Source organism: Ammospiza caudacuta, chromosome Z (assembly GCF_027887145.1).
Source record: "Ammospiza caudacuta isolate bAmmCau1 chromosome Z, bAmmCau1.pri, whole genome shotgun sequence".
In the NCBI taxonomy this organism is placed as follows: Eukaryota; Metazoa; Chordata; class Aves; order Passeriformes; family Passerellidae; genus Ammospiza; species Ammospiza caudacuta.
In genome coordinates, this window is record NC_080632.1 from 55,214,497 (window position 1) to 55,285,843 (window position 71,347).

Consider the following 71,347-nt stretch of genomic DNA (forward strand, 5'->3'; position numbering starts at 1 on the left):
TTCCCCAGCGTGTAAGCTAAAGCTATCCATTTTGCAAGCAGTAGATAGATTTACAGTGGTTATGGGGAGTCCATTCTGGTAGATTTTTAAAGCCCAGATTGGAAATGAACTATGATATGAGCCTTTTAAGTTTGTAATATATATATATATATATATATATATACATACATACATATGTATATATATATATATATATATTTAAGTTGAGCTAATGTACAGAATGAAGTTTCATTGAATTTATTTCTTTGCTAATTCTACAAAGCTACATTATCTAATATAAAGTAGCAAAAAATTATTTCTGTTAATTACATTTTTTTGTGTGTGTGTAATGAAGTGTGTGTATTACCTGTCACTCACTAGAATTTGATAATTTGCTGTATTTGTACAGTCAAGCCTTGGTAAAATAGTTGTTTATTATAAATTGATGAATACTAATCTGTTTGTTCTGCTGAAAATGATGGAGCAATGCATGATGATGATGTTTGCAAGTATTTTGGTTTAGGTTGCCCTCATGGAACCTTGGCACCTGTAATACAAACTGTCATGGAACAAAGTCCATTGCTGGCAGTGGACAAGCCAAGAAGTGAGCTACTGGCACAGGCCTCACAGGTCTGTGAGGCTGATCCTTTATTAAAATAAAGTTTGAGATATTTGAAACCTCTTGGAGTAGTGTTGACTTATTGGTTTTTTAGGATGGATTTCTTTTTCTTTAACAGGAAAGAGGAACCTGGCTCTGGTAAAAACCCAGAGTTGTGGGGTCACAACGTGTGTGGACATTTTGTGTCTTTCTTCTTAGTAATTCCATTACAGAAGTGGAAAAAAGAATTGCTTAGGCTGGTGTAAAACAATCTTATCGGGACCATGTTTCAAGATAATTGAAAATGCTTTTATATGGAAACTGTTTATAGCGGAGGAATTAATACCCATTTTATGAAATTGAATTGATTACTGATTTATAAAAATTGATATTATTTACCCTCAAATTCTAAATTCTGTGAAGGAGGCTTGGTTCTTGCTTTGGGCCTCACCTGGGCCTCACTGAGTCGTTTTCCCATGCGTGGCCTTTCAGATTCATTCCACTGTTCATTTATATGAATTATTCCCTCTAAAGTGAAATTGTTGTCTCATCAGTGTCGTAACAGATAAGGCATCCTGCCTTTAAATGTGACAGCACCAGCTGTACCTGTGTACACCTTGTGTAGAGTACCTTTCCTTAGCTAAACTCAGAGGTTCTGTCTCTTAGCTTAGGCATGTCAGCTGTCCCTGTTCAGAGAACAGCTGCCACACTTGTCCTTTGCACTGGAGTTGATGCTGTTGAAGAACTAAGCATAGAATAAATTACTAAAGCTGAAAATCAGAGCATCTGCATTTTGGTGATGCGCAGAACAACTGGAGTTGTCAGACTGTCCAGCTTTTAACTTGCAGTGATCAAGTGTCACAATCAGCTTTGTGCAAGCTTTGGCTGCCAAAGCAGAATGGCAGGAGTGAGGACAAGCCTGTAATGCTCAGTGAATATAAGCAGACTTTGCTGCTGCTTGCATTCAGCTACTGGTAACTAGGGCTAAGGCAAGAACTTAAAACTACATGGGTTTTGGAGTATGCTTAAATCTTTCTTTATTGGAATGCAGGTGGAGTCCAAGCAGTTCCAGAGTGGCAGAATCATGCAAGCAGTGGAAGGTGTCAGAAGGGTAACTGATGGTAGCCCAACCAGTCAGGCACCCACACATACAGGGTTAAAGTACTGAATCCTGATTTGTATTCTGGAATTGTGACAAGTTGGGAACTGCAGCCAACAACAGCTTTGATGTTTCTTGAAAGGAAATAAAATGCTTTTTAAAAATTTACTTGTTAAATTTGATGAGGAAGTTCAAAAGAATTTGCAATTGATTAGATTAGTCTGGTCTCTGCTTAAATTTAGTTTCTGCAGCTGTCCCAGTTTGCAGTGGTGAAGTTGTGTTGAACTTAGGTACAGCTTTCAGAAGTTAGCAGTTAGATGCCTGTGCAGAGAATCTCCCAAGTGGGTTAGGTGCAGTAGCATGGTGTTTATTAAAAGATCCCCTCCACTCATGATCTTTTCAGTCACTGGGTTCTTGCACTGGCTATACCAAGTATATGGAGAAAGGGTCAAACAAATGCACAAGAGCTCTGTTTTTGAGTGCTTCACTGTTAATTGACAAATGCAAAGAAAATGAGGCATTTTTGGTTTATTCAAAAATTACAAAAGAACACTAAAGCTTAAGGATAAGTGAACAATCCCCTTTGTCAAATGTGCTGAGCATAAAGCCTGCAGTGCAATTTTATAAAATAGAACACAGCTTGGATGTGTGCTTAAAGCCACTGTAAGGAGTGATTCCGTTCCTTGAGTTGTCTTCTTTTGGATCTGGCTGGGACATGATAGGAACAGATTCAAGTGCCCTTTTCTTCTGTACTCTATGCAACACGATTCTGTAGACCCCCGTTATGGAGCTGCGCGCGTCTCTTCCCCGGTTGTTCTGAATGTGTTGCTCTGTGATTCCAAGGTCTTCCAGAATATTTTTCACTTCAATTTCTTCTTCTTTTAGTGTACTGATGTCTGATAAATATTTTGGATCCAGTTTAAATGTCTGTAAAGGTTTGGGGAACTGTATTCCTTGCATCCATTCACTGTTCATAATCAGTTTGACAGAGTATCTCTTGGTTGGTACTGGCTGAAGGACTCCTTTTATCAGTTTCTGGCAGTTTTCTGAGAGGCAGGGAGGCAAAGTGTATGTCCCTTCAAGAATGCACTTTTTCAGTTTGCCTACTGTATCTGCCCGGAATGGCATGCTGCCTGTCATCATGAAGTATAAGAGGATTCCCAGTGCCCAGATGTCTACATAGATGCCAATATAGTTTTCATCTCGGAAAAGTTCAGGAGCAGCATAAGGAGGAGAGCCACAGAAAGTTTTTAAAGTTTCATCTCTTTTACTTATTGTGCTGAATCCAAAGTCTCCCACCTTAACACAGGTGTTACTGGCATAGAAGACATTTTCTGCTTTCAGGTCTCGGTGAATGATATTGTTGTCATGCTGTGGAAGAAGAGGAAAAGTTGGTATTGGTTTGTTCCCAGGAAAGTTCTCAATGGCTACCTCTAATTCATTTATTAGCCTGAAGGAGAAAGGGAGTTATCTTGGGCAAATTCTGAAACTGGTATTGCAATTATTAAAATTATGACTCAAATTTAACTTAATTCTCCAAGGATAGAAAACCAATTGAGTAGGGAGAGGAGAAGGATGCTGGGATTTTTAAACACAGCACTCTCAACGTGTTAACTAATAGCAACTATTTTCATGAATGTGTGAGTGCAGTGTGACTAATCCTGCAAGACTAGACAGATTCATGTGCAAAATCTGTATTTTTTTAGGGTTCATGGCACTTGTTTTTGCAGTTACTACATGCAACTTACAGATTTAAACATTTAGTTCACTGATTGAACATTGTCACAGATAAAATAAGAAATCTGCCATCATTACATTCTGTGATCTAATGTCCTATGAGGAACTGGTGGTGGTAGGAGAAAAGGACCACAGAGTTGGGCTTCAGAGTACATCATGTTCCTGGACAGCCAAGTTTAGCAGTGTTTTAGTTTTAGAAATCTATAATACATACACTGTAATTTCTACTTTTTTCCCATTGGAAATGCCAGTACTCAAAATGAATTTGCTCTGCTTAGTGATGACATACCTGCTTTGGTTAAGTAAGAGTTTAGCTTCATCTTTGGAATAACTAGAAGGAATGAATGAGCACTCTCTGCCTTATCCTTTGAAGTAACATCATACAGTATCTGGAGGCAATAAAGAAACTCTTTGGCATCCTATTTCAACTTTCATCAGTAACTGCCAGGGATCCTTGTGGACTGGCAGCAAGGAGAAAGGATTTATGTAGCCTGAATGTGATGGCTTAGCAAAAGTGAAATGTGCAGAAGTTTCTGTGTACAAATGAAGAGGTTGGCCAGCTTGATAGTCTATGTTTAATTCTAATAAATAAATGTGGTGTAATTCTGAAATGCAAATTCAATTCCTATAGCTGTAGGGTGCCTGTCCTTTGGATAAAACGTTGAAGCTAATCCACCACTTAAAGCACATACAATAATTTCGTCAAAATAAATAAGAAATGCATGCTGTTTATGTAAGCCAGGAGTAGCGTGCGATGCAATCCCCAGACGTCTGACCTGGGATCACCCTTGTTTCTGATTTCGCCAGAAGCTGTTATGTGGCAAGGAGGACAGGAGCCACCGGAGGGCACCCTGAGCCAGTTTTAACGAATGCTGCTTCTCAGACTTTGTAGGACAGTTCTCCGTGTTTTTATTTTTTTGAAGTAGCTGTAATTACTCTGCAAGATTTAGAGATGTACCGGAGTACTTAATTGCTCCTTTTCTGCCTTGACAAGATGCTTTCGGTTCTACAAACAGCATCATCTTCAATGTATATATTGAAGACCCGGCAAGAAGTGACTCGTTGGGCGTTAACCTCACAGACTTGCATCGAAGTGAGGAGCAGGAATTGACTGTGTTTAAGTGACAGATTCACACATTCATTAATGAGCAAGTCGGATGTTTGCAACACCTAACCAGCCTCTCTGGAAGCGGAAGAGCGACTGATCCTTTGTTTTGAAATAGGGAGGGAAGAAACGAAGCTTTGTTCACTGATGCCCACAGCACATTAAAGCAAACAGAACACTCGTGCTAGAAGGGTGATTCCACCCACCAGGTGTTCCCAGTCTCCTCCCAAAAGCTGCCAACAGAGAGGCAGTAACTTGAGGTGGATATGAAAACTCTCAGATACCTTTAACAGCTCTTCTATAGCTGTTAGCTGTTTTGCTTTTTAATAATGTGGGCCTGAAATTTTGGGTAAATCTACTGTTGAAATTCAAAAGAAATATCCACAAAATGAGCTCAGAGTAGAGAGAGGCAGCATGCCTTTGTAAGAGCAACTTACCATGTGCTTCACAGCAGACACAATCTGGGAGAAGATTATTTTACACTCTGTTTCTAGCAGCTTTCCTTCTGTACTGATTTTAGTGAAGAGCTCCCCACCTCCTGCATACTCCATCACCAGGTGCAGTTTTGAGAGTGTCTCCACCACTTCATACAGCCTGATGATATTTGGGTGGTGCAGCTTTTCCATGCTGGATATCTCACGAGACAGCAAACGTTGAGTCTTCCGGTCTAGCTTTGTCTTGTCCAAAATCTTAATTGCAACTTTCTCTGAGAAGAAAAACATTTTTTCCATGTTGTTAATGCAACAGGTACAAAATGGTAATACCATTGACATACAATGATGCTTGGTTGTAGAAATGCAATAAAATTTCACCTCATCAGTATAAACAAAGCTGCAGAGGCCTACTAAGCCCTGCAGTCTCTCACACAAGCCCTGCCCCTTTCTGTCTACAACAACCTACTCAGTGCTGGGGTAACTGAAGGCTGGTAGAGTACTCCAAGGGCTGATCAAATAATCTGCTGCCTTGACGTGCGTTGCTGTGACAGGCTTATATGTGTCTGAAGGTACAGCATCTGCTTTTGGTGTTCACTGCTGGTAGAGAGTCTGTGCTTTTGTTGCTAGCACAGAGCTCCTCAGATGAGCCAGGTACTTGGAGACTAATGGAGGTGTGAAATCTGTGTGCTCCGTTTCTGACCAGGCAGAAAAATTTGTGGGGAATTTAGAGGCTTTGGCTATTTATTCTGAGCAGTGAAGTCAAGTAAGTCGCAGGGATCCTGTAAGACAGCAAATCTAGCTGGCACATACTGTTCTGGTAACGCAAAGCTGCTGTTAAGTACTACATGTCTCTGAAAGCCTACACAGAGAAGCCAAAGCAAAACACATATATATCTGCAGCTGCATCACATCAGGGTAGCTCAGAGCAATATGAATAGGTAAATCACAGTTGCCCTTATGTTCCTGTTTTAGTCTGTAGGTTACAGCTTTTATCTTTACTCTTCTGAACACAGCCGGTATTTGAAGGATTTGTCTGGTTAAAACAGGTTTATGGTGGCTTTGTATAACTTGTCAGGACAGCAAAATTAAAATGGATCATAGCAATAAAAACAACTATTTTTTCCCAGGAAAAAGGGATTCTTGGTTGTTCAGTTTTGGCTTTTTTTTCCCCTCAAGACTATCTCAGTCAAACAATCACACATTTCTTAATAATTTATCACTTTTAATAAATCTTTCAGAAAAAAACTTCACCTTGGCCTCTAGTAAATGGGAATAAATTAGGAAAAATGGTACTGTTCACTTGTTGCTGTAAGAAAAGAGAGAGAAGGCTATTGCATTTTTACACATATTCAGGTATAAAACCATTCAAGTTTTTACCAAATAGTGTATCAGGTTTTAACTCAAGTTTAGTATTTCAACATATATAAAGGAAGGTTAAGGATAGTTATGCATGTGTCTGTACAGATCAAGAAAACTCCATATTTGGTATATTTACATTTTTTAGTGTGATACATAAATCAATTGATCTCCCTGCTGAAGTGCAGTAGATGTTTGAAGCACATGTGATTCTTGTGGTGGAAGGTGCTGAATTATCCCTTGATGTGCCTGTTTTTAGGAGTCTGTGCTGAGTACAGGGCAGTTATCCTGGTCACACTGCTTCTCTCGGAGCTGAGGCAGAGCCCCTCAGGGAAGCAGCTACCTCCTGTGTGGAGCTGGGTGAACCAGGAGGAAATGCAGCTACTGACAGTGACTGCTGACCTAGTGAAAGACCCTCATAGCACATTGATCTCCCAAACCCAGAGGAAGGAGCATCAGCTTGCAGTAGGTTATGTTTGCACAACTAAGTGCTTACAACGTTTACATTTGGGCTTTTAAAATAAAATCTTCTAGGTTCATTTTTCCCCCTGTCCTTTTGCTCTACTTTTCCTCCTGGTAAGTTTTCCTGCTACATTTTAAAAGGAAAGAGGAGAGGAAAAAAAGATTTTGAACTGAAGAGCTTGATCCTACTGCAACACCACCATAAAACAGGACAAACTCCTTTAAATCTACATCGTTACAGCTGCAAATGCATTCCATGCAAAGAAACCTGACACCTTCCTTTTATTCTCTAAACTCTTCCTTTCTGCTTTCAAAGAATGCTTGTTTATAAATCCTCTATTATTTTTGCTTAGCAGCTGTGCTGAACAGGACATTTTTAGCAGGCAGCTTATTTACCAAAATAATTACAAAAAGAGTTGGAAGAGATTTTGATTGACTATATGCAGTGTATGAGGTTTGAAAAGTGCTAGACGAAATCTTAGTAATAAAAACTAGGAAAAAGTTGGGAAATACCAATTTCAGGAAGAAATAGTGCATGATGTGATGGCAGAAGGAAAAAATATACAAACAAAACCAAGTTAAAATTGCTTTAAAAAAAAGGCAAACTGGGTGTCTGGACATTCCTGCATTTGCAATTTGTGTCACATTAGACAGACTTCTTACTAGCTATAAATTTTGTATGCCCGTAATTGCTTCCATTCAGCTGTGATATCACACTTCCTTTGTCAGATGGAAGGCATGTAAAATAAAAGTTATACAGGGCTTAGGAATTTAACGGTCCTTAGCAAGAAAACGCCATGAATTTCTGGAGCAAATCTCTGCCAAAATTCAGGTTAATATAGTGGGCAAAGCCCCTGAATAACACAACATATACAGAAACATAAATCAGAAAAGAGTAAGATCATGAAGTCCAACCTGTCAGGCCCACCACTAAACATTGTCCCTAAATGGCACATCTACATGTCTTTTAAGTATCTACAGGGATCCATTCCAAGGCCTGACCACCCCTGTGGTACAGAAATTTTTCCTAATGTCCAACCTAAACATCAACCTTTCCTGGTTCAACAAGGTACAACTGGAATAGCTGAGAACAGGGAGTGGTGCTGAATGGAGTTATATCCATCCGGGGCTGTCACCATTAGAGTTCCACTGGGCTCTAATAAAGGGTGTGGGGAGTTCCACACCCTCCCTGTTTCCAGCTAGTCAGACAGCTTTTTATCCAGTGAAGAGTGCACCTGTCCAAGCCATGGGACATGGCATCCACATCATAGCACTAAAGATTTTTCTGTGTTTTCTAAACAACCAAGACAGCCCTTGTGAGGGAAACAAGGCTCACCATCCAGTATGATCCTGAAGTTTTTTCATCTTTCTCTAGAAATCATGTTGTTGCTACAACAGATCACAAAGGCAAGAGAAAAACATATGTAATTTTTACAAAGGCTCATCTTTGTAAAAAACCAAAACTGTTTCCTCTTTTGATATAGGATGATACAGGAGAGAGACCATATTAAAACTGGCAGTAACTGAAGAGCTGAACAGCCCTCGGACACATACACCACCTTCTTCTACAGAGACCAGACCAGCATTAATGATGAAGCCTTTTATTTATATAACCAGATTAAAAAAAAAAAAAAAAAAAAAAAAGGCTAGCACTCATTAACACTGCGCAGAAACATAATTTCACACAGATAAACTCATAGGCAAAACGAGTCAGAAAACATTTATCTTTCATTCTTCCTTCCTCATGAGAGTTGCAAACTTAACATCAATAATCAACTCCCTTTCTCCCTTTTAACCAAAAAGTTATAGACAAACAAAAGAAAAATAATTTGACAGATTTCTGTTGAAAAATAACCTCTTCCAGAAAAAGTACAGTTTTGGTTTTGGTATTTAGCTTACTGTATTCACTGAAGTTCAAAAATTTTCAATCAGCTCTGTTTAGATACTAAAGGAACCTGTTTCATAAGTAAGTTCGGCAAAGGGTTAATCCAGATCAAATTTCTAACTGCCTTTCATTAGCATTCCTTATGTTCCCAGTACAGGAGCAGCATTTTTTCCAACAGTAAGCACAAAACAGTTACCTCAGGAAGAAAAATAAATATCACAGAAGAGGAAACAATTTGTGAACCAAGTAGAAAAGAGATGCTTTTCTGAAACAAGAATAACCAAAAACTCAAAACCCAGTTAAAGCAACCCTTGGGTGTTGACAGGCTTAAATGTGAAAAATTAAGTACCATCGGTTCTCCACTTAGATTCCCAGTGTAACAACCACTGCCCCCAAGGGATAATTGTGACCTTTCACCCCTCTCAGATCTGGGCTGAAAAAAAATAACAATAGATAACACAGTTTTGGGGCATATCTCGTTCTCTCACCTGTAAGACGATGAAGGGAAGGAGAGTCAATCAAACTGAAAAGCAAAGACTCTTAGAAGAAAAGCAAGATAGTAGTGTACAAAGATACAGAGAAAACTAGCCACTCTGACAGAAAACAACAATTTCTATTATTGTCAGACAAAGGCAGAAGATGTAACAGGACAGCTGATGACAAGTTCTTAGTTATACCTATGACTGAAGTGTCCACTGCAGTTACCTAGCCCTTCCAGTCCTTCCTAGAAGCAGTAGATAGTAGATATTGTTTTAGACAGCAGCTAAAACAATAAAACTAACTGACAATCCAACACAAACACCAGTTTGGTGATACCAGAGCTTGTTCCCCTGCACCTGTTCCTCCCACACCTATAGCTAGTTTCTCTCACACCTATAGCTCCCATCCTAGCTTTTTACAGTAAAGAGCCACCAGCAAATGAGTCAGTTAAGTCGGCATTTCTCACCAAAATTACCATGGCCAAATAAAATATTTTGTCCATACTAGTAAAATTTGTGATGAAACAAAGGAAGCCTTGCTGCCTCTGGCTGCAGGCAGGAGCATACCTAACCTGCTATCCTGGGCATTCATCACCTGCATCCCTGCAGGCCAGGAGCTGGGGCAAGGAAGAGGGTGGATGGACATGGAAGGTTACAGCAGGGGAGGCCCAATACCACACTTCAAAGTGTGGAGTGTTTGAGCCACAGGATGTGTTAACTCCATGAAGTGCAGCAACGAACTCCACCTGTAACAGCTGCCATGTAGAAAAAACCTTTCTAGTTTCTTTAAAGCAGAATCCAGCCCTGAGGATTGTGACCCTGTCTATAGATTAACTCAAAAATGTTAAACACACACACATACACACACAGACACAGACACACACAAACTCTTTATGTGTATTTAAGGTTCATAGAGCCTCTTTCTTCCCATAGGAAGCCATTTATATAGGTCACTCAGCATGCAATGGCGCCTACCTTTGGTTAGGGAATGAATTCCAAGCTTCACTTGTGAGAAATTCCCACTTCCTATTTCTCCTCTGACTCGATAGAAGGCAATTCTCTTTCCCAGTGTTAATTCTTTCACCACCTTTTCATTATGAGACATATCCTGCATCAGTTTCTCAAATGGGGTCAGCCTGTGCTGTTTGCCCTCTTCATCTCCTTCGTGGCACTCTGGGTGCCCATCATCGTCTCTGCTGTCCTCGTGATGCCACCTGGAACAGCGGTATTTTCCAAGACTTCCTTCATTCACATATCCTGTTGTCATAGTCTACAGGGTGATCACTTCCCCATTTAACAAGATGTCCTGAGAAGTTTAAATGAAGTAATTCTATATGAGTATGCAAGCCCTGCACATTATGGACGCTGTGCACTGGGGCAAATGCAGAAAAAAAAAAAAAAAAAAAAAAAAAAAGCAGCTTACAGAAAGTCCAAAGATTAGTTTGGAAATTTGTTCAAAAACAAATCTGGCACATCTACATATTGCATGTCCTGTTCAAAATCAGAGCTAAAACATCCATTCCTCACTAACAGAGTTAGTGTCTGAGGATCTTCAGCTGCAAGGTAAAAGAGGCTTTGCAATTAAAACTGCAAACTTTGTGCAAGAAAGTGGCAAGGTGCTCACTGTCTATGCAGTACATTTGACACATGCAAAATATGTGACACAAATATTCAGATTTTAGCTTGATCCTTTGAGAACTAACTTGATAGATAAAGGTCAAACAGAAAGCTGATTAACTGCTCCGAATAAATCCAGAAACTTCTAGCTAATTTTGAATAGCTGACCTTAAGAACGTCGTTCTCCTTGATTCTGGTAAAAGTCCAAAAGCTGACTGTAGGGATTGCCTTTGATTCATTCTTCAGCCTGTGAGTTTGTCACTGTACCTTGGAAATATCACTGTGTGTGGAAGCCTTGCTGTAAAAAGTACGCTGCCCCTCTGTTTCTTTCCCATGGTGTGTTCAACAAAGCAACTGATTCTGGAAGATGACAGGAAAAGCATAATCTGTGCACCAGGCAAAAGAAATGCTGCGCCTCAGTATCCCTGCAGTCACATGGCAGGACAATACAGGATTAAGTAACTGCAATGTCACGTTAACCCTCCTTTATTTAGATGAGCTTTCTTTAACGCCTTGAGCCTTCTCAAAATTTTGCCAGACGCGTGGTGTTCCTGAGCAGACAGATGAAGAAAGTAATTAAAACCTTTACATAACAGCTTCACTGAATGACAGCATGACCTGTACCATTTCACCAGTTTAACTCTGGCAGCACAGACACAGAAGTACTTACCCTAAATACACAAGCAACCACTTACCTTTAAAACAGCATACCATTTTTTTCTTCTTTACCTTTCTCTTTTTATCTTGAAAGCCAGGAGTTGATCAGCAAGTGCTGATCCTGCAGCTGCATGCCTGAGGGTGGTGAGCTGGGCACGAGAGCTGAGACAGCTCAGGCAGTGGCAGCGCTCACCTCCCCTGCTCCCAGCCTGCAGCACACACGACTGCCAGGACAGATGCACCAGACTGAGGGGGAGTGAATCAGACCAGTAACTCACTGCCTGAAGCTTAGCTAGACAGTCACCTAAGGTGCCACACTAGCAGAGGGCATGTGGTATTTGCCAGGTGGAGCTGCCCTCTAAACCCCACAATCTCCTTCGTAAGCAAGAGGAAGAGAGGTCAGAGGCACGACCTAAATGCAAAGAAAAAGCAGCTGGTGATGGTTTCATTAAATGGGAACTTGAGTGGCCCAGAGGCACTCATCAGCTCCTACAGAGAGGCCAAGGTGACTGACTTATGCTCTGGGACACTGCTCCCTGCCTTGAGACACACTGAAGAAATTTTGAAAGTCACTTTACCTCTCTGTGCTGCAGCCATGTTGCAGGCAGACAAACCTGCTCCAGGGTGAGGCAGAAAGCCTGGCTTTCCCTTAGAGTCTGTGACTCTCTCTGTCACTTCTCGGAACCAGGGACACTTCTTACTGTGTGTGCTGCAAACTTAATGGCTGATGCAGTTTGTAACTGGAAGAGAGGGAGAATTTACTACTTCCATAATGCCTTTGTTAACTCTTTTTGGCTTACTCATTTTTGAAGGAAAGAGCCCTTTTCATTGTTGACAGAAACTAAAAATAATAAACACAGAATTATATTATTTTCTGGAGCTAAATAGAGTGAAACCCCTGACAAACACTATATGTGCGCATACAGCTAATGGCTAGATCCTGATACTGTTACTAGGGAAGAGACCAAGTGACAAATAAGAAAATCCTTCAGTATTCTCTCACCAAACCACTCTTTCTTAGCACCAAATATTCTCCCTAATTTTATTATTTTATACCTTGGAAGAAAAAAATCTGTGTGGAAGGACACCCCATCCCCACGCAAACAGAAAAACCCAAACCCCACACCTTACACTCTGTTTTTCCTCCGTTTGGGAAAAGGGCAATTTCTTTCAGGAGTGTCAGAATTCTGACCCACAGGTTTTCTGCTTTAACCTGTTTCACATCACAATTGTAAAAGTATTCCAGGTAATAAAAAACTCTTTATATGAAACTTGACTGTATTTCATAGTTTTAATGGTGGGTGACACTCTAACAGAGCAGGGCTTTTGGAAGCCACTTGTGTGCTGCACAGTTCCACAGCAATTCAGGGGCAGAATTCTGGCCCAATTCTGCCCTTTGATCTTGAGAACAGCAGCACAGGTTGTACATGCAGAAAGTCTGGAAACCTCCATGAGCAGTGTCAGGCACGCCATGTACAAACTCTATTATTTAATCAAGTTTCTTTAATTAAGTGGTGACATCCTCACCACCAAAGAATAGCTGTAACTTATGGCTATAACCTCCCGAGTGGCAGGTATGGACAATTTTGCTCCTGCAAAAGAAGAAACACAGAACTACCACCATCTTCTGCAAAAGTTATCAGTGCCCTTGCAGCTAACTGGCTGTACAGAAAAGGCTGACTGTGCAACAAGAAGGGTTTCCTTCAAACAGACTTGTGTAGACAAGCCCCTCCTGAATACATTCCATTAAGGCACCGAAGGCAGCTAGCCCAGTTGATGTGGATCACATGGGAATGCCACAACCTTGTGGGGACAGAGGAGCCAAGAGAAAGGCAAAACTGCACTGAGGCGTCAGCACATGGCTCTTCCTGAATTTGCTCCTGCAGAATTTCTCCTGGGGCTCAACATGCAGTTTTTCAGAGCACTGCCTATCATTAATCTTCCTTTCAGGCTTGACATGTAACTGCCAACCCTGCAACCTCCTGGCACTTGGCCAGCTGGCTAGGTTTTCCCTGTCTTCTGAGATGAGCTATTTCAGTATTCCTGGTGTTAGAAGTATATATACCATCTATTTATGGCCTACATTCCTTCTGTAATCAAACCCAGCAAAATCTATCCTGATGTCATACAAAAGGACACTGACTGTAAAAGAAAATAATTCTAAGAGAGAAGGGAAAAATAAGGAAATCAAGAATGATCCAAACACAAGAAAGACCAATGATTGTTTTTTTCCTCCAGTCTGGCTGACCAGTGAGAAGAACTTCACAAAAATTTATCTGACCAAATAATCACTTTAAAAAATAAAATTAGCAATGAAAAGAAAACCAAAGCCAAAAGCAAACCACTATAAAAAGCATTACAAGACAGTGAACAAATGTATTAATCCTTTAAGACCTAACACTAATGTTGTTTAGCCTTGTTTTTTAAACTGACATTCTCCTCCTATTCTACGAAGTGATGAGTACCCTCAGACTTCACCTGCAGACTCAGTTTAAACCCCACATCACAACTCTAAGGAAGTTCAGAATGAGGAGAAAAAGAATTAAACCAAAAAAGAGATCATTTGGTATAGGGAATTTGGTTCCTAAAATCCCATTTTGACAGATAGATAAAAAGTGACCTGGTTTTAAGAAGCTTCGAATGGAGCACATGAAAGCACAGAAGCAGCTAGACCAGAGCTCTCTGGTGGCACTGTGTGTGGCAAATTGGTCTCTCTCATTAAATCTGTCTTTCAGAGGCAAAAATCCACTCAACTTTGAGTGCTTAAACTGCTGCAGCTCCTATTAGAGTGAATGTGAAGGAAGTTACACTGGAAGGTCTCCTCCCACTCAAACTGTCACAATACCAGGTGTTTTTAATGAGGATGTCACTGGATATTGCAACTCATTCACTAGAGTTCCCTTTTCAGCCTCTCTGCTGTCTAGTCTGAGGAGATGGGGATTTTTAAGGTATTTCCCTAGGGTAGGGGATTAGTCAAATTTTTTTAAATTCCCTTGAAGAACAGCATGTCTCCTGCTTAGTAGATTATATGCACCATGCACCAGCTCTGGATCAAAACTGATTACTGATTTAAAATAGCAGGGATTTTTTTTTTAAATTCATCTGCTAGAAAAATATCAAGCCCATTCTTTTAGTCACAGCTTTGAATGTTCAACTGTTGCAAGAAAACACCAAAAACTTGGTATACTCCCCTGTATAGAAGACCTATCTTTTACAAAAGATTAGAGGCCAGCAGAACAGTCCTGCAATATCTGTAGCACAGACCACAAGTGACACAAAAGTGCTGCTCTGCAGACAGACACCACAGGGAAAGTAACAGCTCAGCTTCTGTGCTTATGCTCAAGTAACATTGACTGCATGGCTGCTGTGGCCAAAGGAAGTCAACATCTGTTCAAAGTTTGTCTTGAGCACTTTTTTTTTTTTTTTTTTGTTTTACATGAGAAGCACTCTCAGTCTTATTTCTGTGAATGCCAGAAAACAGAATGACTATATAAAATACACCTCAGAGTTTCACATGAATTTTTTTAAAAAACCCCAAAACCCAGGTATTCAAAATGCAAAGTACAGCATGGTTACAGGATGAACGCAGACCTCTATGTTCCCAGCTCACGTAGGAGAAAATACTAACAGGGCACTGACCATGGAGAACCTCCAGAAACTCCTTGCTCTCTCTGCCCAGGCCCACACACCACCCATTTCCATGCATCCCAGAACTACTCCTGTTCGCTGGCACAGCATTCAGTTTGCCAGTTATTGTTTGATGAAAACCAGACATGAAGAAACATCATTCTTACCAGCTTCCTGCTGTGCCTGGGAGTGCTTTGATAACAGCCACAGCCAGGGCATCACTGCCAGCTCCGTGTGCTGCACTGGACAGGCTGCAGCTCCAGTGTGAACTCGAGCTGAAGGGACTGTGAGCCGTGGATGCTGGGAGCATGGTGGTACCTCTCAGAGTGGCTCTGGCTGTGTTTGTGACTGTGCCACAGCAGGTACACCTCTGGAGAGCGATTATGGCCCATGCAGGCCATGCTGGAGCAGGTGCACCTCAAAGGACTGAATAAATCTATGCTGCAGTAGGTATAGCCCTGAGGACACTGTGGCTCACAGACATGGCTCCACTAGAAGCAGGTACAGCCCTAAGGCACAACAGACTATGGATAAAACCAGGCTGGAGCAGGGGCACGGGTAGCACTTCATTGCACTGTCAAGCCATCACACACTGGACTCGATCATCTTAAGGTCTTTACCAATAGAAATGATCCTATTGTTCTTTACCAAAGATGTGGCATTGTTTTCCCACTCAGGGAACATTAACATATGCAGCAACCCTGGCTGAAACGGAACATAAACACTTTCAAGGCTTCTGTGTGAAACCTCACTAACAGAGCGCCAAGGGAAGCAGGAAGAGATAACAAACAGTTGTACTGTACACACTCCTTCCTCACAATGAAATGCCTGTTCTATGTGCTGTAATCAGAAAAAAAAACAAAAACAAAAAAACCCCAAGAAATTCTGGTATAAAAAGGAAAAAAATACCCAAGAAAACCCCCCTCTACACTGCAACATGCTAACTCTAACCGGCAACTTAATTCTACAATTGTAACTTAGAGCAAAAGACAGGGAACTCTGCAGCCCATTTAGAAGTTTAATAAGCCTGAGCCCTTCATACTGAAGCAAAATAGAGGTGGATGCTTACTCAAGTGTCCCAAAACCTCAGTGGAAAGACTGAAACCTTAATCTTTTGGATTGACCCCACAGTCATTGTGGGATGGACCCCTAAATACAAACCCAATTCCTTGGAAACTGATGGAACATGATCTCTCAAGGCTTTTACCTGACCAGCCCCTTGCCAGACCTGCTGACTGAGCACTATTCAGCACGGGTCAGTGTAGCACAAAACTGTCGATCTAATTAACATCCCACATTTATTTAATCCAAATTCCTTCTTGCCAAGACCAGAGATGTGAAATAGAGAAAAAAAATACTGGTGTGCCCTGTTTTGTGGTCCACCTCTAAAAGATCTCTCCATGATCTTCAACAAGCTAACCCTCCTGTGTCCAGGATTGCTATGACAATGTAAATAAGTAAAAATAAAAAAATTAAATAATAATAAAAAAATACCCAGTGGGACCCCAGGCTGGGCCAGCACAAGCACACGCTGACCCTGTGGGGCTGCCCATGCCTGCGTGGCAGCAGCAGCAGCTCAGGAGTCGTGCAGGGCCACTGACAGGCACTTCATGTGACACGGGTGACAGGGTGCAGCACAGACTCACCTGCCCCCTGCCCTGGGGGTCACCTGCCAACAGGCTGGAATAAGCTCTTGGCAGAAGAGGGAAGGCTGCACAGAGCCCTCAGCAGCCAGAGTTTACACAACCCTGCCAACACAGGCTGGGCGCAGCCCAGCTGGTGGAGTCTCACATCAAATCCACTGTCTGCAGTGTACAGGGCATACGGAAAAGAAAATCAACATAACACAAACCATACTAAGCGGGTACATTAAGACTTGTGAACTAGAAACTAAAATCGGGTGAGGGGGTGCAGGGGAGCAACTCCTTTCATCCTTTCACAACACTGCTGATAAAACAGCTAGAAAGAGAATTAAAATTAATTAGTCTTTGAATTGTGCAGAAAATAACATTAAAAACAAAGACAAAAAAAAATTTATTAGTAGAACCCATTGATTTCCCAGGTCTTTGAGATACATGGGAGGGATTAATTTGAAGTCTGACTGTTTGAAATTAAATTTACCCTTTCAAAACTTTAGCCTGGCCAGTCTATTTTATTTTCTTCTTTGAGGTATAATGCAAATGACATCAATTTGCCTCAGAATTGTTCTTCCAAGATAAAATAAATTTCCATTAAGCATGTGTTTCTGAGTCAACAGAGATGCAACAAAGTCTTTACCAGCCTTTTAAGTAACAGAAAAAAAATTACATCTAACTTGGTTATTTGTCTAAATATTAGTTTGACTCCTTTTCAGTGAAAATAAAATAAATTCTCTAGATAAAGCAAGCTATAGTCCAAGAAGTAAGAAACGGGAATACTTAGAGTACTGCTGAAATCACTGAAGAAATCAGTCTTCACTTATATCAAGAAAATGATTGCTTATTTAGGCAGATATGCTTTGCTAAGAAGACAGCCTACAATAAACTCACCCTGTCATTTTCAAAGAAGAGAAACCTAAACTGTGCTCCCATACAGAACATTTTCTGGTTCATATTGTCTATCACAGTTTTCTTTCACTACCCTCACTTAGTAGTTGGGACTTAGCAAATAGAAACAACTCTAGTTATCTCTTACAAGGTAATCAAATTTAGTTGCATCACTTTATATACACTACTCAAAAGTAATTGGGCAGAAGACAAGCAGTTGGTATAATTCTGCAGGGACCTCCTTGAAAATTTATAAACCCTACACTGCACTTAGGAATACACTTTATAGTGATTGGAGCCTCCAATTTTTCAGAGTAATCTCTAAGACACCTGAGATTTACCCTGAATCAGTATTAAGAAAACAGTGCATTACAGTAATTACATTCCTCACTAACAGAAGACACAGATGTAGAAATATAATACCCACATAAAAGTGTCCGGAGAGCAGCATCATGAAGACTTGGTTTTAAAACTGCTGAAGAATTATCCCCTGAAAGTGTTGTTGCAACTTCTTTGTCCCCGCCCATTTTAAATGTCCTGAAGTGACTGCAGCTTTGAGAAATTCTTGAGCTTTTAAAGAAAAAAAATCTAGGTAGAAAGACAGGTATTTGCATTTCTCACCTCACTTACCATTAGACTGGAAATATCTAGAATACACCAGAAAACAACACGGAAACAGAAAATAGTCCCAGACATATTTCTCTAGTAATGTAAGAGTGTGTGCCACCTTCTCAGACTACAGGGGTCCCCTTCCCAGGCAGACCACATGCCCTTCACACCAGCTCCCACCTCTGGAACTCTATTTGGGTACCCCATGTTGAAAAACCTTTGCAGTGCACTGCTACCAGGTTTGCCATCCATATGACCTCCTCAAGTCTTGCAGCACAGAGCCACAGAGCAGGGAAATAAGCACAAGCTCCCCAGTGCTGCTGAAACTTTGATTAATCTCTGGAAAATGGTTAATGCAGAGCAAATCTTCAAGATGCAGCAAGGCGCTTAGCAGGAAGAAATCTGATCTTATTTGACATCCTACAGGTCATAAGTCACTAATCTCTATATCAAAGACATCTCTCCCACTAAAGATTCCTCTTCCACTGGACTGAGAACAGAATAGGTATTTTTGAAACTGTGATCGAGAGAAACAGTACAAAGGCAGCAAAAAACACTCAAGACAGCCCACTGTGGATGGAAATGTTCTATCAGCTTCATCAGTGTGATGCACATCCTAAGTGAAGGATATTAACCCTACCTAAGTGAAGCACAACCCTAGATTTTACTTTTCTTTTGAGACTTTAACTTCAGTATTGCAGCTTAATGTTTCACATGCATCTTAGATCCTAGGCTTCCTTTACAAGCCTTATTTTTTTTTTTTTTTTCCTTTTTAACTGACCTGGTTTTGGAGCAGTGAAAAATTCATAATGCTGTCTCAAACTGAATTTCCAAGTGCAGCAGTGTGTGCTGTGGAAGCTGCCAGCACATTTAGGCAACTGATCTCTCCTGCTGAGAGGATCAGCAGAGCACACAGTATTTGAGGGCAGGCACAGATCAATACCCTGGGAAACTACAGAAGAGGAACACTGCAGAGCTCCAAGAAATACAGAACTTACTACTGATCCCCTGAAAGACAGTCATGTGAAAAAGCTGCTACATCTCAAATCCCTAAAACTCATGCTACTTTTCATTTCAAATTCAAACAGCAAAAACTTTCCTGAATTTAATGAATATTAATGTTAATAAATTTTGCTAGCATTTAATTTCATTAGCTAATCTTATAGACATTTGTTGAGTATGTGTCCTGGAAGTCAGATTATTATTAGTATTAGTATTAGTATTAGTATTAGTATTAGTATTAGTATTAGTATTGCTGATCTCACTACTATTATTACTGTGAGAAGGAAGGGTTGTGTGAACTGTTTCCTTAGAAAAAATAGAGCAAATCAGAGTAAAAAAGATAGTAACAGTTGATACTTTGTTAAAATGGTAATGAGTAACACAATCAAGGTTGAAGCTTAGGGAAGAGATTTTAACAAATCTGCAAATATGGAAATTAAGAATAAATCCATGGTATTACATGTAACTCTATCATTACATATAACTCTATGGTACTACACAGATACTAATTACATTCCATGCTTTCAGGGAGCATAGATTCACTAACGAAGCAGAAAGCAAATAGATGCAAAATACATAGTATTCTGTACATACAGTACAGCAAATAAGCAAATAAGCAAATTTTAGAATATCTTTCAGCTATAATCTTCCCTGCAAGCATCCACTCCCATAACACAGTTCCGCGGACAACCACCACACATGTAACACAATCCAAAATCCTAAGTTTATTTAAGAGTCTGTAGGTAAGGGACTCCAGTTTCTCACCTTTCCTCAATCTTTTCCTTAAAGAAATCTACAGGAGAATTTCAGATTAGAATCCAGAAATGTACCTGAGACTAGAGATATGCAGAAGACTTTATAAGCTATTTCTATTAGACTAAAGTTCTGAAATAGCAATCTATTTTTAAATAGACAACAATGTAATGCTGCTAGCATTTCATTCTCTGACTAATCTCTCCTGGATTTGCTTAATGCTACACCCCTTTCCAGCAGCCTTCTATCGGCTCTAGGAAAAGCAGCTGCCTGAGTCTAGCAGAACTCAATGCAAAGGAAAAAACTCTAGTTTCACTTTACTTTGTGAAGTGGGGGGGAAAGGACAATGGGAAATCAATCAGTTGAATTACTTCACAACTAGTGTTTAAGAGAAAAGAGAAAGAAAAAAGAAAAACAATTGACAGAGTCAAAATATTATAAGAGTCTATACTACTTTAGTGGTGCGAGTTGCTTGAGCACAACTAAATTTTTTCAATTTATCACCGTAATTAAACTATAAAATCTATTTAGTGGGAGTTTTGTTAAAACACTTAAGAATGAAACTGCTGTTTAAGTGGTATGTACGTGAAATTATTTGCCATCAGGCAAACATACTGAGGAAAAAAAAAGCTTTCAAACCATAATGATGCTTTTGTATACTATTAAAGGCACACAGAGTGTCTCTAGTTGTTCAAGTGATTGTGCATTTAAAAACATAAAGTTATAAGACCTGCTAAGGTTTCTAGGACAGCTTTTGTGAACAGCGGACAAGACAAACAAGAGACAGAGAGGAACAGTCTGTTCAGTTTTTTCCAAATCCAGCAGGCTAACACCAGGAGGCCAGCAAGATAAAACAAGAAATGCTTCTATTGCCTTGAAATCTGAAAAAAGCACAGCTGGCCATCCAGAAGGTCCCATTCTCGCAGGACGAACCCTGACTTGTCAGGTGATGGGCAGGATGTCACCTGCTGTCAGGATGACAGTCAAGGCCTCTGGCAGTAAAAGGCAAAGTTCTCACGTGCTGGGCATCTCACCCCAAGCTCAAATTCACAATGGCAACACTTCTTTCCAGAGAAAGGACACTCTTCCATCTTCCCGATTATTAAAAAAATGCATAATGAGGAACTGCACCATCAAGACCAAAATTTTGTTACTCCTCACAGCATTTTACAAATGACATTACATAATTTTAGCACCACAGTGTGACAGCAGGAAACAGGTCAGGAAATGAAGACATGCAAAGAGGTGAATGTTGTAACGGCTGTATTTTCAGGTAAAAGGGACTTGTTCGATCTCCTATATCCTCAATCTACTAAATAAGTTCCATTAAGAGTCTGCAACCTCCCAGGGAGCAGACTCATGAGTAGCCCTGAAGAGGTTTATTTGAAGAAATTCTCCAGCAAGCATCTCAAAGTAGACACAATACTGTCCTGGTATAATATTACCTGGTGATGTACCAGAGCTAGAACTGCTTTGCTGGCACCAAGATCTTAAGATTGCATCTTAAAGATTAACTGCTTTTTCTGGTTCCTCCAAAGGTCTCTGACCAAATATTCACTGACAATATTTACTCGTGTCTCTCCACAGCAGCAGCATTTCTCAGTGCCACAGCACTATCTGACAGAGAAAAAGAAAGAAAATGCATATCTCTTGCATCCTCTTCATATAATTAGTACTTAACCCAGTTAATCACACCATTTAATCTGATGACACCATGCAGAGCTCAACAGGACTGGAAAGAGATTATTCTCATACCCTCTAAAGCACAGAGCTGGCATAATTTGGTTAACTGGGTCAAAGAACATCATATATTTCTCTCATATCTCTCAGTGTTGCTCATTTTTAAACCTAGGGGCACCCCTAACCATTCTAAAGACAAAGATACAGTTATTTACCATTCTATTCTTTAACACTGTAGGGTCATTTGTTCAACACAAAAACCAGAATATCATAATTTGAAAGCCCACTCCCAATTCAGAACCAGCATCAAGCCTATATCCTGCACCTCTTGCACTTTCAATATAGAATTTCATGATTTTTCATGGACACGATACAGAACTGAACATACACACCACGTGTGTGCACTGCCAATCCAAAGCCAAGCAAAAAGACAACCACTCCTTGCTGTGCTTTCTTCTTGTCCATGAAAAGTAAATTAGACATGCATATACTTATTGTTCATTCTAGACAGTGTCACAGCTCCTGCTTTTTACTGCTGATAACGATACTTCTAATACTCCTTTAAGATGTTTTACATATTTTTCCTTTGTAACAAAAAAAATTACTGCTTGTATGTACAGTTCACTGTACATAAGTAAAGGAGTTAAGCCAACAGCTTCAGTGAATTGCTGCTGTATGCCTAAGACAATCACACACAGATGACCACAAAGGTGAAATTGAACCTTGAAGACTGCTAGACCACAACTGCTAGCTCGATGGACGTAATGAAAACAACGGAGTCTCATTTCAGATGAAGAGGGGATCTGTTCACATTTTCTATTTGAGTACCAACGATGGAATTTCTCATCATGTAAAGGAATCTTAACAATACATTTGATTATTCTGGCCGTTCTTACTGCAGCACTAAACGTAAGACTGAGTTTTAAAAAGTTTTGCAATACTACTGAATCAGATGAAAAAAAATTTATACAGGGACTTCTCATATGGCTTGATGAGGCAGAGTTCCCTTCCTTCAGCCCACATGGGGATTCCAATTCTAACAGAGTTTTCATGTAATTATTATTTCCAAGTAATTAAGACTTTCTTTTAATTCTGATTTCTAACTTAGTAATTAAAGGAACACAGAAAAAATGCTGTTAATAGAGGCATTTTTTCATCCTTCCTCAGTGGTTTCACTGGATGATCTAGTGTTTGCACTCCAAGAATCAGACATCTTTTGAGCATGTCCATGTTGCTTCTGTACTGAAATGCATTTGTCAATCTCTCTATGGGCAGAATGTATTACACAGATGAAAATCATAGTAGCAGATGTAAACTTTGACTGTAGAAATTGTACATAGAACATATGTGCAAAAAATCTTTAAAGTTCCAGAGGCCTTGGCAGACATCTTCTGTTCACAGCCTGAAATCCCTTTCACACGCCATGCTATATTTACTGTTGGAAGGATTAGTGGAGACCAAAATCAAAAAAAGGGAACTCCCTGTGCTAAAGCTGCCAAACTTCACAAAGCACTTCTGAAGGATAAAATTTCTGAGGAATTGTATTGCAACTAATTGTCATTTCAGTGTTTACCAGCTGAAGCAGGTACATCTGGACAAAACAAGTTCTGTATGCTTTTAAACAAAACAAACAAAACGAACAGAACCCACATCAAAAGAGCTTCTCAAAAACAGTCTCATGACTGGAACACTTACACAGACCTTAGTGGTGTATTTGAATCCTGGTCCTGAACCCAGAAGAAAGAATTCAGTCTTTCAATGTACTGTCACTGCTGAACTATCCTATAAGCATTAAAAAACATTAACGCAAATTTCTAGAAAGCTGGAGAGAAGGCAATTCAATGACTGTGATGCAGATCCATGTAGCAATTTACAAACACACAAGTTATGTACGGAACTATCACATCCTCATGTGAAGGAAAGTTAAGAAATAATTTTTCAACATCAGGTTTATGGGCACAGCTCTGTGGAAGACACCTCAAAAAAGTGATGTGATACTTAGCATGAATGAAGCTTCAGTGTCAATGTGTTTGCTCTGCTAAGTACAGAAACTTCAGCAACTCTAATATATATCTCCATAAATATTCAATATACTTTGCTTAACGTCTATATTTTCATGTCATGTGTAGGGCTACAGATATTTCTTAACTTCAATCTTTTATTTTTCTACCAAACATGTTCTCAAACAGTCATTGGACCAGCAAAGAGGATGATATAATCTACATCTGGGAAAAAGGCCAAACCCAGTTTGTACTGATGCTCCTGCTCTTTGATTATTAAGGGAAAATTGCATTTTATTTTTTTCTGCTTAACAAGGTTAAGTTTCAAGTGATATCAAGCAGCCAAAAGGGGGTTGGGACACAAAAACATGAGAAATTAAAAAAAAAAAAAGCCAAAACTCAAAACCCCAAGTAAGAAGAACAAAGAACAAAGACATTGACAACTTTTTGCAGGAGTAATGATTTTCATAAGTATTTTATTTCAATCTCAATTCCAAATGAAATACTGTCAAGAGAAATCTCCAAACGGAGCTGATTACACTTCAAATTAAGATAAAAATTAGCCATTCATATCCTGCAAAAGAGCTGACACTTTGCACTAATACCACTTCTGAATTACTTTCCTTTGATGTTTGTTCAAAATCTAATCCGTGCAGAACCTGAGCATTTTTCAACCTGTCAGGGATGCCCCCAGCCTCAGGTGCAGCCCTGCAGCCTCTGGGTGACTCCTGCAGAAATGTAGTTCCAGTTACAAACACAAGCTCTTAATGACGAGTGCAGCAGCACAGGTGAAGGAAGCCCACGCTGAATGTGCTCCCTTCCAAGCAGAGGGACACAACACATGCAGGCACAGAGGTCTGAAATGTCTGTGTTTAGTGTGATGCTGCAGCTGTGCGGTGCTAAACATCCCTGGAAAACTGAAATCCCTGTGCTCCTTGCGGCATGCTTTTTGGCATCTTAAACAACCCTGCACACTGCTGAGGGCAAGTAAAGCAAGACTTCCCCATTAAATGCTAACAGAAATGTGCCACTGGGAATGAAACACAGACTAAGTGATCAGCTCTCCTTCGGTGCAATTATGCCATGCTTGGGCAGAGAAGTGGAACTTTATTTAGGAGCAGAGCCCCAGGCTCGGTCCTACACTGTAATTTTTGGACTTGGGCGCAAGCTGAAACAGACTCTTCAACCTGAGTTCTGGAAAACCAAGCTCCTAAATGAGGACTCTGTGGAACCCATAAGCAATGAGAAAACCCCAAACTTACACCACTCTGTTGTGTGTAAAAGTGAAACTGAAAATGAGAAGCATGGTTACATTCTCCTTCCATAATTATGAGCCCAGTTTCATGCTGCTCCTCTCAGCCCACAATTAGCTCAATTCACGACAGCCTGGCAGGGCAGAGAAGATTAGCAGTACAATCAACTCCTTTGAGACAAAGAAAAATGGATTTTTTTCAACTATGCTGTCCAAAAAACTAAACTGCCCTATCTACAGGCCTGCTGTAGAGGACAGGCCTGTCATTTTACACAAACACAGCCTCTCCAAGAGGCCACTTTGCACATATGAACTGAGCCTGCTCATCTTGACTCTGTGAGAACTTTCTCAGACACTGAAGTTCGTAAGTACATTTCAGCAAGCTACAGGAAATGCAGCGAAAGTAAAAATATAGTAATTGCAAAAAAAAAAAAATTGCAAAATACTAAAAGAGGGATCAGGTCACATCAGTAGTAGTTAGTAGCTGTCCTGATTAGTTCAAAGACAGATGAGTTTTTAAGCACACTCTACTACTCAATTGCGTTGCAGGTAATGTGTTTTCTAAGTTGCTTCCCGATTAAACATAATCTTATTTTGCAATTGGAGCTTTAAAAGTCATGATAGTATCAGCATGCATTGCTGCACAGTGTAATAACCAGACTACCTTAATGAGAGACTAAGGAGTCCTTACACTTCTGATACAATCTCTAAAACATAAATGACATAATAATTCGGGCTGAGAACAATTATTTATTATAAACACCTGAAAAACATGGGGCTTGGGACACTGAGGCAAGTCATGCAAGGCCATTACAACATGAAATTGCTCCATGGTATAACACTGTGTCTTTCTGAGATCAGAGGTGTATTGGTTGGACTGTGGGCACTATTTCCAGTGGAGTGAATGGAGAACATTTAATCCAGCTGTTATCAATCTGCTCAGAACTGACGACCTAATTTGGAAACTGGATTACACTGCAAGCACAGATAAACGCACTGCTGTACAGCTGCATGGATTTATGATTCACATGACAACCAGCAGAAAACGTATTCCAGTAATTCTCCTTGCACAGAGCAGATCTGTTTCCATGCAGCACTAACAAGATTTATCACTAGCACAGTCATACTTTCAATGATTTCATTGCAGATATCTAGACTGGTATAATCTCTAACTCTCTCTGCATCTTAAAATACCAATTCACAACCAGAAGAGACGCTCATATGATGCAGTAATGCTGCAAGCAATGAAAGGCCTATATGAAAAGCATAATTTCTTAGAAAGTATTAGTCATTTCCAAATAATTTTCCAGGGCACTGAATAAATTGGTGTTTATTTTAGCAACATAAAAAAAGTGAGTATTACCCTGTACTTCCCACACTAGGCATAGTCCTCTCATATTTCAAGCAAGTGATACGCTGATTTCTATTTTGGAGTTTGGTAACTTGTTTTCCTTGCGATGAGAAGAGTCTTTGGTTTCATGCTTCAGGAGAGAAAGTCAGAAAACTGGACAGTATTTTCAGTTCCATCACTGCCTGCTTGCAGGATTATTTAGTCTGTGTAACCATGAAAAACATTGAAAAAAAATTTAAAAAGAGGGAAAATAAAAAATGTTTAGGTACTTCACAGTAAGTTTGAGGCTGAACTAAATAATATTTGCCAAGTGTCCTAAGAGAGAGTTGTCTATCCATGAGGGACTATTTTCTTCCAAACACACAGAAGAGCCATGCTGGGGATTTTCTTAGTGTTAGCCAAGAATTTCAAAGGTTAATGTTTATTTCCCAACTCACAGAAAATATCAGGAAGAGAAGCAAACACAGCCCAGTTTCCAGGGCTTTGGAAGAACAGTGGAGCTAAAACTGGCCATGAAGAAATTGTGTGATGTTCCAGCTGTAGAGGAGCTAATCCCATCACTTGTCAGTATGGCTCAAAATCATGTGCTGTCCTTGGTTGTGTTCTTCCACCTCAGCATAACCCGTCCCAAAAAAGGACAACAACCCCAAATCCTCCCACAAAGAGTAACTTCTAAAAGTGTATCTTACAAGCATCTCTGTCACATGTACCTCCCCCAGAAAAAGCACTACAGCTGTCTCAATTCTGCATTTCCTTGGGTCAGTACCTTGTGAAGTGGGAACTTGGGGCAGCCCCATGTCACAGCATTTTCTCAGTGGTAGTGTCAAGAAAATGCTTCCATGAAGTTCAACCTACAGGAACCAAAGAAAAATCTTTTTTAGCAAAGGGCCAATAGATCAGCTTATTGTAAAGTGGTTGCAGTATGACAAAAACCAATTATCTGCCAGTGCAATTCAATTGCCTTCAAAACAGAATCAGTACATTTTAATGTTTTATGATGAGTTATTTGTATTTGCAATAGTGCAGATCCTGCGTTAGTTCACAAAATCACTGTTTTTCCATCTGGCAAAGCTAAGGACTCCACAACTGGACACTTTTTTGAACACTCACTCCACAGCTGCAGTTTTAAAATAACACTCCGAAAAGATCCCAGTTAAGCAGCTGTAAGAATAGGAGAACTGGCATGTTAAGGTATTTTATTTCCTAACTCCCAAACAGACTGACTAGGACAAAAATCCTGAAGTCCTCATCTCTATTTGTTGGATAAGGCACTATTTAGAAAACAACCATCAATGAATGAAAGACAGTAGATGATTAACATATTCAGGAAAAATAAATAATCTCAATGAAATTATTTGCTTATTTCCATTCATGAGATTGCTCAGGCCCTGGAACTGCTGTAGATCTGACAAAATGCTTTAAAAGAAATTACTTAGTGCAAGAAAAAAAAAAAAAAAGTAACGTAGGACCCTTTTTGATTGAATTACATTTTCTAAACACAGATGGGTTTTCTTATATACACATAAGCAAATACTCTTCTCTTTCTGATAACAAGTACCAGTTTTTAGTTTTTCTGAACTGGGACCACCGAAACAGGCTGTGCATCCATAACGTCAACAAATCTACTTGTTGTAGATGAACTGAAATGCCAGACTACATTCTCAAAGGAGCAGGTCCCGAAAGGACAGATTTGCTCTGATGGGGACTGCGCCTCCTCCTGCTATGAAGTTGCAGGAACACCGACAGCACCGTCCAAATTAACCACTCAACCCAGAAAACACTGCAGCATGTCTCTGCTCCTCCCACGGAATTTGTCGTGGGTTTTGTAGGTCAAACACAGGATGAAATTTCTTTGAATCAAAACGGGTTTTTTTCCCCTCAGGCTCCAGTTAGCCCCAAGTGTGAGAGGGTGTCGGATAAAACAAGCGTATGCCTCAAACAATCTGCATTTAAATAACAGCTGGAACTCGGGGAGCTCACACCAGGTACAGCCTCATGGTGCCGAGGGTTTGCAGAGGCTCGGCTTTAGGAAGACGCGGGATGCTGCACCAGTAACCTCTTGGGGAAAACCGCAGATTCTCTAGGGTTGAGGTGAGTCTGGAGATGCAGCGCAAGCCCCTGCCAAGGCAAAATCACCTGGGTCAGGTGACACAGCAAGCCGTCCAGGTGGGTTTGGAGTGTCTCCATGACTCCACCAGTGTACTTCGTCTCTAGCCAAAGCAACACACAGGCTGAAATAGCAGCGACGCGCTACCACTGACGCTACCTAAACACCTCCGGCGGCACTAAGAGGAACCTGGAGGGTACGCTCCATCGCCGGCCCCTGGCTGAGCTCCCGGCGGGGAGAGCCGCCCACCTTCCGCCGGCCCTGCCCCGGCTGCTGCCGGGGCCCTCGGCCCCGCCCGGCGCCGCCATTTGCTGTGCTCGGCGGCCGCGCCATTTCCCCGCCTACCGGCGGGAGCTGCCGGTGCTCCGCAACCTTCCCTGCTCCAGCGGGCTCCGCTGGTTGGGAACGGGCACGAAGGACGGCTCCGGCAAGAATCTGGGCTTCAGTCACTTGGAAGGAAGTTACAGAGGAGGAGGAACGGCGTCTGTAGCAGAGTTATTTCTAGAGGAGAGCTTTCCTCTGTGTCCCTCAGGGTGAGGAGAGCTTTCCTTTGTGTCCCTCAGGGTGAGGAGGGGACACCGGGCTCCCGCCCGGCCTCACGGGCAGCCGGACAGACTACGCTGGGCACAATCGCGGAGCACCGCTCTCTCCTGCAAATCCCCTGAACTGTGCTGGAAAGGGGACAGCAAACAGAACCAAGAAACAGCCCAGCTGTGCTTACCAACTACGGCCTTGCTGGCAGTAGCATGGAATTGTTCCATTTACCCTCGACTGAAAAACCACACAAAAAACTACACAAAAGTTAATTTTGTTGGTCACATGCACAGTCAGATTGTTCCTTTAATTCCACCGAGACAGACTTTGTCTATATGCATTTATACCTAAAAGGTATACACCTCGGCAGCTTACCAAACAGGCCAGTCCCCTCCATGTTATCAGAAGACAAGCTGCTTATCAGAAGCCAGGTATAAATATAATAGCTAAAATTTACTCTCATGATCAACGTTGGGCCACATCCTTTCCCCTACACAGAATCTCGTAACAGATCACTTGCATCTCAGAAAACACAAAACATAATTTTAAAAAAAAATGCAAGTTACATTAGTCAAATTGTTTGAAATTTTAATTGCAATTCATGTTTTTTTTTGCAACAGTTTCTCAAAGGCTATGATGAAACACAATAATATTGAATGAAACTAAATAAAAGCACAAATACCAGGAAACAGTTCAGCATTTGAAGATAGAATAGAAAAGCCTGATTTTAACTAAGATCTACAGTATTATGAAGAGGAGTAGGGACTGTCCTTGCAAAAATTCTTCCCTTAATTTAAGGCTTTGGAAGAAAAATTTCTTCAGGAGTTTCGAGCACCTCTAACCTCCAGCAGTAATTAAGACATTCTTAACATCCTTGACCAAACAAGCATTTTCTAAAAGATTTTAACTTTACAATAAAAAGCTATTAATCATATTAAAAATGAGATTGATCCTTAACACTGGAACTTGGCACTTAATTGCCAGTCATTCAGTTGTTTCTAATATATTGGATGAAACAAATAATGCAACATTTAATGGTTGGTATTGTTTTATTTTCTAATATTGATTAAACTATTTACATTTCTACTTTTCAATCCACAGTTTAGCACTCATACCTATGGCTTTTACTTTTATGTTTAGCACATCTTTTTGTCAAGTGTCAGAATTTAATTAAAAAAAAAAAAACAAGAACCTGATACCATATAGACAAGTCTCTGTTTATGTTTAAAACATATTCATTTTCAAAAATGATTATTTATACAAGAAGAACCTGCTTGTAGCTTTTTTCCAAATCATGTTTATCACAGACTATAGCAAGCTCTTCCTATTTTTAAGTGTCCCATTTAGCATGTCCTGCTGCCTCTAAGTGAAGTCTCTTCCCTCCCTCAGCCCCCCACCTCTAAATTTAATGCAAAAAGAAAATCAGTAACCAGCAATTTCAAGCAAAAATATAAAGCACTATAACATTACCTACACTGCCTTTCACAGAACTAAGTTCTCAAAAACTCTAGAAACCTTGTGGAAATTTAACCATTCAGTGTTGAAAAGGCACAGGACTTTTGTGCTCAGAGACCTCCAGCAACAGTGCTTTTAGCCCAGCCTGAAAGTTAAGATCCGAAAATTCACAGGTACGTAATTGCCACTTACAGCAGAACCCCTCAGATTTTACTGACTCTCCTGCCACAGACATCCTGAAAATTTATATAAGACTTTGCCTCTACTGCAAGAGGAAAAGAGGTGAAATTATTTTTACATAAGCCCAGGAATGGTGTGATGATACAATGATACAAGCTGTTCATTGCTAAAAATCTCACAAAGTTGTCCATGTCTTGTGGTAGTTTCTGTTTCATGGCACTACATGAATGGGGAAGTATTTTTCACTTACAAGAGAAGTTTAATTGTACATGAAGAAAGCTAATTTTGGTCCACTTGTCCAGCTCCTTATGGACAGCATATTGGAAAGGTGACCAGTGACTGTTCAAAAACCAATGTAAAAGTTAACAAAAATAATTTGGTATTTAATTCTTAAAACTGCAGAGTCATTATGTGTCCTACTCATCCACTTTTGCATTTTGTGTATCACCTAATTGTTGTGTTTTTAAGTCTTCAGCTTGCTCATGATGTTCCTTATCTGCATCATCTGCTTGATTATGATCCTTTTCTTCTGCTTCTCCTTGATCAACACTTTGATATTCTACTTGTTCAAGGTCTGTTCCATCTATAAGTTCTGCCTGTACTTCTTCCATCTGTATTTGATTTACATGCTCGACATGTAACTGCTCCACATGAACTTCAGCACCTTGTTCAGTCTGAATGTGTTCAACTTCCAGGTAACTAATCTGCACCTGTTCCTGTAGTTCCTCCATCTGTGTGCCTTTCACTTGATTGTCATGTATGAGATCCTGGTGCATCTGTTCCACTGTTACCTGTGCAGGATCCACTTGTACCTGAATTACTGGTAGGACATGCACTTGCTCAACTTGTTCTATTATAGTCATTGACGTTACTGGTTCAGCTTCCATAGCTTCCACTGGAAGAACCTCTTCTGTCACTAACAGTTCTGAAATATTGTGCATTTCTTTGAGATGCCTTCTCAGCTCACTGCCTTGCATAAACCACAGATCACATAAGGTGCAGTGGTTGGGTTTGTCACCAGTGTGTATTACCAAGTGGTCTTTGAACTGATCCCAGCTGTTAAATACGCTGTTACAAACCTGAAACAAAAGATACAGCGTGTTAAAGAGTGCCAACAGGAATGTCACAAAATACAGTGCCTATCTGAGATCATGGCTTCACATTGTATAGCTTCTTGCTACTTGGATTCAAAAACCATACATTTTAGAGGTAAAAGCTGACAAGAAAGCTTCAAATGAACAGAAGACTTGATATTTATTTATTCTTTTTTTAAGAATGGTGATCTATTTTGAGTTGTCCATGCATAAGATACCTACAAAATTCACAAGTCAGCATAGCATTTGAAAGTTTTTTCTCATCTGATATTCATGTAAGTATCATACCCCAATCAATACATGTCTGCTACTAGAGTTTTGAGTGTAAAAATATTTATGCATTAATAGGGTGCACTGAAAGTGTAATGCAGACTGTTGTTTTACTGACATTCTAGATGCAGTACTACTGAACAACTTTTCCTTATCAGCTTTCACTTGCTCATGACATTGTGAGGTTTAACAGGCTAGGCTGAACTCTCACATTTTGTGATTCAAAAAAAACCCACTTGAATTTTTTCAGCAGATAAAACTTTTAAAACTCCATCCCTCTCATTCTCTTCCAGCCAAAAGTACTGCCTCAACATCAGACATACTGTTTTCACAAAGCACATGAGCTCCCTTCTCTTCAGCTGGCACTGGAGGTAAATAGCTGGAAAACAACACACAGACTGCAGAAATTAAAGAGATGCAGGTAGAGGAGACAGAAGAGTGGGGTGGAGTCAGGCTTGGAGTAAAAACACCCACAGGCTCAGGAGTCTTTGTCCATGGAAATGTGTTTCGCTGTAGAAAGCAACAATAACATCCCTTCTTATTAACATCCCTTCACTGTTGACAAACAATTTTGAAACAGGATCTTCTAACTCTTCATAATTTTCAGTAACTGCACAGAAAGGTGATGGAGGGAGTATCTAACAGAATTAACTCAAGAGTAGGTCTGTGTGGTCAAGACAAGTATCTCCATTTTGCTGAAGTCAGCTAAAAGGGGTTGTAATACTATTGCCACACATTTTTCCCCCAGGCTCACATTTCAGAAAGAGATTACACATACAGTTTTTAAAATACTAATATTATAGATAAGCACTGAGAATTACTTAGTCATACATAAAGGTAATGACTATCAGCAATGCCCAGGCACACAATTACTGTTATTGTCACACAGAATCTAATTCAGTTTTCAAGGCATACACCTGAAGAGCACAAAAGGACTCATCAAGAAAGCACAACTTTTTTTCATCTTTGTTCAGTGAACAAAGATTTGTTCAAATTTAGTTCTAAAGAGAAAAACTAAAAATTCATCCAAGAATTGCTGCAGTTTCTGCAGGCTAAAGGGACACAAATCCACATTCACAAGATCTGTAAGAGGATGAGTAAGTTTACAAAATGAGTTATGACTTGAATCAGCTCTTTAAAAGTGAAGTAAGATTTATCTCAACAGTTTTTCAGATGTCAGTTACATACAGTGACCAAGTACCCTAGCAATTTCTACAGCATTTATTTTGCTTAAAAAATACTACAGACTGCCATAATAAATTTGAATTACTTTCCAGACAAAATCAGTATGTTTTGTATCAAACAGAGAATAACAGAACAAGAAATTAAACAATAATTTGCATTTTGGACTTTACTTTGGGCTTTACTTTTTGTGAAGCATGCTTAGAAGTGGGAAAGGCCTAGGTCAGTGTATCAAGAATCTTGAAAAAGAAGCAAATATAAAATGCAGCGTACTCAGAAGAATCTCTACAATTTTAAGTATTATAAGGCTCCACATCAGTATTCCAAATTTTAAATGGAGATACTTAGATGTGAGGATTTATCTGCATATTGTGTTTGAATGTGATCCTAAGACCTCGCTACTGTCTACAACTTCCTCGTTAGAAGAGGCGGGACAGGCACTGATCTCTTCTCTGTGGTAACCAGTGACAGGACTGAGGGAATGGCCTGAAGTTGAGCCAGGGGAAGGTTAGGCTGGATATCAAAAAAGGTTCTTCACCCAGATGGTGTTTGGGCATTGGAACAGCTCCCCAGGGCAGTGCTCACAGCACCAGCCTGACAGAGCTCAAGAAGCGTTTGGAAAATGCTCTCAGGCACAGGGTGTGACTTGGGGTATCCTGTGCAAGGCTGGAAGTCGGACTCAATCCTTGAGTCCCTCCCAAACCACCATATTCTGTGATTCAATATTATTTTACGGAAGTAGCTCTTAGAGACATAAGCCACTCTCATTGCCTCTCCTGTTCAGTCCTCCCATGCTCCTTGAAGGAGGGAGGCACCTAACCTATTTCCATTACCTACCTGACATTCATACAGCTTCTTTCTTCCCTTTTTAGCACCAGCTCCAGACTGACAGGCTGTCAGGTGACATTTCAGTGTGCTATTCCGAGCAAAACGTTCATGGCAGTTTGGACATTCAAAGGGTTTTTCACCTGTTGAGACAGATACAAGGATTTGTATAAGTGTATAAAACCACCCAGTCTTCTTTCAGGTCGCTCTTCTTCCTCTCTTTCTCTCTTATCTAGGTTGGTAAATGCACTGTAAAGATGTGGCCAACGGGATTATTCTGCAGAAAAAGAGATGAAAATTGAATATAAATGGGCAAAAAGCTGATGTAGATTCATAAGTCTCATTTAGAAGAAACCAACGTAACAATTACCAGTAGCTTTTAAGGTATTTGTGGAAATTATATTACTATTCTGGTAAAATATTTAAAACACTTTATTTCACACTTTTCATCTGATAATAGTTACAATTAAAGAATCAACATAAGTCAATACACAAAGTGACATACTAAAGAAGGAAGAATTTAAATAGTACAAGCTTTTATTTTCAGTAATAACAGCTTATGCTTGAAACTGAGCTCCAGAAAACAAAGCCGGCACAGAGTGATTGTGAAATAACAGTGCATCAATACTAAAACAAAAAAAACCCTGCATCCCAAAATACATGGAACAGAAAGCACAGAGGGACATAAATGGGCACAAGCAACATAAAAATTCCTCTCAGTTTGGCCATTTCAACCATGGTGTCAAACATAGAAGCCAGCTAAGGACAACAGCAGGGGAAGCTGAAAGTAGGTCTTTTTATCATCCAAGGTACTATGCTGTCATCAAGTGATAATGAACAAAGGATGTTGCACCATGCACAAACACAATGACATTCAAGCAAATTAAATTACAAAAAAAACCTAGAAGAGTGTGTTTCCCCTGAAAGGCTGTAATAACCTGTACACCACTACTGAAACAAACAGATAATGAACTCCAAAAGAGGCTGAGCCATTTCAGGGAAACCATGAGGATCAATCCTAGCTAGTTTAAAAGCATGCATTTTCAGGCATGCAATACTTATTGGACATTGCAGTGGAAAAACAATCTTCAAAAATATTTACAAGTTCCTAATTAGCTTTTCAAAAGAAATTCACAAGTAGCTGAAGTGTCACTTATACACCTGAAAGCTACAAAAAGATGTTAAATGGTGGGAACATTCCCCTCAATGGTTACAAAATGCTACATATTTGGTGAGTATAGTACAAGAAATGCAGAGGATGCTAAACTGCCTTCAGTGTGGCAGGTCAAAAATCATGGGTTAGTTGATGGGTTTGAAACTAGATGATCTTCAAGGTTCCTACCAATGCAAACCATTCTGTAATTCTGTGATTCTACAGAGCATGCGTGGATGACCAAAGAGCTTTTGGACAAACTCAAACACAAAAAGGAAGTCCATGGGACCTCATGAGATGCATCTGCTGGTCTTGAGAGAGCTGGTAAGGAAGCTGGTAATCAACTATCATAAATTAGAGGTGTGGCAGTCTGGTGAAGTTCAAAATGACTGGAGAAGCAGAAGCACAACCCTTTCAAAACAGGGACATAAAGAAGAGCTGGGGAACTACAGGCCAGTCAGTCTCACCTCCGTGCCCTAAAAATCATGGAGCAGATCCTCCTGGTAGCTCTGATGTGAAGACAGGCTGAAAGCCTTGGGATTGTTCAGCCTGAAGAAGAAAAGGCTTCAAGGAGGTCTATGAGGACCTTCCAGTGCCTATAGGCCGTCTACAGGAAGGCTGGAAAGGGACTTTTAAGAGAATAGTGATAATGACAAAGGTGGAATGGCCTTAAGCCAAAACAGAATAGGTTTAGATTAGATATTCGGAAGAAATTATTTTCTCAGAGGGTGGTGATGCACTGGAACAAGTTTCCCAGAGAGGCTGTGGTTATCCTCTTTATGAGAAATGTTCAGGGCCAGGCTGGATGTGGCTCGCAGCAACCTGGTCTAGTGGAAGGTACCCTGCCCATGGCCCAAGAGGTTCAAACTCAGTGATAGGTAAGGTCCCTTCCAACCCAAGCCATTTTATCAACCAATTACTGCCCCACTGCTATTTCAATGTAATTGCTGCTATAGTGATTGAACAACAACAGGACAAAATATTTTAGGACATTTTCTCACAGGCCTTTCAAGTTCATTTTAGCATTCAACCAGTGCTGTACAGAACTCAGAATTTAGAAAGCATGTAACAGAATGGGAGCTTTTTCATTCTCCTTAGGAGACCACAGTTAAATGCTGATATCCGTTCTGATTTTAAGCTTAAGGCTTCTGAAAATGTTAAACTGTAAGTAATTAGATTCCATATATTATACTTATTAGATCAATACATATTTAGTAAGTATTTTGCACCTCTTGCGATATGCTATTTTGCACCCCTTGCTTTGAATCAAAAATACTTTCTTTGCAAGAGCAACGAACGTATTACATAGTTTGGATTACTCTGGTTATCTGCCACAATTTTTTTTCCAAATAGATTTTTGCTAAGTATTTTTTGATAATAGTTTTTTCTAACTGCTGATTTTTTAGCACCTGTTTGAATTGCTTATAATGGAGAAACACTCCCTGCTTTACAGGGAATAAGGACTTCCCAAGGCTTGTCTATAAAAGGAACTTTTAAGAGACTATTGGGAATAGACTGGACACTGCCCTATATTAATACTCAGGAGTCCCATACACAGATACATTCTAATTAAATTAAGACATTCTAATGACAAGGCCTTAACAATAACAAGCTGCAAAAGAAATAGAGCTGCTACCCTCCATTGAACTTTTACTTATGACTCATGACTGGCATATTACACAAAAACATCTGGAAGATCAAGATGACATATATTTTACATTCAGTTTTCTGTGTCATTTTCAGTGTCTGTTCAGTTAGCTGACTTTTCAGTGACATGAAGATGCAATCTTCTATACTAAAAAGAAGAAGGAAGGACCACAAGTCACTTTGTACTCAAAAGATTTTTGCTACCCAGATTTCAAAGAGGCAGATTTCACAGTAAAAAAAGTGCACTATTATGACTAGGAATGTTTTGCCAGTTTTAGTAGTTTTGCATAATTAACCAAGAAAATTCAAATCATAGATGAGACAAGAGCAAATGTGAAACTTTCTAAACATGATGGTACAAGACATAATTCTTTGAGGGTATTTTATGTAGGCATTTGCTCAGAAGTTCTGTTAGATAAAGAAACTCTCTAGACTGGAAAGGAACATGACTTAAGGGAGTATTTTGAAAAAAAAATCTCTAACATTTAACAGACTTGATAGAGAACTTTCTTTACTACTTTCTGGTTTTAGGTGCCTATTTTTAATCGACTCAATCCCCTAAGTTTCCAACATCAATGGAAAACAAACAAAAAAATCAATGAACAAACAAAAAGACATACCACCATTTTAGTTATAACTAGAAGCCAAGTATTTCTAGCACTCATAGCTCATTGATTTTCTTCAGCATGTTATCTATTTCCCCAAAACATGCAAAAGCCCAAAATACTAGAAGGAAGGCCACAAGCACAGGACTGTAGCAGTGTTCTTACCTGTGTGCTTCCGAAGGTGCTCTTTAAAATGCCCAAAATGGTCAAACTGCTTGTCACAGTACTGGCATACATGTATTTTCTTGCCAGGTCTTTGCTTCTTGCTGGCACCACCTTCATCAAGGTGGTAACAGGTGAGGTGCTGTTTCAAAGCACTCTCTCGTAGGTATCTTTTATTGCATATGTCACATTTGTAATTCTCAGTAGAGTGTGTTTTCATGTGTTCCTTAAAATGGTAAAACAATTTAAATGAACGGTTACATTTCTCACAGTGGAATAAATTGTTCATGTGTGACAGCTGAAGTTCCACAATTTCAATACCTTCTACCTGTTTGCACGAGGGGTCAGTTGCACTATCACCTTCTTCTTGCATCTGGCATTTTCTCTCTCCTTGACGATACTTGCTGGTGATATCTGCCAAAAGAGCCAAAGCAGATTCATCTGATGTACCTGTTGTCTGTATGTACTTTATGGATTGCTCTGCAGAAGCTACTTCTTCAAGAGTTTCAATGCTGTCATCCTCCACTTTCATCGTCCCTTCAGCAATCTCCACCTCAATTTCAACAGGCTCTGATTCTGCAGATGGCAGTGTTTCTGTGATAACATTAGAGGTTTCAGCAATCTTCCTCTTTTTTGGTTTATTTTTACCTTGTGCTTCATTTGATTCTAAGGGTGATGAATTTTCTTTGTTCCTGAAAAACATTTGCATAAACACGGTTAAGATCAATTAACAATGACATAATAATTCCTGTCTAGTAATCTAGGTTCTGCATCCAACACTCCCTGAGCTGTTTCTTGAAGTTGAATGATGACCACATTATCTGTGTGCACATCAGACATATAATCTGATTTGTGGAAGAACTGGCTACAGGAGCTAATTTGTCCTTAATCTACACTCCTTAGTGCAGTAAAATAACATTGTTAAAGCTGATAAAATATTTTAAAGTATTTAATGTAAATAGCTCTGCTTCAATGATACAAAGCGTCTAGGAAGAAGAAAAGGCAGTTAACCTAATAACTTATCTAGAAATTTGTGAAATTCTCTACTTGGAAAGAAAACTCCTCTAAAATAATTAATTCTTTGGCCTGCCTACTCAGAAATAAGGTTTAAGTCCCTCCTATGCCATTCACCTCTGGACTGTGTGCAACTGCAAGCAGTACTTAGAGCTTGTCAGAAAATACTTTAGCTGTGACTTCACATGATGCTAATACACGCAAGCGTTAACACATCCCATAATTCGGGAAGGCACACTACTAATTGCTGACATTAAAAAAAAGATGTGAAAGGAGTATTCTAGTTTAATTTCTGGTCTTAAACACAACCCTCTCAGTTCTGTGCTGTTCTGTCTGCATAAAGCACACACAATCCCCCCTTCCTCCAAAATGTCAGAGATGGCATAGCATCTCAAACACAGACACAGCTGAGTGGGTCAATGCTTTCATCCACAGTCATCCACAGCACTACTGTGTTGGAGGTTTTACTACTGATCATCAGTTTCAAAAATAAGTGGCTGTCTTCCCATCAAATAGACTGACTGGAGTAAGCTGTGATTTTACCCTTCTTCTGCACCATGATGAATCCTTTCATGTAATGCACTCCTGTCACTTCCAGGCTTTCTAGTAACAAGAGACAAGACTCTGCCCAGTATCTCCAAGTCATATTGTCAGATGTGTAACTAATGTGTAATGCAGGCTACAAATTATAAATGGCACCTTAGTCTATTCACACACAGGAACACAGAGCAGCTAAACCCAGTTTCATATAGCCTGGATTTCTGATGTCTACCAGATCACAGGCACATTGCGAGGAGCCCCTGCATCACATACCAAAAGCAACTAAGGTAGCATGCAGAAGGAATGAGAACATGAGAGTACTTTATGGAAGTGAAATGGAAGAAAGGGGATGAAAAACAGCATGATGGGACTGACACCCACTTTTTTCAAGCTAGATTTTGGCATGGATTACAGTTCCTGGTACTGGATAACAGATGCTGCAGCACCATTTGATTGAGTATCGAACCCAGATAAAACTGTTACATTCATTCAAGAAGTTTGAGAGGTTAATTTTACAGCAAGAGGTTGTAAGATCACAGTTTATTCTCTCAGAAGAGCAGAAAGCTACACAAAATCTAAACACCACAAAACAAAACAAGCACCATGAAATTAAAACAAGCACAAACTTGTTAATGTTGTCTGATTACCAGAGACATATTGTCACTGCACAGCCAGCTGTCAATCAGATGTGTGCCATCAGACAGCACACAGACCAACTATCACCTACCATAGTCACAGCCCTACATCAGCAACATGCAGAAGCCATGTCACTTGCCATTGACTTCTAGCCCAATGAATGTGACATTCTTGTTTTACCCTGTGTAATTCTGAAATGTATGTTACAATAGAACATATGGTTCTACACAACTTAAGGAGGTTCCAGTATAAGGAACAGAACTGCAAAATACTGGCAGTCAGCTCTTGCACAAGCCTTATTGAGACTCTCTGCTTCAGTGCTGGAAGGAAAAAGAGGCTTATGTGCTTACCTGATTTCAAGTGCTTTGATTGCTTCTAGCATCTGTAGATACTCTGCAGCTTTCCAAACATCATTTGCTTCTTCCTCACCTTGTACCATTAGCTTTGCTGTATAGGTGAACTCAATTAGGTGACGAAATGCCATGTTACTTACACCTGTGTACAGGCAAGAGAAACAAGTTACCTTTAACAATTCTGCAGCCTTATCTTCCCAATGAATCTTGCACACTTGCCTGCACACCATTTTGATAACAGCACTGTAGTCACCGGTTTCATAAACGTCACACCCTTAAATGGCTCCACTGAATGGTTTGGGTTGGAAGAGACCTTTATAATCCCCTAGTTCCAACCTCTCCCATGTTGGAATAAAAAAACCTACTAGAGAAACATAGTCTGGAACAACTGTGGAGTTTTGCCATGACAAAGATAAAAGGAATGATAAGATGGACAAAAAGCTGTTTCAGTAATATATAGATTTAAACACAAAAATACTATTCCTGGAGGCTGAAATGCTGCTCTAAGAATTTCATTTCCTCCCCGCCTATCACATAAATATTACCCCATGTTTGCCCTGCTCTTGCATCCCAGCCAAGGCATTTGCCATTGGCCATCACTGAGAGCCTTTTTCAGCTGACCAGAATGGCTTTTCTCTGGGAAAGCTTTTGTGTAGTACTGCTAGTCCTAACAACATATAAAGGGTCTGCCTGACTTTCAATGGACATGTATAAGGGGAAAGAAGGGGGGACAAAGCACCACATAATCTCACATTTTCCTTTCCAATATATTTAATACTGTTCTCATTTTGATTTTTCTTCAAGGTGTTTTCTTTCCAGTGATGGTAACTGTCTCAGAACAACTCAAGAACTAAGATCTAGAAAGTTAACTTTCAATAACCAAGCATGTTCAAGTGTTCAAAGCCAGACTGGATATGGCCTTGACCAACCTGGTCTAGTGGGAGGCAAGCCTTTCCATGGAAGGGGAGGTTGGGCCTAGACGATCTTATCATTCTACACTTCAACCCTAAACATTCTATGATTCTATGCACTAGCCTCTACTCAGGATGCTACAATAATTTCCAGCTTGGACACACAACTCTGAATGCTTTTATTTGCACAAGTCAGATTACCTTCAATCTCCACCAAAGGCTCCTGAGTGAAATCTTGGAAGAATTTGTGGAAGAACTGGCTACAGGCAGCAAGAACTGCCTTATGAGCTTTAAAATGGTGACCTGCAAAGGGAGACAAAAAGTTTGGTTTAAGGTAACATGGCTTGTCCCTTCCCACACAGAACCTTGCTGACATTGCTGACTTCACTAAATCTCTGCAACTCAACCGCTGGAGAAATCACTCACTCACTCACTCACTCACTCACTCACTCACTCACTCACTCACTCACTCTTTTCAGATATTTAAGAAATTAATTATGGGAAATTTCTATGCAAACTTTTCTTGCTATGTCTTGGGCTCAGCTCTGTATGTCTCATGTTTTTGTTGCTCCTACGAACTGATAGATGTTATTACCACCGCCAGTATAAACACCACAGAACAAAAGTGGTTCTGCTCTATTCTTTCTGTCTTTCAGAGTCTGTATTTCTTCTCCCCAGCGGAGGTATGCACATTCATGGGGCTCAGTGGTACAGGGATAAAGGAAGCAACACAGATTAGAACCACACAGCTGCACACAAAACCAGCTCCGAGTTCAACACATGGATTAGGTAATGACAGAGCAGGAGCAAACATTCAGGAAAAGCACTATCAGTGAAACCATGGCTGTTCCTGAAGAATATTTTTTTTTTCTTCATTTGCTTACCTCCTTCTAATCTGGACTCTCTACGATCCTTTTTCTTCAAGTGAGTTGCTGCTTTCCTTTTAAAGATCAGGTGCAACTCCTTCAGCTAAATCTGTCCTAGTGGACACTGCCTATATTCCCTGTAGTGTTCATCCATTTTAAAATATGTTTGGAATATGAAGCAGACTTAAATGATCTACTACATACCACCTTTTCTAAGGAAATAATAAGCACTTGTATCTTCATCATCCTTTTAAAACCGTTCTTATGCTCTTAGAACATGTACAAAAAGTGTGTGCTTCTACCCTTTTAAAAGTATGCATTAAAAACATTAAAATAGTAGACAGATACCAGAGAAGCTGCTATGAGAAGTAAATATTATTTCAAGGTGTGGGATTTTTTTTATTTAAACACAGTATTTGTAAAAGTTCTCTGCATGCAGTCAGACAGCTCAAGTCACAGAAAAATATTTAAACAATGTTTTGGGAATCATTAGCACATTAAATATACCACAGCAGTTTTGAAGAGGGCTTCTATCTGAAAACATTTTAGTCTCTTGTTTGGGAAAGCAGAAGCAAAATTACTAACCACTATGATGAAACTTTGCAAGTAACTTGCACACAGGTAAAGAACCAAGAATTGGTTCACAGCCCCATCTGACACGTGACCATGAAAAATCCAAGAGCATCCCAGCACAGCTTTCAAAATTCTCCAATACCAACTAGTTGTCAGGCCTGTACATACCATCGACAATCAGAGTGATATCTGTAAACTGGTCCTGCTCACGTTGTTCATTCAGTCTATCCAAAATAACTTTATAGTGCTCGGGGAATTCCTGGATACATTCCATCGTTTCCTCAGCTTCCATGGCAAAAGGCCTGGTCTGCAAAACAAATGTAGTATGAGAGAAAGAATACTGTGCCAGTCAGTAAATACTGTGCAGAGTCAGGTTATTATACAAATGTGAACTAACTAGCACTTGGCCAGGACTTTAAAACCAATGGAAAAACTGTCTTGCTTGCTTTTTTATCCAGTGTTAGTTGACAGGTAGGAAATGGCACAGTTAAGGAAGTGGAATATTCTTATTTGGACACATGAAGAAACAGCCGAAGTGGGTATTTCTTTATCCTACCACCTTCAAAGCAAATACTACAGGGATGCAACATCTCCACAGTTACCCATTCAACACCACTGCAGCATAATCTCAGAATCTTCATACAGTTCTTGCAATCCTACCAATCCAATGGGTTAACACACAGTTCTTTAAACTTTATCTTTAAACTTTTATTTAAGTCACACTTTGCAGCTCATGAACACAAGCTGTTTACTTCCTATAATAGGGATGTAATACAGCAGCAATTTTTATTGTCTGAGTGCATGACAACTGCCAGGGATTTAATCTGCTCTCAAGCTTATTCATCCATCCTACTTACACTTCTTCCTCTGTAAAGTGAAATATTCTTTGCCAGCCTTTTGATGTATAATGATTGTAGTGAGGCAGCCCTTCCTCCCTTACTAACACAATGAACATAGCTGAGGGTGGGAGTTGCAGAGGATCTCAGACCTGGAGAGGTCTAGCAGAACTCAGTGCCTGTGGATGAAATGCAGACAGTAGTCTGCTCCATATGCAGAAGAACCTCAGCAGAACATCCAAGTGCTTCAACAAAAGCACTTCACAAATTTTTCACAAAAAAAATTTACCTCCAGGCAAAATTATTTCAGATCCATGAAACAATGCTCATTTTCAACTCCCACACTAATGTGGCTTACACTTTGAATGCTGCAGAAAATAAGAATTGCGGAGTTCCTATTTACACCACAAAACACACTTCTTGTCTCTCAGAAAAAAGTCACCCACGAAAAAGTTGTTTTGCCAAGACAATAAGTAGAGCAGAAGCAACTACTTAGGGAAGTCAAGCCCTACCTGTTGCTGCTATCCTATCAACCACAGAAACACTGCCCAGAAAAGTCAGATTCATTATCTAGTGTGCAAAGAGGCAATAACTACACACATTCGAAGGGACACAGATTAGTGATTTCAGAGTTGCGCAAGCCTGGGTGCCCCGTGCAATTCCACAAATCAAGTACCCAACTATAAAAACTTTTTGCTAATTATACATTTTAGCAAGCAAAAGGATTAGTGTTCATTGTTTACAAGTAACATAGTTCTGTAATTAATTAGCATTCTCTCTTCTACTGATTAATGATTTTCTTGCTCCCCGTGCTAATTAGTCCACATGCTCAGCCTCCCTCTTCTTTGGGATCAGGGGGTTTCTTGGGTTGGTTGCTGCAATCTTCCCCAGCTAGAATTACCTGTTACCAAGTTGGAGCCAATTCCAATACAATTGCTAAGTTTGCTTTATTAGTTTGCTCCTTATTTTGAGGTTTTTGCTACATGTCCCTGTAGCCTCTAAATTCTAGATCCTTTGTGTCCACTATCAGTGGTACACCCATTTTCCCAGGCTTTGTTAGCCTGTCCTTAGGTCAGAGATCACTGAAGTATGTCTTCATAAGCTTAAGAAGGCAATTTTACCCACAAGTAATTTGTTTTTCTAACACCTGGACATTACTAAGAGCTTGTCAGCCACTCTCTATATCATGGATTAAATCTCCTTTCTAGCTGAAGAGGCTTGACAGCACATAAAGATCAAACAGCAAAGCAAATCCTTCCTTAAAAAAATTCTACATATTCCGAATTTCGCACCAGAAACAACTGCCAGTGTCTTCAAGTGGGCAGAGGAGCCCAGTCTGCAGGGGAAGATGATGTGGAAGGGAGGGGAAATGCTGCTGCTGCATTCTCTTCACCTCATCTGTAACGGTGGGTCTAAGACAGACAACCAGAAATTCCTGCCCTTCTTTCACCATCTGGTATTTCACATAAAATCTCATGTGGGAAGGTGTCAGCTACATACTTCACAGTTTAATTCTTCATGCCCATTTTTGACACATTATAAAAGGGCAGATGACTTGAAATTGAAAGCATAATTGTTAAAACCAAAAATTCGATCTCCAACTCACATGATTTTCATATCCCATGGTTTTTGCTTTACTTCCAAACTGACTGTGGGGATATCTTAAAAGAAACACCCCAAAACTCAAAATAATAGAGCAACCTTAGCCTAGCAAATACAAGATACTTTAAAAAGTTTCTTTCTTAGAATTCTTACAAAACATAGTAAGAAACATACAATTTATGTTAGGCAGTTCATTAATTAGCACAGAACTAGTAAAAACCTGAGTTTACTGTGTATCTAAATGCTGTTGCAGCATTCATTGAGCATTCTCATTTTAAAAACCTCGGTCACACTGCACAAAAAGGCCTGACAAAACAGCACATGTTCAGTAAGAGCGTGACTGCTTTGGAGGAAGGTGCGAAAAGTACAGTTGGGAAAATAAAGCAGCCGAGGAATATGGACAGAAGCGATCCAAATTCCGACTTATGAGTGGGCTCACAGATGAGCGACAGAGAGTGGACCGCTTCAACTGTCTGTGCAATTTCCTTGAAAGACTCATCGACATACGGCCTGAGCCTTATGAGCCTGTAACCCTGCACGCATTTCACGTGATGCGCATATGATTCCCCGAGCTGCTTTTATAAATCCGCCCCAGTGAAACATGCTATTATTGCTGCTCTCCTGGGCTACAGCAGGAGCTGCTCGGACTCCGGGCACGAGATGTTAGGTTGGCTCACACGGGTCCCAGAGGCGCGGGCGGGGCAGCGCCGGGGCAGCTCGGGTGACCCGCAGGAGCCGACGCGGCGGCCCACAGCACCGCCATCTTTGTAAAGGGGGAGCCGCGGGCCGGCCAGTGCAAAGCAGGAATTCCTCATGCACACTGCCGCACGTTCTCCTCAAAACCGACGCTCAGGCACGGCTCAGGCACGGCGCAGACGCAATCCCGATTCCGATCCTGCCCCTCGGCCCGCAGCGCGGACGCGGGATCGGTGCCGCTCCCGCCGGGATCGTGAGCACAACGCCCGCTAGGCGGCGCCCCCACCCCCGGCCGCCCCACCTGGGGCTCCCGCCAACCGCGCGCGCCTCCCGCGGGCTGCGGCCCGCGCGCCCCGCGGCCACCCGCAGCCTCATTGGCGGTCGACGGTGTCATTCAGCGCGATCCCCGCCAATCGCGAGGCGCGGGCAGCGCTCGGCCCGGGCGCAGAAGCCAATGAGCGCCCGCCGAGTGCCCGGAGCGGGCGAAGGCGGAAGGCCTGGCCCGCGCCCAGGGCTCGCCGCGCACAGGGGAGCCGGGCGCGGTGCGGGTGGCGTCGGCAGGCACGGGGGTCCCGCGGGACGCCCCGAGAGGGGACCTGACCGCTGCCGGCCCCAGCCTGGCGCGCGGTAGCGCCGCCGCCTCGTTAGTCCTTATTACGTCATCAAAGCGCGCATTAAATCGATCCCTTTTCAATTCCCGGCCGGGTCGCGGCCCGACGACGCGGCGCCCCGAGGGGTGGGGAGGCGGTTCCGCCGGGGACTCACCGTGAGCAGCTCCTCGCCGCGCCGCTTCCCGCTCCACCGCCGCCGCTTCCTGCTGCCCGGCACGCTGGAAAAAGAGGCGCGCGCCGGCCAATCCCGACTCGCATTCCCGGCCTGCCCCGCGCTCACCTTCCACGCGACAGGGCGCGCGCGCGGCGGGGGCGGGGCCTGGCGGCCAGGGGCATGCCGGGAGTTGTAGTGCATTTGTGTGGTGCGCCGGGTACTGAGTGACGGAACGGGTCGGGCTGGAGGGGACCAGAGTGGGTCATGTATTCCAGCCTCCCTGCTCAAGCGGGATCATCCAGAGTGCATGGCACAGGATTGTCTCCAGACAGTTCCTCAGTATCTGTGAAATGAAACTCCACAGAATCTCTGGGCAATCTGTTCTAGTACTTGGTCACATGTGCTGTAGTTCTTCCCAATGTTCCGGTGGAATTTCTTGTGCACCTCTCACTGCCCCTTGCCTCTTGTCCTTTTGCTCGGCAGCACCGAGCAGAGCCCGGTCCTACTCTGTCCCCTCCCTGCAGACACTGAAAGACACTGATGGGGTCCCCTCTCTGTTATCTCTTCTCAAGGCTGAACAGGCCCAGCTTCCTCAGTCTGTCCTCATAACAGAGATTCTCCAGCCCCTCGATCACCTTTGTTGTTCAACTCTGTTCCTCTTGATGAAGAATGCCTGTGTCTCTTCTTCTAGATGCACTTTGCAGCTACATTGCAGTGCACTCCCTAGTCTGGCATGGCAGAACATTTTGAAGGGCAGGTGTTAGGGCCCCATACACCCTCACAGGCCGGACTCATACCCACAGGATTCCCTTCATCCCATGTCCCTTGACTCTGTTACACAGCCACTCTTCCACGCAGTTCCATAACACTGTGTTACTTTATAATTCAGATTGAGCTGTGTCAAAAATGAATGTCATGAAGCAGTGTCAAAAGCTGAAAAGTCAGAAGTGCAATACTGCCCAGCAAGCCTCTGTGGCATCCTGCTGTGCCCCTCCAGGTCCCCACGGCTGAGGAAAGAAAGGCCCAGGAAGCACCTTGCAGCTCCAGCACAGCTCCTGGGCTATTTGGCACCTTAGTGAGACCGCAAGTGCACGGCACTGGCTACAAGCAGCCCCTCTGCCATCCTGCCTGAGCGCTGACCGTGTGAAACTCACGTTTCTTTTCTGCACTGGAATCTTCAGGGGACCCCTGCTCATCCATGTTTCATGTCCTTACATGAGATGAAAATCTACTCATCCAAATAAACCAGTATAATAATTTAACTTGTCAGAACTGCACGATCATTCCTTTGACAGCCTCCATGCTGAAGCTGACAAGACAAGAGCAGCCTCATGCAGTGGCTCTAATTAGCTTGCCCACATTAATTTCTGAAAATTGACTTGTTTTTGAACTCCATCCCTTTCCCATGGTGCTTATTGCTTAATGGCCTTGTTAACATAACAGTACTATTGATCTTGTCAGTAGGTCTGCTCAGACAGTTATTTGCAGCCTAGGAGTTGCCTGCCACACCCATTCTGGTTTTCTGGTACACAACAGTAGATAAGCAATATTGATGCCTCTTGCATTTAAAAATATATGAAGGTTTGTTTTAAACTAGCAGAGATGTAATTTTTAGTAGAAGAACTATATCTCCGATAGTTTATAATCCAAATAGAAATATTGCTAAATCTATCACTGCAGCAGGGTACAACACAAGAATTAAAATTTTCCATCCCAGCACCTTCTACCTCTCCGGTGTTAGTGTCTCGCTTGTTTTTGATTAATGTATGGTTTGTTCTGACCATTTACCTTTTTTCTCACCGCATTCTCCGCGGTATTTCTTTTTTTCCCATGGCTTCCTCCATCTAGTTTTACTGTGAGGTTAGGTTGAAGGTTTTAAATGAACAGTTCATACTTGGTCCTAATAGCTTTTCAAGTATAAAATTACACTGACTAAGCTGTAACTCTTATGTTCTCCTTTTCCTCTCTCAGAGATGGGTGTGCCATTTCCCAGTATTACCTCCAAGATTTCCAAGAGCTATGTTACAAAACAATGCAAATTAGTTTTAGTAAGTCTGGGAACTGCCTGGTTTATAGTACATTTTATTTACATAAGGAAGAGAATGTTAAGCAAACATCTAAAGGATCTTGAGCAATAGCTTTAGTTCAATCTGTATTAGCCATTTATATGCCTAAAAATTACCTATTTTTTTTTCCTTTTCCAGAATCACCTCAATGACACTAGAGAATCCTGTATTAATTAAAATAACGTGGTATGTCTTCTGGGCATACCACATTATTTTAATTAATACAGGATTAATTCAGCTGAGTTTGGGAAAATTACTGAAGTGTAGATGTTCTCTTCTAGCTCCAGCCTCTCACAGCAGCAATGAACAGGGCTGAGAGCATCTGTCCAGGCTGAGCATTGTGAGCCTCTCCCAGGGGAAACTGTAAGTACCAAACAGCCAAAAATGAGTACTACATTAATCGTAGAAAATTGTGAATTGCATATTTCTCTTCTTTAATAAGGAAACACCTCTTTGTCTGAGGAAATGTAGGAATTAATAAACTGGAGATGTGAAATCAAGGAGGCCTGCTTATGTGCAGCATTTAGTAGATAACTGTTGTCCAAAAGCAGGTGATATGAAGGCCAAAAGTGACCATTAGCTCATCCAGTGCAGGGCCATCCACCTGGCAGCCTCTGACCTACATCCAGCTTGCTGGACAGTTCTGACTGGCTCCCAAAAATGTGTTGAAAGCTCCTTTGTGCACTCATGGCACACCCAGATCTCCCACATCAAAACCAAATTATTCACCTGGCAGAATACAGGTAGCTGCAATGTGGCCTGTACTGGTCTCTTCTATTAGAGAAATTCTTACAAAATAAACTGCTCATTCCTGTAGTGTTATCAATCATTTGCGAGAAATCTCCATATTAGGCGAGTCAGTACGTCTCCCTCGCATGGTACTTGTTCTGTGCATGAGAAGGCTGTGCTGTCATGCCTAGAGCAAGCCAGATGTGTGCTGTTATGCAAGAGGAAAACATTTCTGTGGGGCCCCTTTGATAGGTATGCCGAGGGCAATAATACCAGTGTCTGTTTAAAAAGTTTTAAAGGAAAATAAACGTGGATTGTGCTTCTGACAGAGACCTGTTCTGTTAATCCTCCTTATTTCTTTATTCATTCCAGAGTAAAGGGAAGATATAAGGAGTTAATGGAAGTAAAAATGATAGTGTAACTACAAAATGCAATGCTTGAAAGCTGTAATGTGTAGAATTGTGGATTGATGTAAAAAAATATTTAGACCTTAGTCCTGTGACACAAACGTGTCAGCCTGTTCCTTCGTTATCTATTTTCAGAGGAAATGTCCAACTGGGACAGGATGTGCATTTATATCTATTCAGTATTATCTGCTGACGTACAAGCTCCATGCCAAATCTTATCTACTGTTTACAAGTTTCATATTTTTGTGACCCCAGAAAGAGCAGCTGACTGGTGAAATCAGGGAGATCAGTGTCTGTTGAACACTGCAGGCGATGGTAGTTGAATTCTAGTTCTTATCTAAATTTTTTTTTTTGTATAATTTTAAATGTCTGGAGGAAGAAGCAAGTCCAGCAACTTACTGTCCCTCAGTTTCATAAACTATAGGATTCTGCAGGATTACAAGAAGCATGTCTAAAGAAATGAGTTGTAGAGTACTTAGCTACTTTTTTTATTTTAATCCCATAATATAGAACCATACATATAAATATAAAATGGGTTGTGTTGGAAGATCATATAAATTCAGTGGACTTTGTCTCCATCAGGATTTGTCTGGACAACATCTTAAAGAAAACCTCTGTTAAAAAGTTATCTGTATTTATTATTAAAATACATATAACTGGGCAATTTTTTCATGGATATGCATTGTGCATCATTAGTAGAAATAACATATGCAGACATTATTACTACAGATTTAATGTATTTAGTTAGTACCTCTTCAGACATGACCCAAATGTTCCACAGCCAAATCTTTAACTTGATTTGCAAAAATATTTTTGTTTTGTGGGTTTTTTTCATAAGCAACAGTGGTCACAGTGCATCAGGATTTGAAATGTGGTGGCTTTTTTCAAGCTCTCTCACAATCCGTGAAAATCTACAGAGTCTGGAAGGGGCTAAAGGTAAATTGTAAGAAAAAAATTTGACCTAGCCCACAACTGTACTTCCATGTATTATACATGCAGAAACATTAACAGATCATTTTGTATTACTCCTCTTTCAGGCCAGGTAATCTTCCTACAAAAATGTAGACCTATGAATCATACTGTTGCTGTGAGAAATTATGTTTGGTTGATAGGGGCATAAAATGTTCAATATAAACTTTACTCCAGAACCTGGAGACAATCAGAGAGTCATTCCACATGCAATTAAGATAAGATTAAGTGCAATAAAAAGTTGGAAAGCTGGGCAACCTAGAATTCATCCTGTTTTCTAGAAGAATATTTTCCCTTCAAGAACTTTTTATTTCTGGCACAACCTTCCATTCATCAAGTGCATCTTCTGTCTGTGCAAGACAGTGTGTGCTCTGTGTCACATTGACTGCACTGCACTGATTATTGTGTGAGTACTCGCTCTCTAGACTTGCAGGTCGAGCAGCTACCAAAGCACACATGCTACTGGAAGACCACCCAGCTTCTGTCTGTTGTGTCACTTCAGTTCTTAAGGCCATGATCCACCTGATGTGGATCACACATGATTCACACTGTACGCCTCAAACAGTGCCTGAGCTGCTGACTGCATAATGATTTGCCTGAACAGTGGAGACTGAAGTCCTACCATGGCTTCAGGAATACTGAAATTCCTCACTGTTCTTTAGTTTTGTATTTTGTAATTTACGTAGGCAGACAGCTGTGTTAAGGAATTAACAAAAGTTAACAACAACATTTACGAGCAAGAAACCTTTGCAAAAAGGGGAATACGATTAAAGAGTGTTTATTGTTAATTATTATTTTGTGCAGTCATGGGATCACTTTTGCATTTTGTTTTCTGATCTCTCTTCCTGAAAGCCTGTTAGCTGAAGAGAATGTTCAGCAACTTTACTGCCATGATTCTTAAATCATTACAAATTTTTTTTCACTTCACAGTCATGTTTTGTTTCCTTTTTTGAAGCTCGTACAGGAAATCTGGCAAGGATTATGATGCAGGATCAGCAGAAAAAAACCCCTACTTAGGTGGGTTTTTTTGATATTGTGGGGTTTTTTTTGTGGGTTTTTTGGCTTGATTTTTTGTTTGTTTTTTCCCCTGACAAGAAAAAGATCAGAAAATTTCAGCTTGCAGTTTAATGGGGTGGATAAAATGCTGATGGTCAAAGATGGCTGTGGGATGCAGACTCTGGGCTCTGTGATGGGTACTACACCTCCATAAATACAATCCTTAAGACTGTTATGTCTGTGATATATAAATAATAATTAGTAAATAATACAAGGCATACATGAATAATATTATGAACGCCTTCCTGCCAAGAGACAGACATTAAAAAATTAAACTAGAGGCCAGGTAGAGATGAGGGGTTACCAAAGTAAAATGCCAACCTGGGATTCATCTCTGCTGTAGGTCTACATGAGCCCTTATAAATGAGCATCCATGCAAAGCCTCACTGACTGAAGAGCTATTGAGGCATTATGATGGCTGTTTTTTGATTGGACCAGGACTTACCTTTCAAGTTCCACAGGTTTAGCCAATGCTTTTGAAATGGGATGAGGAGATGCAAAAGTGGGTGTTGCTGTTTCTGCCTTTAATTGGACAACATGATACAAAGCCTGTCCAGTGTGAATTCTCAGATGAGCCAAGAACGAGAAGTCCACATGTGAACTTAAGAAATCATGGTACTTTTGTAAAAACAACCAGTAGTGGCTGCTTGAATTTTGCAGGGCAGATTTCCCCATATCTTTGCTATTTGTAGTGATATGTAGTAGTGTGATGGCTTGTGCAGGTGACTTCCAAACATGTCCTCAGACAAAATGTCCTCAAATCTTCTCTCACTTCTCTTTCTTTCAAACACTTAGTTATTTCCTCTACATTGCATTCTGCATCCTTTTTTGTGGAATGCAGTGCAGATCTACTACTCTAATTTTGCCTTTTCCAAAGACTGGGAACCCAAAGCTGTAAGGAGAACAGGAAGACTGCCAGTGTCAAAGTATATCCATCAGATATAGTGTCTTTGTTGGCCCATTATCAATGTTATACAAAAGTCATATTTTGTATTCAAAATTTTACTTTGCCTTCATTGTTACTTTCAACAACTGCATCTCTGGAAAGTAAAATACAGGGCTGTAATATCAGAAGATTGAAGGCTTCTGTTACATATATTTCAGCCAAAATACACAAAAATAACTTTATGTTAGTTAATAATTGTAATTTTCAGCAAAAATGTGAACTTTTCATGAGATAGGAAAAGCTTGGAAACCTTCTGGAAGTGCTAAATTGTTGTTAATGATTTACAATAATATTAGAGTATATAATAGAATCACAGAATTATAGAAGGTTTTGTGGTGAAGGAGACCATAAAAATCATCTAGTCAGCCCACTTTCATTAAGTCAGGCTACCATCTAACTTAAACTTTTTCAGTTTAAAACCATTGCCCCTTGCCCTGTCACTACCTGCACATGTAAAAAGTCCCTCTCTCTCTTTTTTTTCAGCCCCCTTTAGGTACTGAAAGACCTCAGTAAGGTGTCCCTGAAGCCTTCTCTTTTTCACTCCAACTCTTTCAGCATATCTTTGCTGCTGAGGTGCTCCAGCCTTCTCAGCATCTTTGTGGTTTCCTCTGGCCCTGCTACTTGAAAAGAAGTATCATCAGCAATCAACTGTCAATATCATGTATTTGAAGCCATCAGTATTTTAGTTTGTCAGATTTCATTCCACGTATGACAGTCTCCATCTTGCACTCAGATATCTGAATCTGCCCAAAAACACTACAAACATCTCTTGCTGACCATAATGTTCATAACCACTTCTGTATTACCAGGAAAAAAGAGCAACACAGAGCCACAAAGAAAAATTGAACCAAAACCTCATAATCCATTTTTTAATCACAGTTCAACAGTTCTTGAAAGATGAATTTTTTTATATACAAACATCTCTTGTTCATTAGCTGGAACCAGTTTTCACTTCAGTTTTAGTGCATTTCACAACAGATAAGCAAAGGACAGACAAGCAAAAGTCTTGAACTTCCCATGAGGCTGACTGTACATGGTCACTGAATCCTATGTAGTGGGCTGCCTTAACTTCCATTCTGCAGCTAGGGTTCAGTGCAGTGAACTGTGCCTGCATGACCTATTGTAAATCATTAACAACTTGCTTGAACAGGTATTTCTGGTGAGAAGCGTTTAAATGTAGTCACCTAGAATGAACCACTGTGAATTTAGCTGATGAATCATTTTCCTCCACATCTCCTAAGGGGGTTTATTGTGTATAAAGAGTTAAAAGGAATTTTATGTATTGCTGATGGTACTTCTACAGTTACACTCTCTTGGACACCTGATCTGTTAATGTAAAGAGAAATGTCTGAATGCAATATAACAGAGGTTTTTTAAACTTTCTGTGTGTTCATTGGTCCAGAACCCTAAGCATTTTATGTGTTCACTCAGTGAATTGTATTGGAGAGCCTAAAGCTGCCTGCTAAATTCCTGCTGCAACTGCATCATTCCCATAGGAGGAGGATCATTGTGTGGGATATGAGATCTGGACACATACCCTGTTTTGGGCACTGCATGATGACATTTGCTTTTTGGTTTACTATGCCAGGCACCAGGAGCCTCAGCAGAGTCACATCAAACTGAAGGAATTTTCTATTTTCCTCTATGGATCACAGGACTGCAAAGTATTACTAAGTATACTGGAAAAATACAAAAATGTGGAAGATTTCCTACAGGTATGATCTTCTAAACCACCTATTGGGTACCATCAGCAAATTTTTACTTCATTCAAATGATAAGAGGACCACTGGTTTTAAGCTCACTGCAGTGACTTGGAGAATTTGTGGATGGATAGAATTATTGCAGGATACATGCAGAAAGTAAACAGAGCCTGTAAGGAGCTCAGAACAGATGTAGCTATTCAGCAGCTAGGGTCTGTTTGCCTTTGTAGTCTGTGCAATTATTGTGATTGAAGACACATCTGATAAAACGTTTCCCTTCCTACTTACAGTGTGCTACAGATAGATTCAAGCAGGGAAAGGTACTTCATCATTGTAATGGAATTTCCAAGCAGAAAACCCAAACATTTTGCTAGATCAGGGATCCTTTAAGTCTAATTTTATTTATAAGTGGACAATGGCATGTATCAGCTATTCCTTTGTTCACTGAAGCAATCTTTAGGCCTACCTCGGAGGATGTCAGCTTTAGTTCCTTCCTTTGAATTCTGAGAAGTGTGCATTTAGTTACCTTATGCTGCGATTTACTTCAGTGTATCTTTTGCCCTTCACTTAAGTGACCCTTTATTTTACAGCATTTATTCATGTTTATTCCTCATAAACTGATGGAAATGTCTTTATATATCTATAAGCATTACGTGACAGCCTTCTGCTGTTGCCATATTTTCCACTATAAAGTATGAGTAACTACCCTGAGCTGACACAGTTGTCAGAGAAGACAAGAAGAACCAGTAAACAATTAAGATTTGCAAGTGGACTTTGAATTCTGTGTTTATGACATCCTTCAGTCACAAGAGCAAAACAGGCACTGAAGACTAAGGCCTCAGAATAGGGTTTATGCTGAATCTGTGCTCTGCCCCCATCCTTGCATTATTTGTGCGTTACAAATCTCCTCAGCAGGCATTACCAGAATTCTGACAGCCACAATTCCTTGTTCTTTGGAATTGTGGCATTGTGTTGGGGTTTTTTATGTATTTTTGGTTTTTCTCTTCCCAAGAACTATGTACATTACCAATCTAGATAACAGAAACAACAAATGATACTTCTGTGCTCTGATGGTTTGAAAAGTTTGGAACATGTCAGAAAAGGGGAAAGTTGATGTTCAATAGGAAAGGAAGGGCACTGTTATTTCCACCAGAACTATTAGCCTCTCCCAAAGAAGAAAGAAAGTGAATAGAAGCAGGATGATCATTAAAAAAATTTTTGTTCCAAACTGAGGAATTGTCCAAATTAGAGTTCATAACTTGCCTCCTGCTGTGATATTGGACCAAACTCAACAACTAAGAACATATTTGCAGTGGAAAGCAAAAATTAATATTTAAGATTATTGTTTCATTGCAATCTATAGACAAAGGACTACAGAAGCCTATGAACAGAAAGGGAATTAATGTAAGAAATTGAATGATCAGACTCCTAGTCTTTTAAAAATTTGACAATTATTAACAGCTTTATCTATGTCCATAAGAACATCCTGTGGAAGCAGATTTTTTTCCCTCTCAGAAACAGTAATGCTTCAGACTGACGTTTAAATGTATTTAGTTTGTACATTTCTAAACCAAATTAATTACATCTATTTTAATCCACAACCAAGATTATAATATTTCCTACCACTAGCTTTAAGATGCAGGAACTTTTTTCCTCAATATTTATTGAGGCAGAGTAATGATTTAAAGCAGGGTGAACATTAAAAAGTGAGATGCTTATGGCTTATCACTTTGAATATAGTTGAAGTCATCTTAATATTATAAGGGTTATAATAAATGTAATAATAAATAATACTACATACAGTATTTATTGTCACGGGGATAATTGCTAGCAACAGGTGCTTCTCATCTCTCAGTAAGGCATCTGAGGGTCTGCAGGTGTCTCTGCACACTGTATGGCAGGAAATACTAACTTTTCCATAGTGACCACTGTCCATTTCCATCCTCAGTGTGCTTTCCAGAGCAAGGTACTTGTTTTATATGATGGCTGCTTCAGCTCTGTTTACTCTTCCTGAACTCTGGGTTCCTCAGTACTTGTGAGTTGCATGTCTCAGCAGCACTCAGTGGTATTACCTATAGGTTATAGGTTCAGCACTTGTTAATCAAACCTTCTCCACATCCTCCCCACAAAGAAAAAGAAATGGAGATAGAGATGGTGTATTGCTCTTCCTTAGAGCAATAGACACCCTCCTTAGAGGGTGTCTCCACCTGTGTTGCTGTAATTGGCAAGAGAACAACTGTCAGTCACCAGTGAGCTGCATCACTTTTATTAGCCCTGTTAACAGAGCTGTACCTGCTTCATTTTTTGGCTGCCTCTGTGCTCATGCAAGAATTGGTGGATGTGGTGCACACCAAATACTTCCAGCCAACCTTACAGGATTTTATCAGCTCTGGGAATGAACCCCAACACCTGAAGCAGGAGGTGAGCAAAGTGTCTATCAATTGAACCAGTAAAGGGCACTAGTGCACATATGAGGGTTTGGTACCAGCCCAGCAAAGAATACAAGATGTGTTTCCCTAACAATATAAGGAATACAAGCACACTCCACTTCTTAAAAGAACTTCAGGTCTATTTGAAGTCTATCTGTTTTCTGCATTCTGTCTTGCAAGACTACTGAACAGAAGTTCAGAGATTTCTTTCTTTCCACTCACCAGTGGAAAAGAAGTGCATAGGACTTCTGCAGCAGAAACCCCCAAGGTCAGCAGTTCCCTATCTTGCATCCAGCCTAAAACAAAATGCTTATCTGTGCAGAAGATGGCCTCAAGCCATAGATCTAAGCAGTATCAATCTCACCACCTTGAACTGTGAGGGCGCACCACCTTTTTAAACGCTGATTTCCCCATAAACACATGTAACACGTACATTGGAGGAAATCAAAGCAAAGCAAACTGCTGTTGAAGTAAAACGTCATGCATAAATAATTCTCTCACCAAGGAAAGAGAGTAGGACAACAGTTTAACCTGGATGTCCATAGGTACCTCAGTGACCCTGGGGTTAAGAAAATATAAAAGTGAAATAGAGAGGCTCAAGTACCTACTGCCAGTAGCTAGAGCTTCATGGCTTTCGTGTAGCAACATTGAATTAAATGTCTGAAGTTCTGGGCTCTAGCTTTCAACAAAACTGAAGAACTGGGAGGTTCTACAGAGAAAATTTTGAAAGCAGGATGATATAACCAAGAGGAGCTGGGCCAAAGGAGCTCAGTATGCACATGCCCTCAGATGGAGCACAACATTCTCTAAGGCAAATATCAGATAAAGCACATGAGAAAAAAACCTGCTAGCTCAGCGTTTTTGTAAATAGAGAAGTACCTTCCCCCCCCTCACTGTGGTTACCACTGTGTTCAGAAAATAACTCCTCGGCCCTTCCCCCTCCTCTGACTGTACCACTACCACCAGCTGGCTGGGGTGACTGACAAACTGCATAACAAAATATTTAAAGTCATGATAGTAAAAATGCTTCACTATTATACTCAAGAAATGGTTTCCACTTGGGATTAGTTAATGGAGAAATATTTTGGGTAGTTTTTGCTCAAGGGGTTTCCTTTGCTTGCAGGGTCATTCAGAAAAGGCTCCCTGAACTTTGAACTGTATCTGCAAAGTGAGATAAACAAGAGCCATATAAATACCACAGCCCTTTTCCCCACACTGTTTCCTTCTGCAGCGGAGCCAGGCAGAGCTGCCAAGAAGGGGGAGGAGAAAAGGGTAAGTGTGCTGGGTTTGCTGTGAAAGAGCTTCATGACTTAAGATTTGGCAGAGTGTTTGCTTGTTTCTTTGGCTGAAAAGGCTGACTGTGGAAATTTCCGTTGGAAACTAAGTTGAAAGTTGAAATATGAAGAGAAGTATAAGGCAGGACATGGCTCCCCTGCAGCTTGCAGGGCACACAGCTGTTGCTGGGTGCTGCATGCCAGTGCTGCAGAAGGCTGCTGGAAAGGCAAGGAAGGATATAAAAATGTCATGAGAGTCTCATGTGTTCATAATGGATATAAGGGCAGGCTACTTTCCTGATGTGTGGAAAGAATGGAAAAAGGCTGTGTTGGTATATACTGGACCGCAGTTTATTCTCCAAAGTACTTTACCTAGAATGTCAGGAAAGAACTGTCAGGCACAGCTGGATTTCACAAATGCAGCAACAAATCACTCTTGCTTCAAAATGTCAATTATTATTAATCTTTTAGGCTATGACAAGATGGATGGAACATGTATTATTAATCAGAATCTATTGTTTCCAAACTGTTTTGTGGTCACTGTGAGACTTTGATGTAAGTGGTGAAATTGTACAATTCCACAACCTAGGACATGTTGGGGAGCAACTTTATAATTTTAAGTATTTCTTGATAATATGTGTTTAAGCGAAAACTGAGATGTTAATGGAATAAAATGAAAAGGTAATGATAGAATTTCTTATATGCTTTGATTTTCATAAACATTAACTGAACTAAGTATGGATATGAGATTTTATAAGATCTGAGGAGTCCTGAAATTCAGTTTCCATTTCTGGTTTTTGCAAAATTGTTTCTGGTGCCTGACTTCTTCATAGTTTTTTCTCAATGGGATTCAGATACTCCAGACTGACTTGTAAAAATTTTGAAGTATTTTTTATTATTTTCTGCTATGTTCTGTAGCACTTACTGTGTACTGAGATCTGCCGTTGGTGCATGTACTTTTAAGAGAGTGGAATTATCTGTAACTGGAGTGAACTGGTCTAGATTCTTCCTGACATAAACAGGCTTGCTACAATTTATTTAAAAAAACAAGAAACAAGGCCACTTTAAAATCACTGAAGTGTTAAAAATGGTCAAAAAGAAATTACAGAGAGAAAGATTAGTAGCGCTGAAAAAAAATCTAGTTATTCTGAATGTTTACTTTGTAGCTGTTCAAACACAGTAACAAAAAAACCCACAAAAACCTTCGAGCACCACAAAGAAAAAACACCTACCTCTATTAGAGAGGAGCTCTACTGAAAAACCAATGAAATTGAGCAGTAAACAAAGAGCTCAAATTTTTTCTCAGAGGAGTTTGTTTCTTTTCTTTTCTTTTCTTTTCTTTTCTTTTCTTTTCTTTTCTTTTCTTTTCTTTTCTTTTCTTTTCTTTTCTTTTCTTTTCTTTTCTTTTCTTTTCGAGCCAATATGCTGCCTTGTTTTCTTAAGGGAATTTCAGAGTTTGAAATTTGTTTAGGCATTGGCCTTACTTTGTTTGTTTTGTCTCTTGTCAGGTAAAGCCCAGCCATGTGGGCACGTCTGGGGCTAGTTCTGGCCCTCTGTCTCCTCCCAGGAGGAGGGACAGAGATCCAGAACTGCCAGGAGGCCCCAGAATGGCGTATTGGGGAGGAGGACCCCATGTGGAACTCCAGAGGCTCGGTGACAGTGGTGGCTCTCCTCCAGGCCAGCTGATTATTGTGCCTGCGGCAGGCTTCCAGGTAAGCGTGGATCTCGTCCCGATTTTTGTTATCCAGCTGAGAATGCTTCGTGTGCCCTGCCACAGACGCACTCAGATGGACTCTAGCTGCCCCAAATGCCACCATCCCAGCTGGCATGTGTGACCCAGTGACCTGGCTCACTATCAGCAGAAGGGTTCTGTGCCAGTGGGCAGGATCCTTTATCTCTTGACCTACTCCTGACTGGCAGATCATCTTCTCCAAATTAGCTTTCCAACATAATAAATAGTATGATCAACTTGACATGAATGAAACCCAAGCCACCGGCACACCCAACAGAAACAGCAACAGATGATTAATGCAGCAAAAATGATGAAGCTAAGAAATACTGCAATTCTTTAACATTGTTAGATCACCTGAAATAGAGAGATTTGTGATCACTGATTTCTTATGTAAAACCTGTAGGGGAAAAAATAAACTAAAACATGTGCTTTTCATGTGGCTTTTCAGCCTACGTTCAGAGATCCAATATATATTTTAAAAATCCATAAGCTAAGATAAATACTGTCCTATCAGAAAATTGATGAAGCATTCAAGGAAGTCATCAGTGTTAGGTTTTCATCCAAGACCTGGGACATGGGTGCTCTATTTTCTAGAACTTACTCCTTGCAAATAATTAGCTATCATGACAGTAACAATAGCAATAAAATAATTTCAAGCTGAGCCAAACAGGAATTGCATAAAGCTCTTATCTTTGATTCATTTAGGAATTGTGAAATTATTTTGGTTTAAAAATTCATAGTGCCAGTTTCAGATTTGGATTTTAGTCACAGTGAGAACACCTTAGTTTGCCCCTCTAGGCTGCACTTACATATCATAATAGGCGTTGCAAATTTATTAAGAATTTGATTTTAAAACATCTGTGGCTTCATCAAAGTTAAAACTGGGCTTTGTGTTTGGCTTTCAAAGTAGTTGGGTTCGGTTCTTACATTTTAGAAAAAACTGAAGAATGTTCCACATTCTAGACTGTTTCTCATAGCTGAAAAATAAAAGTTTTCTAGAGCAATTCTACAGGAAAAATACAATCGAAATGGAAGAAACTCCACATCATACAGGTCTAATAAAAGCAAGATGGAGCATATTAACTTTTGTGTCAAATCTCATGATTCTCTAATGATTTATGGTCTTGCTTCTTTACATTCCCACTAGTTTGGAGGACCTGCGAGTAAAGTTAGAGAATGAAGGATTGGTCAACATCTCGTATGTGGTTGTCAACCATCAGGGAGCTCAATCCCGGAGGGAATTTCACCTACTGAAAGAACGTGTTTCAGACTACATTACTGTCTACCAGCAAGATGAGCACCAAGAGGATGTGTGGACTACTTTAAATGGAAACAAGGATGACTTTCTTATCTATGACAGGTGTGTGCTTACAGACAAACATGGGAAAATATTTGCATGTATTTTGAGTAATGATTTGCAAATCTCTATAACATGTCATTGATATGCAAAAAACAAAGACATCATGCTCAGCTTCTAAGCTGAACTATGTGAAGCGCTAGTATTTACTGGAAAAACAAAGTTACAAAAGCAAAATCTGCTTTTACATAAGTAATTTTTGAATAAATATTTTTTCTTTATAATTGCCATGGATTTAGATGAACATAAGTGAGTGAGAAATTTGGTAACATGTTCATTTTTTGGTAGCATATTTATTTTCATATAACTTCATTACATCCATGCATGTCAAAGTGGAATCTTTTATCTCATGGAAACTTTTTGAGGAGAGTTGTTGAAAATGCCATGTAGATATAAGGAAAAATTAGGTAAAACATTAGGTAAAACTTAAAACTTCAGAAGAAAATTGCTTTTTGATATAGGATTCTTCCACAAGTATATTTTGGCAGCACCAGCAGGAACTGTAGCTGAAATCCCAATTTTTTGATTTTGATGTGATGATAGTTAATTGAAAAATCCTACACTTCAAACATGTCTATCCTTGTTACTTTATATTACTGTGATGAACATTCCAAGTTCATACTAAACCATAATAAGCTTAATACAGAGTTAGAAAGTTACTCCTTTTCTGTAATATGATGAATTTGAACAAATTAGCTACATGAGGTTTGTGGGATGAAGCTGGCAGTGGAATGAATGATCTTGAATGTTACAGCAGCAAATATGCCCAAGTAAGGAAGGCTGATGTCATACAACAGACAAAGAGAGCAGTGCTGTATTTTGTCTGGGACGGGGCCCAGACACCTTGCTCAGAGCATTTGGAAGGTTGACCAGGTCTGTGCTCTTGACACACAGGGTATGTGTACATTATGAATTCGCTTAGCACTAGCCTGGCCATGATCTGTGATGGGTCTAGGAATCTCTGTTCTTATTGTGCCTTAGCCACACAAGCTTTGCCTGCTGCTGGTCCTAAACATGCAGTCCGCATATGGGGAGCTAAGGCCAGGGGACTGTGTGTTGGCACTGAACAAGCTGCCCATGTGTACAGGTTCTGGCATTTTCTACAGCTCCTCTGAGCAGATCAGTTGTTCAGTCAAGGGCATATCAGAACCCTCAAGTGCAGACAGGAGGCAAGCAAGCACTGTAACAATCCCCTCATGCACAATAAATCAGTAATGCAGGTGCACCACAGTGTCCATCCCAGTTAGAATACCTGTCAGGCTGCATAAAAACACCTGGTTAGGGTGCAGCGACCACTATGCAAAGAACCCTTCTCATTATCCCAATGGGTCTGTAACAAGTGCACCTCTGCCAGTCTTTAGTGCCACTCTAGGACAAGGCTTCTGGCAGTGCAGCTACCACATCAGCCAGAAATGATGCTTCGCATCCTGTCCAGTGCAGCTGAGCAGGCAAGCATTGTAAGGAAGATACTGGATTTGCCTGTGAACTGGAACAGAAACACTCCTTGTGGAACTGTACAGTGTGGGTGGATTGGTGCAAGTAAAGTGAGATCATAAGAAAAGGGATTTAGTTGTAGGTATTTGTAACCACAGAGTCCTTTCTCTCCTTAGATGCGGCCGTCTCGTGTATCATCTGGGTATGCCCTACTCCTTCCTGCATTTTCAATATGTGGAAGAATCTATTAAGATTGCATACTGCGAAAACAAGTGTGGAAACTGCTCTTACATGGTATTTTCTTGTCTCATTCTGTGTATAATAGAAAAGTGGATTTGATTGGTATTTAAAAAATTATTTCAGTGTGTTTAATAAAAAAATATATGATTTTGAATTTACATATTTCATGCATCTTGACAGATAGCTTTTAAGCATTTTTCTAAGCAAATGATATTTGATTTTGAATAGACTGATTGCCTATCTGAATTCCTGTCCTTGATAGAAATGCAAGTAATTGTCAGAAATGTAATGCAATCTTGGAGAGTAATTCTGATTGTAGAGCTATAGAGGTAGTGAGCAATTAACTACTCTAATTTTGTGGGATGGGTAAGTACATATTTTTTTTAAACCCAGGAATCAAACTCTAGCTGGTTTGTGTTACTATTTATTGTAGTTTGCATTTAAACACAGTCTACAGGAGTTATTTTAAAAAAGTGATAATACAAGGTGACAAATTATTGTTACTGCTATAAAAGAAGGGTAGCTTTCTTTAGTGAATCATTCAAGACCAGAAATACTTCTAAAGATTATCAAGAAATGTATATACTTCATGGAAGTTCAACAAAAATAATAGTTTTTGATCCCATTGTGCAGCATTCTAGCTAAATGTAGACCATAGACAGGTCAGATGTAGGATCTAGGATAAGAATAATTGTTATTAGCAATTACTGGAATTATAATTGCTAAAAAGCCCTGTCTAGTTGACAGTGGTGTGACAGCACAAGGCTATTTCTTATATATTCATATGTTCAGCAAAATAGCGCTAATAACTTAAAAGTGTCTTTCATGCTCTGCAAAAATGCCAGTTAATCTTTTACATCTAGTTTAATTTAATACAGTGCCCTGTATTTAATGCAAGCGTCTGTTTTTCAGGAACCTGATATTGATGGTGTCTGTGAAAACATCACTAAAAAAGCAGTTGAAGAGTTGTCAGAGATAGAACCTGAGCCAACAGACCAGCATTCCCAGACCAGCCCGCACAGACATGGACACCACCACCGCCGCCACCACCACCGCCACCATCACCAGGGCAGTCGTGATCCCAAACACGAGAACCACCAGGCTGCTGCTGAAACTGACAGACATCATCCTCACAGCGCCTGGCGCCACAGGCTTTTTGGCCGTCACAGACACGATCAGACAGGTAGTCAGGAGCACGTAGACACTGCCCCTCCAGGAGAAATTGTGGAAATTCCACAAGATAAAAAACTACAAAAGAAAGGGAAAAACAGCTGCAAAAGCCAGTTAACCTGAAATTGGCAGACAGGATCAGACTCTACCTCTGGTAGCTGATCCTGTCATTGTCGACACCTTCTGTTTGAAGAGCTAGGGAATTCTGTCACCTGACAGTGTCGCGGAGCGCTACCAAATTCTTGCAGGTGACACGGGCAGCTGGCAGCAGAGGATGTCACTGAGTCTTGACAGTGCCGTCTGCTCTCTGCTGCCTGACATTCATCACCAGCAGGAGCAAGTGAAACTAGTGACACCTGACAGTGACAGGAAAAGGCAAGGAACTGATCCTGAAAAACAAACTAAACACCTTCCAGAAAAAAGGGAGTCACACTAGCTCAGTTAATATACTTGCAAGAGCAGAAAAATGAACAGATTAAGTGTTTTTGTTGCCCCAAATTCAAAATTGTGCTGACAGGTATGGGAAAATTGCAAAGAAGGGTATTTTTAGAGCAGCACTCTTAGAATGATTGAATATCTGTCTAATTCCATCAGTGAAAATCTTCATGATCTAAAGGAATTTGGTTGACTCCTAGTTTGTTTTTCAGTTCCACTGGGAAGGTGTCTGCATTCTCGATTAATTTGTCTTTCTTGTTTCTCTTCTAACATTCTGCTTGCATTTGTGAGGACAGGAGCATAAACTATGACCTAGGGGCTCCTGTCTGAGGTTTTGCAGTCAAGAACAGAAGAAAACCAAGACAGATACTTTAATCATTTTACATTAGGAAGACAATGGATTTGAAGTTTGTTTTTTTTTCTAACCTGGGGATACAAATCATGTAAAAGCAAAACTTACTCCTAAGCAATGTGACAGAATAATTCCACATAAAAATGTAATATATAGACAGTAACTGCTTTATTTTTAAGTAACAGATTGATATACTTAACTTTGACAAAGCTTTTTTAACAAAGCTAAGAGCTTTGTGGCTCTTAGGTACAATAAGAGTGTCCATTAATGCATACTGCTACAGCATGTAAAATCCTACTGAATCAATTAGATCATCCTGAAGTGAGAAATAGCGTCAACAACTGAGAGTCAGAATCAAAAAGAAGGTGGGATGAAACAAGTTTAATCTTGGTGTAATGTTGATCTTTGTTTATAACAATGCTGAATTTGATAAATCTGTACCAATTAGCAATCCATATCAATTAACATAATATACCACTTAAACTTGTATCACTTCTCTGTCTATAGCCTAGCATTCCTAATGTTTGATTAACTGAATGGAAGTAAATCCAGTTGTTCGAAGGATCCTGGATGAAGAAGAGAATATTCATGAAAAGAAAACTGCTATGAAAGCATACACCATAATTAATGACGGTTTAATAGGGAAATTACTACTCCTACAAAACCTGAACCTTTTTATTGTGAATGCTGATTAGCAAGAGAGTAGCTTTGAATACATACAGAATGCATGCCTTTGGAATGTTTGACAAGAGTGTTTTCAATAAAACATACTTTCTTCATATCTTGTTTTTATTTTGAGATGCAGAATTTGAAACACTGAAATACTTCAAGTCATTTAGTCAGAATCTCCTCCGTTTGAAGGGCAGGTCTTGACCTTTATTAAGACGTTGCTCCAAATCTCTTATGGTGTTTCGTAGAATTTCAATTTCCTTGTTTTTCTCTTCCTGGAGATGCTGCAGCTTCTGCAAAAGTACAGGCAAAGGCTTCATTCTTAAACATCACATAAAATTGTGTAACAATTTGTTTTGCTACTGCAAGTAAGATATATTCTAATAAGAATATTTTCCTCAGTATTTTGTATCACAAAATTACAAAAACTATTTCCCCAGAATCCTGTTTTTCTGCCATCCCAAAGTTTTAAGCCTACAAAAAAAAAAAAAAAAAAAAAAAACCCAAAAAAACCAAAACAACAAACAAAACTCAAACCCCAAGCATATGCAGAGTATTATATCAGTGTCACTGATGTCAGATCTAAGTTTCCAGGTTAACAATTCTGCAGTAAAACAACCTCACATGTTGCTCTTCATTGTTGCTTTCCTGCGGTAGTATCAGTATGTCAAGAGCCATGACAGTTGGAGCTGATGATCTTAAAAACCTTTTCTATCTTAAATTATTCTATGATTCTATGAATTGGGTTATGTAGAGGTGGGAGGGGCGTGTGGGAGAGAGCACATGGAGAAGCCCCAGGGAACTCCTGTTTCAAACACCCTGGAACAGTATCTATGTGCTGCACCCTATGAAAGCACCTACCCTTCGATAGATACTTTGTGGCAAGACTGAAGCGTCTGAAAAGGCCTTGGTGGTCTTATCCTGAGCTCTTGCCAATTTAGCATTGAACTGAAAGAATCGGGCAAAGACAAAACGGTGAGAATGAACGGGGGCAGGGGAAGGTATATTAAATATGTCAAGCATAATTTTCACTTTTTATTAATTGTATTCTTTTACCTGAGAGTAGTAGCAGTAAGCCTTTCTACTAAGTCTAGAGAAACAAGGCTGCTTATATTTATTTTAAGAAGAATGCAGTTACAAACTGTATTTCTTTAAAAGAAGCCTCAAAGTTTTGCAAAAGTAGTACAAACATGATCAACTAAAACCATGTAGATAAAAAAGATGCTTCTGAAAAAAAGAATAAAATTGAAGGCTTCTCAGCCTCATATCTACATGAGGAGAAAATACAGAAGGTGCTAATATCCTTCAGAACCATCATTCTTCTCTTACGTTCCAAGGACAAGTCAGCCTGAACACTGCCACATCTTATTTCTTTTTTGTTGTGTGAAAGGTTTGACGTATTTCCTTAATTCTTTCTTTAATGAGAGTGTTTTAAAACATGAGCAATGAAATACATGTTGAATGCTCTCGCTTCAATCTCTGCAGGATTAGAAATTTTTTTTTACTTTTATTTTAAAATATATGTATTCTCACCATTCAGAAATTAAAACCAAGAAAGTTAAGCAGAAGACATTGTTGCATTTTTTAATAGCTCAAAATCTAAAACTGTTTCTAAGTAATTTAATTTGGAACAAGAAGAGAGCCACCTTCAGTCTCCCTACATAGTAGGTGGAACTTGACTCCTGAGCAGGAGTCAGTTACCATTGTGGAAGGGAGTACCTGCCACTGATCCTCATAAAGACAATAAATAATTAAGTTTTCTAGATTCCATCATATTACTTTGTTAAGTACTAATTAATATTTTTTCACTACACAGTCTCTTTGAAGTTTACCCAATGCCCAGTTCATCTTTAAGTCAGCTTTGTAACGCATACCTCTATCTGCAGTTTAATTATTTCATTCTGCTTCTCTTCATTTTGAATTTTCAACTGTCTAGTTAGCTCTAATATTTCCAGTTCTTTTTTCTCTCTCTCTTCTCTATACTCCATTTCTTTTACTTCAACTAGCAACACAGTAACACCAAAATTATTATTATAGTAGATGAAATAAAATAGATGAACATCATAAAACATCATTTTCCAAATTTAAAAACTTTCCTGAACATCAGGTAAACATTTCACTGGAAGACAATTCAAGCAAAAACCATACTGAAACTATATGAAAACCACACTGTCCTTTTAAAAAGACACCGGTAAGATGGTGTCTTTTTTAAAAAGGCATATAATTTACAAAAACTTTCCTTGTTTTCATATGGATGACCAAAAAAATCCTACTTTTTAAGGTTATATCTCTAATGGAGCAAATGAACATAGAAATCAGTTTTTTCCTCACTGAAGTACTATTTATTTGTGAAAATAATGTTCTACTCTCCTGAACACAGATAGAAGATTCAAACAGCAATCTAGCTTACAGTTCAAAGGTTCCAGTTGACACTTAACTCAAAATTTCATTCCTTCTGATCTTTATGCCCACATTCCCAGCATTTGTTCTATCTATCTGGGAGTTTCTGCTCATCCTGTGTTGCTGTACTATTGCTTCATTACCACTGTCTGCTCTCTTCATCGAAAATAAAATTGTATTAAACACTGCCCACTTCTAGCATTCACATGTTTCCACCAAGAAGTGGAACTCATATTTATCCTAGACAAAACACAGCATCTACAGGTGACACATTGCTAAAGCATTCAGTCTTCAGAGAACTTACATTTTTTCCTTGTATCGCAATTCAGCTGCGTTATTTCTAATTTGTGGTCTTCCTCTTTGTTTTTAATTTCTGTCATGAGTTTCTCAATTTGATCCTTATACTCCTGTGAAGGTAAAATGTTTTGTAAAGATCTTTCAGTTTCTGTGCTCTTAGCCTTCTGCAAAGCACAACCATCATGTAAAAATATACAGTACTATATAATTCAGTACTTGTTTTATCCTCAGTCTTGTAAATTTAAATGCCCAATTACTTACACAGTCTGGCTGGAGTCCACAGATTAAAAACATAGCAGATTTCATTGTATTACAGCTATCTGTTAATATAAAATTGGAAACTGTACTTCTTAGGAGAACAGGCAAATGGAGAGGTAATATTCCCTTCCAGAGAACAGGATCTGACACAATGATGCAGTTAGTTAAGGGACAACAGTTTCACCTTTGTGGGTTTTTGACTCAAGGATTGCATGATTCAAGTGTGTGTTTTGTTAGTATTGCTTGCACAAAGAATTCACAATTCCATGTTGGCAGCAAGAGACACATCAGTGATACCAGCAGCAGTGATGCTACTGCCACTGACGTTCAAAGTTTGAAGATGCCAGTTATAAATTTACTCCAGTAGGGACTCCAGAATTTTCAAGGAATTGTCTGTAGCTGCCACTATTGAGGTGCTGACTCCAAAGCTCTTGTTGCAGCCTTCTGACAAGATTGCCACTCACCAGAGCAGTGCCTCGGGACACTCACCAAGGCAGTCACTGACTGGGGATCAGGATATGGGAACGTGGTCAGGCGCCTTCAGAATGACACCAGGAAGTCCCACCATGCTCACATGTGTTTAATAGGTGAAATAATAGTTTATCATATCCTTCAGAAGGCAATACTCATTTTTTACTTGAACAGTCAAGATAATAGCTCTACTGATACTAATATTTAAGTTTAACTTATAGCACAAACACAGGCAAAGGAAATCAGCAGTGAGATTCCTGATCCTAAACAGATAACACATCTGCACTCTCCACACGGAGAACTATGAAAACAGAGAACTATGACTAGTGCTGCTGGTTTTACCTCCTTTGCAAAAATGAGTGCCACAGATACAAAGTACAGAGATCATATATGGAATTTATTATGAGGTACAGATAAGAAATAGAGACTTACAATCTTTGTAATATTTATTCCTCAATAAACTGGACAAAATTCAGACCACGCCTGATTCTCTGGCAGCGCAACCAGACATCTTCAATGTGAAAATCCTACTCCCACATGAAATTTTTTTTTTAGTGCAAGGGATTAGAATGATGATGATGAATTTGAATTTAAAGCTAAATACAGCTAAAAAACCCCGAGTGCATCTTAAATTGAGCCAAAGTTCTCAGCACCAAGGAATTTTGACCTCTTAGTTCTTCTACACCTTCTCACATGGAAACTATCATGAGAACAATCCTTCTCTTTTTACACATGAAAAATATTAACAGAAGAGCACTAATAAGAGTATCAATAGCAGATACTAAACAAAAAGATGTACAGCATAATAGAGATGCAGTGTTATTCCTTTACCTAAAGAATGATAATTTGTGACATACCTCTTCACAAGTCTTTAATTTATCTTCCAAGATGTGAATGGTTCCCCTCAGTCTATCATTTTCATCTAAATAAACAAAAACTATATGGTACACTGCAAAGTACATTTTGACAATTTCTTTAGCATGAAAGAGGAATAAGGAAATTACTTGTGTTTTTTGACTTTGCTGAACTTTGAGGAACTATTTTTGTAGACATAATCATCGTTACAGAACCACATACTGTCTGTTTCCATTTTTTTAACAAGAAAAATCATAGTTTAGGTTTAATCATAACATTTACTTGGTATTACTACTTAGAACTTTCTTTAGGCTTCTAATAAATGATGCATTCAGGAAAATTTAGATGCAAATTTCTTTGACTCAGGAAATAAAAGACTATTATCATGGCTACAACAGATTCAAATGGGAAGATACAAGTTCTTCAGTACCTGTTTCCCAAAAATCAGAAAACTATGCAAACACAGAATTTAAAGAAAATAGATTTTTAAAAATTATTAGTATCAATTTAAGTATTAAAAACATCTGTATACTTCCAATGCTAGAGGTTTATTTATATATGTTAATATGCCTTGAATGCATAATCGTTATAAAGTTAACTTCATGGTGTGCTGCTGAGCTGTAGTATAAAAATATAGTAAACACTTATTTTTTTTTCAAGTAAAAATGAGTAGTTGTCAATGTGGATAACAGCAATAACAGCAATAGTTGTTAATGTGGATAACAGCAATAACAGCAATAGTTGTCAATGTGGATAACAGCAATACATTTAATAACATTGTATACTAAGAATTAAGACTCGCTGGTTTAACACAGTGATAAAAACTGCATAAACACTTGAATAGTCTACAATCTAACAGCTGACTGATACTTTCTCACCTTTTGTAAAATTGCTTATGTTATGCTACAATGAATTTAAAGCACAACTATAGATTAAAAGAACCTTCCGGAGGCAGTTACTAAGTAAACTATGGCAATAATGGCAAGAGACATTTATTACTGCGCACGATTGATTTAAGAAATTGTTTTTTGTTTCTCTTTGCCTGCCAGTAAGTTTCTGTGTCTGAAAAAATTCAGTAAAGTTAAATGAAAAAATTAAATGCCTGCTCATTCGAAATTACAGTACAGCATATATATAAAATAGCATTTTTTGCCTTTACCTTTCACGTTACACTGGTTTTCAATGGTTTGTGTTAGACCCCTTATCACATTCTGTAGAGCACTGCACTCTGAAAGAAATTAAAGACCCAGTATTTTTGAATAGTGTCTTTGCAAATTTACATTTTGTTCACAAAATTTTATCAAATATTTTGTAATAATTTTCGTTAAATATTACTCTAAGTCTTTTTACTGACTGTAGAGATAATAGATTATTATTACATGGTTACTGCTTAATTTTAGCTTTTAGTTTGATGATAGATTAAAATCAATTTTATGAAGCAATACAAACAATTTCATAAAAGTATTAAATGTTTGTTTCTAGTCAGAAAACAAGTATCTTTTTGTTTTCTGGGCAATACTAGAAGTTTTCCATATCAGCCTTCCAGCAATTTGATGTATTTAATGAAACTGACTTGCTTTCCTGACAGCATTTCTTTGGCAATTTTCTTTTCAACAAGACCAAGAGAATCCACTCATTGCAGTCTCTCACCCCTTTTTTACCCCTTTCTTGATGCATATAACATTCATCTTATGGCTCAACATAAGCTTTGAGAGATTCAGAATATGTGCTATGGTTCCATTATCTCATTTTATACAACAGAATTATATATGCAAGCTCCTATCAGTTTACACAGTTGTATTTCATAATTTTATTTTTAAAACTGAATTTTTAATATTCAAATACCATGCGTACTTCCTGTAATACAGGATTTGGTTTTCATTAATAT

General features: G+C 39.8%; 5 protein-coding genes across 10 annotated transcripts in view; 2 read left to right on the forward strand and 3 right to left on the reverse strand.

The window, feature by feature from the left end:
• The window catches only part of HMGCS1 (3-hydroxy-3-methylglutaryl-CoA synthase 1), a 10,708-nt gene extending 10,501 nt beyond the window's left edge, over positions 1–207 (forward strand). For all 3 annotated transcript variants that reach the window (XM_058823313.1, XM_058823315.1, XM_058823314.1), the window contains exon 10: positions 1–207. This exon is cut by the window's left edge and continues 1,158 nt beyond it. The gene's annotated coding sequence lies outside the window, so the exon portion shown is untranslated.
• Positions 208–2,274: 2,067 nt separating this feature from the next.
• Positions 2,275–10,401, reverse strand: NIM1K (NIM1 serine/threonine protein kinase). Its single transcript, XM_058824249.1, has 3 exons — positions 10,110–10,401; positions 4,956–5,224; positions 2,275–3,047 (listed from the first exon to the last, which is right to left on the reverse strand). Exons 1-3 carry the CDS (start codon positions 10,399–10,401, stop codon positions 2,298–2,300), a joined length of 1,311 nt encoding a protein of 436 aa, XP_058680232.1. The 3' UTR covers positions 2,275–2,297.
• A 19,084-nt stretch (positions 10,402–29,485) lies between these two features.
• ZNF131 (zinc finger protein 131) lies at positions 29,486–46,243 on the reverse strand. 3 transcript variants are annotated; one of them, XM_058823903.1, is made up of 8 exons: positions 46,214–46,243; positions 42,483–42,621; positions 41,077–41,178; positions 39,962–40,106; positions 37,750–38,113; positions 37,425–37,647; positions 33,867–33,997; positions 29,486–31,562 (listed from the first exon to the last, which is right to left on the reverse strand). In XM_058823903.1, exons 2-8 carry the CDS (start codon positions 42,604–42,606, stop codon positions 30,900–30,902), a joined length of 1,752 nt encoding a protein of 583 aa, XP_058679886.1. In that variant the 5' UTR covers positions 42,607–42,621; positions 46,214–46,243; the 3' UTR covers positions 29,486–30,899. The 3 variants fall into 3 exon arrangements, with proteins under 3 accessions (XP_058679886.1, XP_058679885.1, XP_058679887.1); XM_058823902.1 differs by having other exon boundaries at positions 37,425–38,113; XM_058823904.1 differs by lacking the exons at positions 39,962–40,106; positions 41,077–41,178; positions 42,483–42,621; positions 46,214–46,243 and having other exon boundaries at positions 37,743–37,947.
• An 11,488-nt stretch (positions 46,244–57,731) lies between these two features.
• SELENOP (selenoprotein P) lies at positions 57,732–65,288 on the forward strand. Of its 2 annotated transcripts, none has more exons than XM_058824346.1 (5): positions 57,732–57,787; positions 59,298–59,501; positions 60,669–60,881; positions 62,489–62,606; positions 63,465–65,288. In XM_058824346.1, the coding sequence occupies exons 2-5, from the start codon at positions 59,311–59,313 to the stop codon at positions 64,125–64,127; spliced, it is 1,185 nt and encodes a 394-aa protein (XP_058680329.1). In that variant the 5' UTR covers positions 57,732–57,787; positions 59,298–59,310; the 3' UTR covers positions 64,128–65,288. The 2 variants fall into 2 exon arrangements, with proteins under 2 accessions (XP_058680329.1, XP_058680330.1); XM_058824347.1 differs by having other exon boundaries at positions 63,465–64,109.
• Positions 65,289–65,348: 60 nt separating this feature from the next.
• The window catches only part of CCDC152 (coiled-coil domain containing 152), a 12,169-nt gene continuing 6,170 nt past the window's right edge, over positions 65,349–71,347 (reverse strand). The window contains exons 3-8 of the mRNA XM_058824348.1: positions 70,619–70,687; positions 69,462–69,526; positions 67,883–67,985; positions 67,053–67,180; positions 66,040–66,126; positions 65,349–65,471 (exon numbers count right to left, since the gene is read on the reverse strand). Of these exons, the coding sequence (XP_058680331.1) occupies positions 65,349–65,471; positions 66,040–66,126; positions 67,053–67,180; positions 67,883–67,985; positions 69,462–69,526; positions 70,619–70,687 (575 nt within the window). The remainder of the gene's footprint in view (positions 65,472–66,039; positions 66,127–67,052; positions 67,181–67,882; positions 67,986–69,461; positions 69,527–70,618; positions 70,688–71,347) is intronic.

Coding starts and splice junctions, on each gene's coding strand:
- NIM1K (XM_058824249.1), bottom strand. CDS start 10,401: ATGACAACAGGATATGTGAATGAAGGAAGTCTTGGAAAATACCGCTGT. Junction 5,225..10,109: donor AATTCATTCCCTAACCAAAG/GTAGGCGCCATT, acceptor TTTTCTTCTCAG/AGAAAGTTGCAATTAAGATT. Junction 3,048..4,955: donor TGTCTGCTGTGAAGCACATG/GTAAGTTGCTCT, acceptor CTTCTTCCACAG/CATGACAACAATATCATTCA.
- ZNF131 (XM_058823902.1), bottom strand. CDS start 42,606: ATGGAAGCTGAGGAAACGATGGAATGTATCCAGGAATTCCCCGAGCAC. Junction 38,114..39,961: donor ATCAAAGCACTTGAAATCAG/GTAAGCACATAA, acceptor AATGTTTTTCAG/GAACAAAGAAAATTCATCAC. Junction 31,563..33,866: donor AGAAGCTGTATGAATGTCAG/GTAGGTAATGGA, acceptor CTTTTGTTTCAG/GTTTGTAACAGCGTATTTAA.